Source organism: Ascaphus truei, chromosome 22, assembly GCF_040206685.1.
Source record: "Ascaphus truei isolate aAscTru1 chromosome 22, aAscTru1.hap1, whole genome shotgun sequence".
Lineage (NCBI taxonomy): Eukaryota > Metazoa > Chordata > Amphibia > Anura > Ascaphidae > Ascaphus > Ascaphus truei.
Genome location: NC_134504.1, coordinates 2,646,053 through 2,707,000, shown reverse-complemented (window position 1 = coordinate 2,707,000; position 60,948 = coordinate 2,646,053). Strand labels below are relative to the sequence as shown.

General features: G+C 48.3%; 1 protein-coding gene across 2 annotated transcripts; it reads right to left on the bottom strand.

Moving 5' to 3' along the window:
• Nucleotides 1-1,652: 1,652 nt before the first annotated feature.
• PIRT (phosphoinositide interacting regulator of transient receptor potential channels) lies at nt 1,653-28,066 on the bottom strand. 2 transcript variants are annotated; one of them, XM_075579559.1, is made up of 2 exons: nt 27,972-28,066; nt 1,653-2,775 (listed from the first exon to the last, which is right to left on the bottom strand). In XM_075579559.1, exon 2 carries the CDS (start codon nt 2,743-2,745, stop codon nt 2,332-2,334), a length of 414 nt encoding a protein of 137 aa, XP_075435674.1. In that variant the 5' UTR covers nt 2,746-2,775; nt 27,972-28,066; the 3' UTR covers nt 1,653-2,331. The 2 variants fall into 2 exon arrangements, with proteins under 2 accessions (XP_075435674.1, XP_075435675.1); XM_075579560.1 differs by lacking the exon at nt 27,972-28,066 and adding an exon at nt 14,697-14,817.
• Nucleotides 28,067-60,948: the final 32,882 nt, after the last annotated feature.

Genomic DNA, 60,948 nt, shown 5'->3' with positions numbered 1-60,948 from the left:
CGACAGCCTCTGAAAAATCAAATTTGACCGGCTTCCAAATTTCGCGCCGCCACGGCCCTCCCGTCGCTCCGTCGCGTCGCGCTTACAATAAGCGCACGCGACGGCGGCAATACATTTGTTTTGCCGCGACGTCGCGTCGCCAGCACTATAAGCGCAGCCCTAGGCTCCAGTGAAGCAGTGAGTGACACAAGTTACCAAACTGTTATGCGGCTGCTTATCTGCATTCAGTTAGAATTTCCCCCCAGCATTAATATTATGAGTAATGAGTACAACTGCCGGTGGTTATTCAGCTTCACACTTTAATCACCCGGCGAAAACGCTACAAGCTGCTCGGTAATGCGAGATTAAGCCAAAAGCAGCACAGTGAGGCGAAACTTGACTAGTTATTCTTTATCTGCATTTCCACACCCATTGTCGTGTGTCTACATTGTATCTGATATTCAGGCAGCTGAAGCAGGCTGATAAGAGGCATATAAATGAGGTTTAGTCACAATATTATTGTCATCCAAAGAAACAAAGATAGAAAATTGAAACACAACAATATTTCCCTACGTAATTCCAATTTTCAAACTTTCAAAAATGTTATGTTTGTCACTGTTATTCTCACATTATAGCAAACCAATAGAATAGGAAGCCTGTGCACCTTCACTTGTGTTTTGGCTTTGGTTTAAAAAAAAAATTCCTTATTTCCAAAAAAACACACCCCCAGTATAAGCAGGGCAATTGTTTTTTTTTTAATTTTTTGCAAAAAACATTCACAAAACCTAGCAGGATTTTCATTCGCAAACGCAAAAGCTCACCCGGTTTGTATAAAAAACAAGAGATACACCCCCCTCTCCCCCCTCCCCGCCCCCTCTCCCCTCTCACCCCCCTCCCTGCCCCCTCCCTGTCCCCTCCCCGCCCCCCCCCTCCCGGTGCATTTCTTTGGATTTGGCTCGATTTTTGCTCAGAGTCGAAGTCCAGACTTGCTCACAAACTTCGACGTCTGCCCAGCCGGATTTCACACCTGCCCGTTATTATTAAAAATACTTTGTTTTTCCACTGGTTCTTCTCCTTTAACACCTTCAGTGCCAGGTCCCCTGCCAACACTGTGACCAGCATTAATGGATCACATTAACAGTCTAATTAATGGCCGGGGGAAGGGAACTGAGGGGCGGGGGAAGGGGACTGAGGGGCGGGGGAAGGGGACTGAGGGGCAGGGGAAGGGGACTGAGGGGTGGGGGAAGGGGACTGAGGGGTGGGGGAAGGGGACTGAGGGGTGGGGGAAGGGGACTGAGGGCCGGGGGATGGGGACTGAGGGGCGGGGGAAGGGGACTGAGGGTCGGGGGAAGGGGACTGAGGGTCGGGGGAAGGGGACTGAGGGGCGGGGGAAGGGGACTGAGGGGCGGGGGAAGGGGACTGAGGGGTGGGGGAAGGGGACTGAGGGCCGGGGGAAGGGAACTGAGGGGCGGGGGATGGGGACTGAGGGGCGGGGGAAGGGGACTGAGGGGTAGGGGACTGAGGGGCGGGGGAAGGGGACTGAGGGGCAGGGGAAGGGGACTGAGGGCCGGGGGAAGGGAACTGAGGGGCGGGGGAAGGGGACTGAGGGGCGGGGGAAGGGAACTGGGGGGATGGGGACTGAGGGGCGGGGGAAGGGGACTGAGGGGCGGGGGAAGGTGACTGAGGGGCGGGGGAAGGGGACTGAGGGGCGGGGGAAGGGGACTGAATGCTTCAGCCGATCGTAAACAGCCCATAAAAAATGAGCAAATTGCCATGACGTACGTTGTAATGCAGGGCGACTAACTCCCGTCCGCAAAGGCCACCAACAGGCCAGGTATTAGGGGTATCTCTGCTTCAGAACAGCTGGCTCAATCAGTGGCTCAGTCAACGACTGCCCCACCTGTGCTGAAGCAGGGATATCCTTAAAAACTGTTGGCAGCCCTTGAGGACTGAAGTTGGCCCCCCCCTGGTGTACTGCGTACATCATGTACGTCATTAGGGCACTGAAAGGGTTAATAGGCAAGGCATAGTTTCCCAGTCACTGACAAGCGATGGCTATATGTTACATCTATTTTAATAGGATTAGTCATGCCAGTTCCTTATTCCTATAGGTAGGGTGTTTTTTTATTGATGTTGTTAGACATCAGCTTCCGAGACCTCAACATTAGTTCTTCATAACTGTATCAAACGGCAAAACGTCCACAATCAAGCTACTCCATCCCAACAACAATGCAGATGGGAGATCTGGTGTAGTGGCAGGCTCCTGTCTCAGGACTCGTAGCCTCTTCCATGGTGAAAGTGGAACGCGTGGGATCGCCACTTCATATTTTCCCTGTACGGTCTCTGACATCTTCAGAAATGAAAAAATAACTGCCTGTGATGGTTAAAAAGCCGCGAGGCCGATCTCTGTTTTCGCTTCTTCCTGATGATGGGGACCCAAACCAGCCCAACAATCAGAACCATTAGTCCAATGGAGAAGGCCACGGGTCCAAGAATCTTGGAGACCATTGCATTTTTAGTCATGAAGTACATACTGGTGAGTATTATTCCCAATATGAACACGGATCCCCCTACAGACATGATGATAATGGGCTTCTGGTAGGTGTCCCATGCACTCCTGTGGACATTGGTCCACAGGGACTCACTTCTCGAGCTGCTGTACAGTGTGCTTTCAGTTCTGCTGGTAATCATGTCCTTGGATTCAGAAGAAGACCTCTCTTCATTGCTCTGCTCGCTGACAACGATGTGCTCTGGTGAGGTGTCCATTGTTGCATTCTTTGGGTCCACGGCTACTGCCTGAAACAGGAGAGATGTGAGTTACATTGTAAGCATACTCAATGAGGTTGAATGTATAGCAATACTCGGTATGACCTCACCCCCAGTTATCTAAAGATCCCTTCATTAGAAAAATTAGTCTAAAAAATATCTTATTGACTGCCACCAAAAAAATCCCAAATAAAGTATTTCTAATACTTTTTGAGCTTAAACAATGACTCTACTTGGATACTACTATGTGTTAGGCAATACCATCAAAAGCTTGTATGCTGGGGCTAATTTAATGCAATGTCCTTTAAAGCTGCAGTACAGTCAATATCCTGCATGTGTGGTTTTTTTAATAAATCAGTTCTGTAGTAAGAAAAAATACTTTTAGCATTTTCTGTTTTTAAAAAAACAACTTTGAAAGACCAATTTTCTTGTATTCTATTTTAACAGCCATTTGCTAAGGCCCTGCCCCTTCATGTCCTGTCACAAGCCCTGGCACACCCCTTTGTCAGCCCTGCCCTCCCTCTAGCACATGTCAGTGCAGGAGTGCTCATGAATATTCATGAGCTTCCACTGACGGACAGAAGCAGAATATAAACAGATCCCTTCACTAATTATGTCACCAAATTTCGCCTATCAATACATGGAGAACGAATTGACCGGCAGCTATACAATTCTTTAGGTAATTAGAGATTGCCCACATGAAACTATTGAAGTAAAAAAAAAAAAAAGACTGAACTGCAGCTTTAAGGAGACAACACTTTAGGGACATTGGTGGATATACCAGGACCATCTTTATTAATGTGTTAAAGAATAAGACACTGTGCTGTTTAAATAGGCTGTAAGGAGTCTTATGGCTTAGCAGCACTTAGTAGATAAAGCCCCTAGGGAGCAGTGGGACATGCTAACTTCTTAAAGAGGGGAAAGAAATGGTACATTGTGAACCCCAAGTCTGTGGGGTGAACAGGTTTCAATGCTTCGGATGAGTACTACAGACCCGCATGCAGAACAAACAGAAAGGTTTGAATTACATTATCATTCTTGACAATAGTTTTATTAACAGCAATGACGAAAAGTCAATGTCCAGTCTTCCCAAATCAGAGAGCACAGAGAGCGCCATTTCAAAGGAGATCTCATTTAAAAAGCAGTGTGAATGGAGCTTTTGGGCCACCTCCAAGAGCCGGTGTTTAGCCCTGAGTGCTGGATCGTTTAAGGGCCATGACTCATAGGCTTGGAACAAGATCACTGCTAATGCAACACCGGCAATCAACTGCATTATATACTGCAGCACGCGGAATAATATGCTTTATATACTGCAACACCGGCAATCAACTGCATTATATACTGCAGCACGCGGAATAATGCATTATATACTGCAGCACGCGGAATAATGCATTATATACTGCAACACCGGCAATCAACTGCATTATATACTGCAGCACGCGGAATAATGCATTATATACTGCAGCACGCGGAATAACGCATTATATACTGCAACACCGGCAATCAACTGCATTATATACTGCAGCACGCGGAATAATGCATTATATACTGCAGCACGCGGAATAACGCATTATATACTGCAGCAAGCGGAATAACGCATTATATACTGCAGCACGCGGAATAATGCATTATATACTGCAGCAAGCGGAATAACGCATTATATACTGCAGCAAGCGGAATAACGCATTATATACTGCAGCACGCGGAATAACGCATTATATACTGCAGCACGCGGAATAATGCATTATATACTGCAGCACGCGGAATAACGCATTATATACTGCAGCACACGGAATAATGCATTATATACTGCAGCACGCGGAATAATGCATTATATACTGCAGCACGCGGAATAATGCATTATATACTGCAGCACGCGGAATAACGCATTATATACTGCAGCACGCGGAATAACGCATTATATACTGCAGCACGCGGAATAATGCATTATATACTGCAGCACGCGGAATAACGCATTATATACTGCAGCACGTGGAATAATGCATTATATACTGCAGCACGTGGAATAATGCATTAGATACTGCAGCACGCGGAATAATGCATTATATACTGCAGCACGCGGAATAATGCATTATATACTGCAGCACACGGAATAACGCATTATATACTGCAGCACGTGGAATAACGCATTATATACTGCAGCACGCGGAATAACGCAGTATATACTGCAGCACGCGGAATAACGCATTATATACTGCAGCACGTGGAATAATGCATTATATACTGCAGCACGCGGAATAACGCATTATATACTGCAGCACGCAGAATAACGCATTATATACTGCAGCACGCGGAATAACGCATTATATACTGCAGTGAGCGGAATAACGCATTATATACTGCAGCACGTGGAATAATGCATTATAAACTGCAGCACGCGGAATAAGGCATTATAAACTGCAGCACGCGGAATAATGCATTATATACTGCAGCACGCGGAATAACGCATTATATACTGCAGCACGTGGAATAATGCATTATATACTGCAGCACGCGGAACAACGCATTATATACTGCAGCACGCGGAATAACGCATTATATACTGCAGCACGCGGAATAACGCATTATATACTGCAGCACGTGGAATAATGCATTATATACTGCAGCACGCGGAATAATGCATTATATACTGCAGCACGCGGAATAACGCAGTATATACTGCAGCACGCGGAATAATGCATTATATACTGCAGCACGCGTAATAACGCATTATATACTGCAGCACGTGGAATAACGCAGTATATACTGCAGCACGCGGAATAATGCATTACGCGGAATAATGCAGTATATACTGCAGCACGCGGAATAACGCATTATATACTGCAGCACGCGGAATAACGCATTATATACTGCAGCACGCGGAATAATGCATTATATCCTGCAGCACGCGGAATAATGCATTATATTCTGCAGCACGCGGAATAACGCATTATATACTGCAGCACGCGGAATAACGCATTATATACTGCAGCACGCGGAATAACGCATTATATACTGCAGCACGCGGAATAACGCATTATATACTGCAGCACGCGGAATAACACATTATATACTGCAGCACGCAGAATAACGCATTATATACTGCAGCACGCGGAATAACGCATTATATACTGCAGCACGCGGAATAACGCATTATATACTGCAGCACGCGGAATAACGCATTATATACTGCAGCACGTGGAATAACGCATTATATACTGCAGCACGCGGAATAACGCAGTATATACTGCAGCACGCGGAATAATGCATTATAAACTGCAGCACACGGAATAACGCATTATATACTGCAGCACGCGGAATAACGCATTATATACTGCAGCACGCGGAATAACGCATTATATACTGCAGCACGTGGAATAATGAATTATATACTGCAGCACGCGGAATAATGCATTATATACTGCAGCACGTGGAATAACGCAGTATATACTGCAGCACGCGGAATAATGCATTACGCGGCATAATGCAGTATATACTGCAGCACGCGGAATAACGCATTATATACTGCAGCACGCAGAATAACGCATTATATACTGCAGCACGTGGAATAACGCATTATATACTGCAGCACGCGGAATAACGCATTATATACTGCAGCACGCGGAATAATGCATTATATACTGCAGCACGCGGAATAACGCATTATATACTGCAGCACGTGGAATAATGCATTATATACTGCAGCACGCGGAATAATGCATTATATACTGCAGCACGTGGAATAACGCAGTATATACTGCAGCACGCGGAATAATGCATTACGCGGAATAATGCATTATATGCTGCAGCACGCGGAATAACGCATTATATGCTGCAGCACGCGGAATAACGCATTATATGCTGCAGCACGCGGAATAACGCATTATATGCTGCAGCACGCGGAATAACGCATTATATGCTGCAGCACGCGGAATAACGCATTATATGCTGCAGCACGCGGAATAACGCATTATATGCTGCAGCAAGCGGAATAACGCATTATATGCTGCAGCACGCGGAATAACGCATTATATGCTGCAGCACGCGGAATAACGCATTATATGCTGCAGCACGCGGAATAACGCATTATATATGCAGCACGCGGAATAACGCATTATATACTGCAGCACGCGGAATAACGCATTATATACTGCAGCACGCGGAATAACGCATTATATCCTGCAGCACGCGGAATAACGCATTATATCCTGCAGCACGCGGAATAACGCATTATATCCTGCAGCACGCGGAATAACGCATTATATCCTGCAGCACGCGGAATAACGCATTATATCCTGCAGCACGCGGAATAACGCATTATATCCTGCAGCACGCGGAATAACGCATTATATCCTGCAGCACGCGGAATAACGCATTATATCCTGCAGCACGCGGAATAACGCATTATATCCTGCAGCACGCGGAATAACGCATTATATCCTGCAGCACGCGGAATAACGCATTATATCCTGCAGCACGCGGAATAACGCATTATATCCTGCAGCACGCGGAATAACGCATTATATCCTGCAGCACGCGGAATAACGCATTATATCCTGCAGCACGCGGAATAACGCATTATATCCTGCAGCACGCGGAATAACGCATTATATCCTGCAGCACGCGGAATAACGCATTATATACTGCAGCACGCGGAATAACGCATTATATACTGCAGCACGCGGAATAACGCATTATATACTGCAGCACGCGGAATAACGCATTATATACTGCAGCACGCGGAATAACGCATTATATACTGCAGCACGCGGAATAACGCATTATATACTGCAGCACGCGGAATAACGCATTATATACTGCAGCACGCGGAATAACGCATTATATACTGCAGCACGCGGAATAACGCATTATATACTGCAGCACGCGGAATAACGCATTATATACTGCAGCACGCGGAATAACGCATTATATACTGCAGCACGCGGAATAACGCATTATATACTGCAGCACGCGGAATAACGCATTATATACTGCAGCACGCGGAATAACGCATTATATACTGCAGCACGCGGAATAACGCATTATATACTGCAGCACAATAATGCATTATATACTGCAGCACGCGGAATAACGCATTATATACTGCAGCACAATAATGCATTATATACTGCAGCACGCGGAATAATGCATTATATACTGCATCACGCGGAATAACGCATTATATACTGCAGCACGCGGAATAACGCATTATATACTGCAGCACGCGGAATAACGCATTATATACTGCAGCACGCGGAATAACGCATTATATACTGCAGCACGCGGAATAATGCATTATATACTGCAGCACGCGGAATAACGCATTATATACTGCAGCACGCGGAATAAAGCATTATATACTGCAGCACGCGGAATAACGCATTATATACTGCAGCACGCGGAATAACGCATTATATACTGCAGCACGCGGAATAAAGCATTATATACTGCAGCACGCGGAATAATGCATTATATACTGCAGCACGCGGAATAATGCATTATATACTGCAGCACGCGGAATAACGCATTATATACTGCAGCACGCGGAATAACGCATTATATACTGCAGCACGCGGAATAACGCATTATATACTGCAGCACGCGGAATAACGCATTATATACTGCAGCACGCGGAATAACGCATTATATACTGCAGCACGCGGAATAACGCATTATATACTGCAGCACGCGGAATAACGCATTATATACTGCAGCACGCGGAATAACGCATTATATACTGCAGCACGCGGAATAACGCATTATATACTGCAGCACGCGGAATAACGCATTATATACTGCAGCACGCGGAATAACGCATTATATACTGCAGCACGCGGAATAACGCATTATATACTGCAGCACGCGGAATAACGCATTATATACTGCAGCACGCGTAATAACGCATTATATACTGCAGCACGCGGAATAACGCATTATATACTGCAGCACGTGGAATAACGCATTATATACTGCAGCACGCGGAATAATGCATTATATACTGCAGCACGCGGAATAACGCATTATATACTGCAGTGAGCGGAATAATGCATTATATACTGCAGCACGCGGAATAACGCATTATATACTGCAGCACGCGGAATAATGCATTATATACTGCAGCACGCGGAATAACGCATTATATACTGCAGCACGCGGAATAACGCATTATATACTGCAGCACGCGGAATAATGCATTATATACTGCAGCACGCGGAATAACGCATTATATACTGCAGCACGCGGAATAACGCATTATATACTGCAGCACGCGGAATAACGCATTATATACTGCAGCACGTGGAATAACGCATTATATACTGCAGCACGCGGAATAACGCAGTATATACTGCAGCACGCGGAATAATGCATTATAAACTGCAGCACACGGAATAACGCATTATATACTGCAGCACGCGGAATAACGCATTATATACTGCAGCACGCGGAATAACGCATTATATACTGCAGCACGCGGAATAACGCATTATATACTGCAGCACGTGGAATAATGAATTATATACTGCAGCACGCGGAATAATGCATTATATACTGCAGCACGTGGAATAACGCAGTATATACTGCAGCACGCGGAATAATGCATTACGCGGCATAATGCATTATATACTGCAGCACGCGGAATAACGCATTATATACTGCAGCACGCAGAATAACGCATTATATACTGCAGCACGTGGAATAACGCATTATATACTGCAGCACGCGGAATAACGCATTATATACTGCAGCACGCGGAATAATGCATTATATACTGCAGCACGCGGAATAACGCATTATATACTGCAGCACGTGGAATAATGCATTATATACTGCAGCACGCGGAATAATGCATTATATACTGCAGCACGTGGAATAACGCAGTATATACTGCAGCACGCGGAATAATGCATTACGCGGAATAATGCATTATATGCTGCAGCACGCGGAATAACGCATTATATGCTGCAGCACGCGGAATAACGCATTATATGCTGCAGCACGCGGAATAACGCATTATATGCTGCAGCACGCGGAATAACGCATTATATGCTGCAGCACGCGGAATAACGCATTATATATGCAGCACGCGGAATAACGCATTATATACTGCAGCACGCGGAATAACGCATTATATACTGCAGCACGCGGAATAACGCATTATATCCTGCAGCACGCGGAATAACGCATTATATCCTGCAGCACGCGGAATAACGCATTATATCCTGCAGCACGCGGAATAACGCATTATATCCTGCAGCACGCGGAATAACGCATTATATCCTGCAGCACGCGGAATAACGCATTATATCCTGCAGCACGCGGAATAACGCATTATATCCTGCAGCACGCGGAATAACGCATTATATCCTGCAGCACGCGGAATAACGCATTATATCCTGCAGCACGCGGAATAACGCATTATATCCTGCAGCACGCGGAATAACGCATTATATCCTGCAGCACGCGGAATAACGCATTATATCCTGCAGCACGCGGAATAACGCATTATATCCTGCAGCACGCGGAATAACGCATTATATCCTGCAGCACGCGGAATAACGCATTATATCCTGCAGCACGCGGAATAACGCATTATATCCTGCAGCACGCGGAATAACGCATTATATACTGCAGCACGCGGAATAACGCATTATATACTGCAGCACGCGGAATAACGCATTATATACTGCAGCACGCGGAATAACGCATTATATACTGCAGCACGCGGAATAACGCATTATATACTGCAGCACGCGGAATAACGCATTATATACTGCAGCACGCGGAATAACGCATTATATACTGCAGCACGCGGAATAACGCATTATATACTGCAGCACGCGGAATAACGCATTATATACTGCAGCACGCGGAATAACGCATTATATACTGCAGCACGCGGAATAACGCATTATATACTGCAGCACGCGGAATAACGCATTATATACTGCAGCACGCGGAATAACGCATTATATACTGCAGCACGCGGAATAACGCATTATATACTGCAGCACGCGGAATAACGCATTATATACTGCAGCACGCGGAATAACGCATTATATACTGCAGCACAATAATGCATTATATACTGCAGCACGCGGAATAACGCATTATATACTGCAGCACAATAATGCATTATATACTGCAGCACGCGGAATAATGCATTATATACTGCATCACGCGGAATAACGCATTATATACTGCAGCACACGGAATAACGCATTATATACTGCAGCACGCGGAATAACGCATTATATACTGCAGCACGCGGAATAACGCATTATATACTGCAGCACGCGGAATAATGCATTATATACTGCAGCACGTGGAATAACGCATTATATACTGCAGCACGCGGAATAAAGCATTATATACTGCAGCACGCGGAATAACGCATTATATACTGCAGCACGCGGAATAACGCATTATATACTGCAGCACGCGGAATAAAGAATTATATACTGCAGCACGCGGAATAATGCATTATATACTGCAGCACGCGGAATAACGCATTATATACTGCAGCACGCGGAATAACGCATTATATACTGCAGCACGCGGAATAACGCATTATATACTGCAGCACGCGGAATAACGCATTATATACTGCAGCACGCGGAATAACGCATTATATACTGCAGCACGCGGAATAACGCATTATATACTGCAGCACGCGGAATAACGCATTATATACTGCAGCACGCGGAATAACGCATTATATACTGCAGCACGCGGAATAACGCATTATATACTGCAGCACGCGGAATAACGCATTATATACTGCAGCACGCGGAATAACGCATTATATACTGCAGCACGCGGAATAACGCATTATATACTGCAGCACGCGGAATAACGCATTATATACTGCAGCACGCGTAATAACGCATTATATACTGCAGCACGCGGAATAACGCATTATATACTGCAGCACGTGGAATAATGCATTATATACTGCAGCACGCGGAATAATGCATTATATACTGCAGCACGCGGAATAACGCATTATATACTGCAGTGAGCGGAATAACGCATTATATACTGCAGCACGCGGAATAACGCATTATATACTGCAGCACGCGGAATAATGCATTATATACTGCAGCACGCGGAATAACGCATTATATACTGCAGCACGCGGAATAACGCATTATATACTGCAGCACGCGGAATAATGCATTATATACTGCAGCACGCGGAATAACGCATTATATACTGCAGCACGCGGAATAACGCATTATATACTGCAGCACGCGGAATAACGCATTATATACTGCAGCACGCGGAATAACGCATTATATACTGCAGCAAGCGGAATAACGCATTATATACTGCAGCACGCGGAATAACGCATTATATACTGCAGCACGCGGAATAACGCATTATATACTGCAGCACGCGAAATAATGCATTATATACTGCAGCACGCGGAATAACGCATTATATACTGCAGTGAGCGGCGCTGTAAGGTGCTTTGGGGCGACCATCCATCGTGGGCATGTACGGAGCTGTCACTGGTTTAAATGATGAGTCTCAAAGTGGGGGAGCAACTGGTCCAACGTGTTAGTCTTCTGTCTGCCACTAGGGGCCTCGTGCAATACGTTGGGAACTCTCTTTTTCATGCCAGGGAAGCTCTGAGCCCCGGGAAGGAACGTTTCTGGGCACAGAGAAGCCTTTTCATGGCAGATTGAATCGTAGCAAACAGTTAGACGTAGATATTGACAGATAAGGGCCAGTTGGTTCCCCTTGTCTGCTTATTTTCCATACTTGATCTAAAATGAAAGACCCCCAGACCCAAGACTCGGATGTTACCCCTACGTGTCTATGCAAAGAATTGTGTGACTGTATTTGCCCCTTGGTTATTCTGCTGGGAGGCTGTTCCATGTATCTACCACTCTTTCTGTAAACAAAAGTACTTCAATTCACCCCTGATTCTACCACAGGGCCGGGCGACGCCAGTCCTCGTGGGCCACCAATAGGTCAGGTTTAAAGGATATCCCTGCTTCAGCACGGGTGGTGCAGTCTTTGACTGAGCCACTGATTAAACCACCTGTGCTGAAGCAGGGATATCCTTAAAACCTGACCTGTTGATGGCCCCCGAGGACTATAGTTTCCCACTCCTGGTCTACCACCATCTAGCTTAAGACCCCGTCCCCAGTCACTGCGTGCACGCACGCGTTGGAGCGCCTGGCGGCGCGTGCACCAGTTTCAGCCGTGATCTGAGGTCTAGGCGTCGCGATGGGACGCGCGTCCTGGCAAGAAGAGGAGAAGGACAGGGGGAGGAGTGGCGGGGGAGCGGCGGGGGGCGCAGCCGAGACGTGGCCATTGCCCGGCTGGCGCGCCATCGCGCTTTGTGCACGCACGCACACAAGCCGACTGGGGCCTGCCGCATAGAGGGCCGCACTTTGTGTTCATCGCGCACGCAGCAGCGGCCAGCGGGGACGAAGCCTAAACGTTGTGCACGTATACGCATCTATACCAGGGGGCAGTAAAAGCGCTGAAGGCCGCCAAGAACCTGATGGACTTAACATCATTACTTTCATTAAGGAAGCCAGTGACATTGTTAAACTGTTTGCAACGCGGACGCTTTGTGAGCGAAGTGCTGCTGCCGCATTAAAACGGTGAGGAAAATGGGAGTGAGAGAAAAGTGCAATTATTTATCTGATCTTCCTGGAATTCGTGTGCTCAGAGCATTAGCCGTAATAATGTTATCTCCCCAGCGGTGAGAAGATCAGCAGCGTAATAATGTTATCTCCCCAGCGGTGAGAAGACCAGCAGCCTGCATGGGGAATGCTGCTAAACGATTTGACGTATTGCTAAATGAGCTTTAAAGGGGAATAAATGCAACATACTGTATATACTATATGCCTGTTTGTCCGACTTTCACAAGCTCCTCTGAAAGAGATGGCACAATGACGCTGGAAAATACTGCCCATCAAGGGGTGCTGGGTATAGTGAGTGTGAGAGAAGGGGGGGGGGCTCAAATCCAGTCCCCAAGCCCCTGCAACAGGTCAGGTTTTCAGGATATCCCATCTTCAGCACAGGTGGCTGCTTCAGCCCAGGTGGCTCAATCAGTCCCTGCTTCAGCACAGGTGGCTCAATCAGAGGCTCAGCTGATTGAGCCACTTGTGCTGAAGCTGGGATATCCTGAAAACCTGACCTGTTGGAGGGGGGCTTGAGGACTGGAGTTGAGCATCGCTGTACTAGACAAGCTTATATGCAGAGATAAGCGCAGACTGCAGTGATATATATACAGTGATCTTTTCATACATACGTATATACATATATATATACTGTACATATATATGAATGAAAAGATCAAGATGACCAAAAGTAAGATAGGAGGATGGAATGAGGAAATTGAAATTATATATATATATATATATATATATATATATATATATATATATATATATATATATATATATATACACAGTGGTTGACAAATCACCAAAAAATCTACTCGCCACACAAAAAAATCTACTTGCCACCTAGTACCAAACGTGTGCTGCTTGGGCCAATATTTACTCGCCCGGGGGTTAAATCCACTCGTCTGGGGCGAGCAAATGTATAGGTTTGTCGAACACTGTATATATATATATATGTATATACACACAGTATACGGTATATACTGTACAGACTTACACAGCTATTTCCTGAGTTCTGCCACCTTTTTCTCGGGATGAACAAGAAACTCCGACAGCGATTCCGGAATTATTTGGCTGAAATACTAACGGAAGAATAAATGCTTTTTCTATCATTTCTTTTTTTAAAGCTGAAATATTCTTGGTTGCGTAAATATACAGTTCTTTTTCTTCTATACGTTAGTCTCCTACACAGATAATGATATAGATAGGTATTATGTATAGGCGCGTACACATATATACTGTATAACTTATAATGTATTTATCTTCTGGGATATTAGGGATCAGGAATACTTCTTTGTTACTCACCGTACTATATAAGGTCACGGTGATGAGACACGGCTGGGATTCACTAAGCGCCAACGCGGGGTATCGCGCCCCGATGTGACGGTAACTGCCATTGTCTGGTCGCACCTGGTGCCCCGGCAAATCCGGCCTACAATGTTGAAAGGATGTCTCATCTTTCAAATGAACGAGGTTTAACTAACCCAAGTGACATAAATGTGTCACACAGCAGCACACTGACCCAGCTCAGTCCTCAGAGACCGGGCTCTTAGCAGGGGCGCCGACAGGTTTCCTAGGGCCCAGGACTAGAGTTTCGCCCAGGGCCTCCCCACATGTCAGCGGGGGCCCCCCCATGTCAGCGCCCCCCCTGTTTTAGCATGCCCCCCCTTCCTCCCCCCACATTGGGGGCCTTGCGAACCACCCCCTTTCAAATTTGAATTTCTCTCCCCCTTTTCTCTCACTGTTCCCCACTCACGCTCCCCCCCCCACCTTCTTCACTCATTTCCCCCTCCTCCGCTGGCCACACACACACACACACACACACACACACACACACACACACACACACACACACACACACACACACACACACACACACACACACACACACCCTCCCAATACAAAACTACCCCCCAAATACAAATACAATACACTACTACACCCCCCCAGATACGAACACCCCCCCAGATACAAACAAACACACCCCCAGATACAAACACCACTACACCCCCCCAGATACAACCCCCGATGCAAATACCCCCCATATACAGACATCACTACCCTCCTACATACAAACACCACTTCCCCCCCAGATTGAGACATCAACCCCCCCCCCCCCAATTACCACTTACCTCTGGTTGCTGCCATCTCTCGCACGCTGGGCCTCTCCCCCCTGCCGGTGTCAGCTGGAACCTGGGTGCACCCGGAAGTCAGGCCCAGCTTCCGGAACACTCCGGCGGGAGAATGAATACAGTGTGGGGCGAGGAGACAGGAGCTGGGGAGAGCTGGGGCCCGGCAGCAACCAGGGGCCCGGCAACTGGACGCTAAAGGGCTCAACTTCCAGCACCGGCTGGCCGGGCCCCCCACAGCCATCGGAACCGGGACACTTGTTCCTGCTCTCCCCCCTCTGTCGGCGGCCCTGGCTATTCCCCATGAACTGTTATTGAACAGGACATGCTGAACGGGTGTGAGGTGACGGGCTCGGGACATCCTTATCAGCTGCCTGAGCCAATCAGTGTGTGCAGTGGAACAGTGAGATGCCTACAAAGTGCCTGTGGTGGGTTATTAACCCTTTGAGTGCCTTGGCGCTAAGACGACGTCACAACGTCCTCTTCCGTTCCTTTTCTGGCCAGCTGGCGTTCATTGCTCCACAGGCGCGCAGAACACGATCTCCCCTAGAAAATGAGCAGAACGCCCATGACATACCCAATATATCACGGGGCACCCAGAGTGCCGGACTCAAGGGTTAAGAGAAGGTCACAGCCGAGGCATCGGGTAACACGCCGGACCACCGTTATATGCCTAGGTGGGCTGCCGATTTACATTTGGATGTTGACTATGATGACTGGGAAGACATCTGTGAATTCGCAGCAAAAACCTCTATATGTACTAAGATAAAAGAAAACATTTATAAGATCTTATGTTATTGGGACCTCACCCCAAGCAGGTCGAAACAAATTTACCCGGAGGCCTCTGATCTGTTTTGGAGGGGTTGTGGACAGAAGGGGGATATGGTCCATATCTGGTGGACATGCCCTGCTATCCAAAGCCTCTGGCTTACCATTCAAAATATGCTTAGAGTTATAACGGGATTATCGATCCCTAGAGATCCTTTGGTCTACTTGTTAGCCAGACCAGTGGAGGATATCAATCCCCACATGAAACGGTTAATCTCTTTCATTCTGACTGCGGCCAGATGCGCGATTGCCTAGAAGAAGCAGCCTCCCCCATCTATACAGACGGTGGGAAACAAATTAAATGTGGTGATGACAATGGAGAGGTGGATAGTCTTCCTAAGGCATTCCATTGACACATTCTATACGATGTGGGATCCTCGGCTAAGATGAGGATAATTATGTCAGTCGGCGTAGGCTGGATTTGGTAAAGTATTAGTGATCTCTGACCTGGCGGGTTCCTCTGGGGGATGGAGGGGACGGTGCCCCCCCCTTCCCTCCCCCCTCTCTTCCCTTCCCCCCCTTGTTATTTTTGACTATTTTAAAACTTTGTTGTTATATATCTGGGCCACCCCGGATATATGGTACATTAGGGCCCCGCTTCTCGGCGTTTCGCTTCTCGGCGATCCGCCAATACGGTGTTACCTAGAAGGGGGCCGCCATGTCTGCGCATGCTCAGAACGGGGACGGCCGAGTTTGCGCATGCGCAGAAGGGTGGGAGACGCTGAAAATCGCCGGTTCCGCCTTTTCGGCGATTTTCGCTTTACGGCGGCGCCATGGAAAAGAACCCGCAGTTTGAGCGGGGCCCTCCTGTATCTATAAACGTGGCCTGAAAAAACTGCCTTTAGACATCTATGCATATAGAATATGGCCAGACGGGTTGGATGGTCTATCACTGTTATTCGGTTTGCGTGCTATATGTCAACGTTGTTTTTTGCCTTTTAATTTGCTCTGTCTTATGTTTTGCTTAAAAATGCAATAAAAATGTATGTGAAGAAAAAGAGAGGGTCACAGCACCAGCGTAGTGACCCATAGGTCCAAATTGAGCTAATGACCGTGAGTTCTTTACCCCATAGAGGTGTAACTCCCTTAGGGGGATTACTATTGTCTACTGAAGGGGTTAATAGGGAGTTAGCAGGGTAATGTATAGAAAAGGCCCCAGCTAAATGTGACTAATTTCATGTATCTTATTCCATGTAGCGTATTCTATGTTGTCAAAGTTACTGGTCTGGCCATTCCTCAGTTCCGGAACCTGCTAGAATAGTCACCTAACTATGTAGGCTAAGGATGTCTGGTGTCTCGCCCAGTTACAGGGGCAGCAGGATAATGACATCACACAGGGGTATAACAGGAGCTGCAGAAGCTTCCAGACCCCAGGCTCCTGGAGGACACCAGAGAAGAGGAGTCTCACTGGGGTAAGTGTATGGTGTTAATGGTCTGTCCTTTATGTGCAACGTCACGTGTAGAAGAAATATGTCACCTGTTGCTATTTTGAAGTTAGGGAAAAGTGTCCCTTATCTTGGTAGGGCCGCTGGAATAGTCACGATGCTGAGTGATACCATCTTTCCTTGAGAGAGGACGAGGACAAGTAAGGGATCCCTGGATCAAAGGTCCGGGAAAGTGTCACACCTAGAGTGGCTGTATCCCAACTTTACGCCCATGCACACCAGTTAGGGAATGGTAAGGATGGCAGGTAGATGGGAACCTCGATAGAAGTTACACCCCTACACCGAGTCCTGGGCGGCACCCGGGCAAGTCTCCAGTTCACTGGAGTCAGAGATTGCATGTTCCCCATAACCCAGGGCACGGGAGAGCGACAAGCCGTGTGTGCCTCCCTGGGAAGCTACCTGAGCACTCGGGGAAGAAGTATGTATGAAACCCGTCTTAATAAAGTGACAAGTCTAATAAAGTCCCTGGCGTCCTTTTTACCACCCGCTTACACCACCAGCCCGGACGCCAGCACCCTGAGATAAGGTATGAGAGGCTCTAACCACCTGCACCCAAATATTCAACCACACTTAGACGTTACCCTCTTTTGGGAGCAGGCAAAGAGGGGTCACCGAGGGATTAAAAGAAGGACCGTGGTAAAATGTTGATCTTGAGTGCACAGGTGTGTGGGTTTAATTCTTGCCAGGGACACTGACCTGTACGCATTGTTTCGCACTAACACACATATTATCATTTCTAAGTCTTTCAGTGTATCTAAAATGACTTTACAATAAGCTTGCGGCCCCTCTGCACCCAGGGGAGACTTGCCAGGCACTGCCATCTACAGCACTTATTCCCCCACCTGCTGTGTCTATAAGTCTCCCAACATACCGCTTAGATTGTAAGCTCTTCAGGCAGGGATTTCCTTTCCGATAGTCTGACTTTGCTGCGCTTATTGTATTATTATAATTCCCTGTACTGTATTTTCTTTGTAAAGCGCTGAGAACACCGTTGGCTCGATAATAATACAGATATGCAGACATACCCATTACCAATATAATGCCGCTGGAACATAACACCTTCTTATACTGTGTCACTCAATGCTTCACTGAAGCCTGTAAGTCGGGAGCTGCCAACTCCAGTCCTCAAGGGCCACCAAGAGGCCCGGTTTTAGGGATATCCCTGCTTCAGCACAGGTGGCTCAATCAGTAGCTCAGTCGTTGACTCCAACTCCAGTCCCCAGGGCCACCAACAGCTCAGGATTTCAGGATATCCCTGCTTCAGCGCAGGTGGCTCAATCAGTGGCTCAGTTTTCGACTGAGCCACCTGTGCTGAAGCAGGGATATCCTTAAAAGCTGACCTGTTGGTGGCCCTTGAGGACTGGAGTTGGCCTCTCCTGCTGTAAGTCAGCATACTAACAGTGTCCTTATTTCTCGTATCGCCATAGAACAAGAGATTTGCAGCTGCCAGAAAATAAGGGGTCACCCCCCATGTTGGGGTGTTTCAGAGTGTAGTAGGCAGCCAAAAACAGAGATAACTGGAAAGTTCAAAGAAACAAACATATGAGCCCATATTAACTAAGACGTGCTACCTGCAGGTGCCGGAAATCCCATCATGAGCCAAAAGGCATCTTCCGATCACAACCGGGGAATTACAGACCTGTAAGCCTGACATCAATAGTGGGGAAGCTACGTGAAGCTTTAGTACGGGATAATATTCAGGAATACCTCATGGATAACACAATTATTAGTAATAGTCAGCACGGATTTATGAGGGATAGGTCGTGCCAAACTAACCGCGTTAGTTTCTTTGAGGAGGTAAGTAGTAATCTAGATCAGGGTAATGCAGTCTACTTAGATTTTGCAATGGATAGGAAAAATATCCTGTATGTTAAGAGTTTTCTAATGACATTTTAACCCCTTAATTGGCAGAGCATTGCAGAGACTCATTGGTAGGGAAGAGGGGTTAAGCCATGTGGATTGGTGGGTATCTGAGACTAATTTAGGTCAAGTTAAAGCCGATCTCCAGTAGCCGGTCCAGTCTCTTACCGTTGTACATTTAAAGCCTAATGTTGTTATCCGGCATTAAAGCGTAGCTCCAGGGTGTCACAGTGTGACTTAGCAAGATGCACGGTGAGATAAAGGCACCCAAGAAACACCGACACACACTGCCAACATTCACTTCCTGATTTCCAATACATTTAAAAGCTTTTCAGATGTTGGGCCAAAAGTACATCAGATAAGTGATAATATTCTGTTCTTATAAGAGGCGTGAGGATATCAGCTAATTATGGGGTGAGGAGAGAGGAGAGAGGGAGAGAGAAGGGAAGAGAGAGAGAGAGAGAGAGAGAGAGAGGGGACGTGAGAGGGAGAGAGAGGGGAAGTGAGAGAGAGAGAGAGAGAGAGAGAGAGAGAGAGAGAGAGAGAGGGGAAGTGAGAGAGAGAGGGAGAGAGAGGGGAAGTGAGAGAGAGAGGGGAGAAGTGAGAGTGAGAGAGAGAGAGAGAGGGGGGAAGTGAGAGAGAGAGAGAGGAGAGGGATAGAGGGGAGAGGAAGGAGAAAGATAGGGAGAGAGGGATACAGAGAGAGAGAGGGGAGGGAGGGGGAGAGGAAAGAGAGAAGAGGGATAGAGAGGGAGACGCAGAAAGGAAAGGAGACAGAGAGAGAGAGAGAGGAGAGAGACTGATCCTCAAACCTCCATTAAATCCGGGCTAATAGCGCGACATTACCTAAAACAGAAACAGACGTTGTGTTCCCTGAGTTAATATGATATCCACAAAGCATTATTCTCAGCAAGAACAAGATCCGTACTATAAGTTATCAGCACAGGCATAACGTCCTGTTATTAAAGCACCGCGTTGTCTCCCAGTAATGTGGCGTCACGCCGGGCCTGGCACACACCGCCCCTGCAAGCTCAGAAACCAAACCGACCACACCATATATATGTGTCAAAAGCAGTTTTACTGGGAGTGTGACCCCGAGTAACACAACAAAAGACAAGAAGCCCCACTGCTACCCCCAATATGACAAATCCTATACTAAAATACTTATCTTCCCATAAGTGAGCGTCATTTAGTTAAACTCTTTGGCCAAAGCATTTTAAGCCTGCAGACCACGCCACGGTATCCCTCTTCTGCACCTCCTAACACCACTGTACCTAGGGGTGCCAGATGTCCAGTATTGAATCGGACTGTCCTGTGTTTGGACACTGTCCAGTAAAACATTAGAGGTAATACTGGACATGTATGTGTATACCAGTATTACCTCTCTGGGTGTGTGTAACAGGGGAGTTATCCCTTTTCAGGTAATGTGCCTCTAATCCAGCAGTGTGGTGGTTAACTGCTGGTAGTCAATTAACAAACACCACCTGCCTGATTAGATTGCTTAGAAAAGCCCGTCTTTTGAGACAGGAAGTGAGACTCCTTAGCTCACACCTGAGCTGAACTTGGAGACAGAGCAGAGATTGTTCCTAAATCTCACACAATTTGTGAGACTGACATGGGGACAGTTGTCTTGAGCATCTCAGAAGAAACGGCAGTGCTGCTTTCAAGACACAGGGGAAACTTCTAAACCTGAATGCTGACAAAACCTGAGGAAAAGGGAGCAACCAGGGACAGAGAAGATTTTCCCTCCAAACCACTACAAACAGATAAGACTTTCATTTACAAGACTTTTTTATATCTGCTCATTTCATGATATATGTTTGGGGCTGGGAGACATGCTTATCTAAGGGAGTTGTGAACTTCATAGTATTTCACTAGAAATACTCCCAAGTGAATAGAAGCTTTGTTTACCCCTTGTTTAGATGGTTTCCTGATATTAAGGAAACAGGCGCAATAAAAGCCTTATTTAATTTCACTATAACCAGTCTCCCTTGCATACCTCTGTGAGCGTCCACCTACAGTGTGTATGTGTATACCGGTATTACCTCAGTTTTGACTGAGCCTCTGATTGAGCCACCTGTGCTGAAGCAGGGATATCATGAAAACCTGACCTGTTGGTGGCCCTTGAGGACTGGAGTTGCCCGCCCCTGTGCTAGCGAGTCTGTTGAGGAAAATGAGGTTGTGCTGCTTTGCATGAAGACTGTGCTTTCTTACAAATTATTCAAATGCCATTCGGGTTACAATGCATTCTCTATAGGCGAAGGTTAAACGTTGTGTGTAGAGTCAAATGGCTCCTTCCATCACACACAGCCTGGCACACACACACACACACACACACACACACACACACACACACACACACACACACACACACACACACACACACACACACACACACACACACACACACACACACACACACACGCTGGAGATGTTCCTAAATACGCTTGTTAGCAGCTGGTTTGTGCAGGGCTCTAGATCCATCATAGGCTGTAACAATACCTTTTAATAAACCAACAAGAGCATTACCATATATATTATAGGGTGTACTCAGGGCCGTCTTAACGCATGGGCACGCTGGGCAGTTGCCCGGGGGCCCCACGAGCATAGGGGCCCCATGCTAATCTATGCACAGGCGTGACAAAGTACCCATCCAGGTGCGAAACGCGTACGGGACAGCAGTGCTCCGCCTCCCCTTCCTGTTTCTCACACATGTAGGATACTGCTCGGTCTGCAGCTTTAATGTAAATGGGCCATGTCAGGGGTCTTCTGGGACTGGAAGGGGTCAGATGACACAGTAGCACTGCTTAGTATATTGCCCTTTATCTGTGTTATACCACTGAAGGCAAAATACCTTCGTAGCACAATGTGCTATGCAGCCCTAATCCTGCATTCAACATGGACTGGAGTGATGTATGGGTTTAGAATGGTTATTATTAGACAGGAGCCTGTAATACCGTATAAATATACAGCACAGAGCTGCATACAGCTGTCTGCAGAGCTCAGGCTTACTAAATAGATTGTATCTTGGCATTCGTTGCCGTCCACTGAAAATGAACTCCGGTTCTTTGCTGCGTCTTCGACTGAGCCACTGATTGAGCCAGCTGTGCTGAAGCAGGGATATCCCTAATGCCTGGCCTGTTGGTGGCCCTTGAGGACTGGAGTTGGCCACCCGTGGTTTAACCCATCCCAGACTGGAGACCAGTGTTTAGTTGCTAAAGGAAAGGACGCAGAATTTGACGCCTCCCAGTCTCGCCTTCACTCCCCATCTAACTCCTCCTATTGACACTCCCCAAATCCTAAAATGATGCAGATGGGGGAAAATAGGTCTCAGGAACCCATTGAGTGTCCCAGGATGTAGCTACTAGGTCGTGGGGTCTGGGCTGGCACCCAGGAGGCTACGTCCCAAAATCCCACTGGGACAGATCGCGTCCAGATCACAGATCTGCACTGAGGGGGAACGTAAGGGGGGGGCCCATCGGTGGTGGAAACGATCAGGTGACTGATTCTCGAGGCGGTTGCGTGATCGGCGTGCGGGAGGGGGGGGGTCGTGGCACTCCAGGGGTTAAACAGCGAGGGTTGCGAACGCCCTCATTACGTTCTGTATCTGCCTGCGTCGGTCCTTATTTGCTATGCCATTCGCTTCATGTAAGTTATATCATTGTGTTCCCCCGTTGTGCCGCGCTGCGGTATATGTTGGCATTGTATAAATAAACGATGATAATAATAATGTCTCTGGGCCCATTACTCAAAGTGCCATGAAGACGCCTTCCCCATGGCAGAGAAGATTTTAGTCCCGATGCCAGCCTACTGGATAATTGAATTTCTGTTAATGTAGTGCCCACTGTCTTGTTAGGCAGAGCCCTGCTGCATGAAGGGATATGTTGGCTGTATTAAAATCCAGAAGAGTGCAGATATATCACAACACTCGGATTCTGTAAGACTGGAGCACAAGAAGGATGGGTGTAATTTGAGCCCAAAATGTTCACAGTACTTCACCCGAAATGGGGATCACTGATTCAGCAGCACAGGGGTACCTCCCATGAACATGCGGCAGGGTACATATTAAACCCCAGGTTGGACATGCATCAAACATATTGGAACTACAGAAATTTTGTGCTCCGGAGCAGGGGGCTCAACTCCAGCCCCCCAACAGGGCAGGTTTTCAGGATATTCCAGCTTCAGCACAGCTGGCTCAATCAGAGGCGCTGATTGAGTTAGATGTGCTGAAGCAGGGACTGATTCAGCCACCTGTGCTGAAGCTGAAAAATAACCTGGTGAGGGGGGAGGGGGCGGGGGCTTGAGGACTGGAGTTGCTCCCCGTGCTCTCGGGAGAGCACATATCAGGGAGGAAAGGAGAGAAGGGCGGTGGATACATGGCACAGTCGCCCAGTAGATGGTGAGCAGGCAAACACGGTAAAGGAACTCATCCCCACCCGAAGCTGGAAGAAATCCCTCTTAGTTGTTTGTACATCTGTATAACTGTCCTGCAGCATTACTGACCGTCCCTTTCTGCTGGGGATCTGGCAAGCATACTGGTTTCATTCATTCCTGTTCGGGGCACTGCTTGTGTTTGGGCAGGCACAGAGTTTAGAGCAGATATCATGCTACATGTAAATACACGTGTCAGCTGTTACACCAGAGCACGTACACATCTATACAAAACAGCAGGAGTTAGAAATGTGTTATACTGTATATCAGTAAACAAGGTGAGTGCTGTGAATTCTCAATGAGATGCAAACAAGCTGGTCCTTAGAAGCTCAATGGGGTCTTGGAATTAGATGTTAGAAGGAGGATGGGGTCTTGGAATTAGATGTTAGAAGGAGGATGGGGTCTTGGAATGAGATGTTAGAAGGAGGATGGGGTCTTGGAATGAGATGTTAGATGCAGGATGGGGTCTTGGAATGAGATGTTAGATGTAGGATGGGGTCTGGGAATGAGATGTTAGAAGCAGGATGGGGTCTGGGAATGAGATGTTAGAAGCAGGATGGGGTCTAGGAATGAGAAGTTAGACGAAGGATGGAGTCTTGGAATGAGATGTTAGACGTAGGATGGGGTCTTGGAATGAGATGTTAGAAGTAGGATGGGGTCTTGGAATTAGATGTTAGGCGTAGGATAGGATCTTGGAATGAGATGTTAGACGTAGGATGGGGTCTTGGAATGAGATGTTAGACGTAGGATGGGGTCTTGGAATGAGATGTTAGAAGCAGGATAGGGTCTTGAGATCTTGTGGAAAGCATGAATTGACATTGAAAGTAGGCATCGGTGAGTCTAGGAATGGTACTTGTGTCAACGATGCTTTAGATAAACACTATGGGGCACTGGAGTTGGCCACCCCTGACCTAAATGGTCAATAGTTGGCAGGCTTAAGTTATGGGTGGGTTGGTGGGGGAGGCTTGGGTCTATTCTCCTACATTTTGGTTGGATCCTTACTACACTATACAACTGTGAAATGATACAAGGGTTGTGTACTATTCACTCAAATATCTCAATTCTCCAAGTACCAAAAGCAATCGGAATACGTGTTACCCAATCTCTCCTAAACCCTTTCACTGCCGGTGTGTTGCATGCTGCTCTGTTTGTCGAAGAGGGTAAGAGGGGTTGGACTGGCCTGGTCATTTCCATTATTTCCCTTGAAATGTAGGTTCAAGCATCTGAAAGAGGTCCTCACGATCCCCTTCTCACTCTTAGACATTGAGAAAGTAATCAGGAAGCTGCTAATGACAAATTCACATCATTACCAGGTAGCCCTGACCGGATAAATAATTGGACACTTATTCACTCAGCGTACAATTAACCTGTGGAACTCATCAACACTTGAGTGTTGTGTCTGCAAAGAGTGTTAATGGGTTTTAAAGAGGATTAAACATATACATGGAGAGTAAATCCATCAGGGGCTTTTAGCAAGATGGTCAATGCTTTTTTTCTGAGTACCTCCTAATGGGGGCCAAAGGTTTTTCACCTCCCAGAACCACCTTTCTTTATTCTACCCAGAATCCTCCCATGCTGGTCACAGGAGGTTACGCTCGAGGAACCGTTCATCCTACCCTTATTTTCCAATATCTTTGATCTTCCTATTGTCTTAACATCACCCCACCACACCCACGTCCTTCATTGCTACTTGACTACCCATCAGTCCAACGGGGTCAAAGGCAGCATGATGTCATTTGGAACCCTTACAATTAATAATGAGTAAAGCAATATAAACATGAAAAACATATATGTGTATGTAAGTGTGTGTGTATATGTAAGTGTGTGTATATATGTAAGTGTGTGTGTATATGTAAGTGTGTGTATATGTAAGTGTGTGTGTATATGTAGCGGTGTGCCTGTACATTGTTTACATAGCGCGATATATACATATAATTTGTTGTGGTGGATGGACTTTACGAACTCCCCTTTTTAGACGTTTATTTTGTATTTTATTGTGTCGTATGCCCGTTTGTCACTATTTTTATCAGTGATATAGCGCTTCCTTTGTTTTTTTTACTTGTTCAATATGTACACGAGTCAAGACTACGTACGTCCAACTGTCCACAACAGGGGCGGCCAACTCCAGTCCTCAAGGGCCACCAAAAAGTCAGGTTTTCAGGATATCCCTGCTTCAGCAAAGGTGGCTCGATCAGTGGCTCAGTCTTCGACTGCACCACCTGTGCTGAAGCAGGGATATCCTTAAAACCTGACCTGTTGATGGCCGTCAGGGCTGGAGTTGACCTCCACCCGTCTACGTCTTCCCGACCTGCCTGTCCCCACAAAGACATTAGAAAGGACTATTGCTGTAGCTCTCAGCCCTGGAAGGATGGGTGTTGTGTTTAACCCCCTGTGTTGCTTTGCCCTGGAGCTTGCCTGGCAGCTGGGGGGCTAACCAGTGTTGCTGCCGATCTTGATAGTACGCCCTTTAAACGGCAGACTTTGTGGGTGGGGCCCAGTGGGTATGGCTCATATATACTAAAATTCACAATTCGCAGCTATTATAATTTGTATTAAACTCATCTAACGGTCTCTAGTTCATTTCCTCGTGTAAAATAATCCAATTATTTTATTGCATGTGAAAATGACCGTGGCCATGTCCCCAGCTAGACAAGGAGATTGGGAACATTATTGGGAATATAATAAGTATAGAAAAAAAAACATTTAAAAACACCAAGTAACTTCTTCCTTCAGCCAATGCCCAGCTGAAGAATACAGCATCATTCCTCTTCTTCTTGTGGTTTGTATGTAAGTGCCACAGCTATTGTGCTGTTCAGAAGGCTTTATACCTCCTAGTAAATGTAGATAAACACGGGCAATTATTATCCCAACGTGTGCCTTCTGCAGACAGGGAGATGGGAACACAGGTTGTCCCAAATACACCCCCTGTTTATCTCCATATACATGAATGTTAATTATGAGGGCTATTCATATATATTTTGAAGAATAATATACATGAATGTTTATGATGGATTCATTAATATACTTTCATGCATTGTAATATTTTTTCCCCATTGGGATCGTATTTTTCCAGTCCTAGCTAGATTTAGGATTACTATTCAAGCCACAATTCTGGTTATACATCAGATCGGAATATAGATCCCTCTAGGTTTTCACACTGTACCCATGCTTATGTTCATAACCTGCTGCATATCTATAATATCCATTAATATAAAATACATTGCACTGTGGTGCCAATATAGGCTGCAAACATGATATAAAACATTGCAAGAACCACTCAGGTTAATTAAGTGTTACAGGAAAAGATGAAACAGACTGAGGGGAATATCTGAGAAGCCTGGGAACTGACATCCAAAGAGGAATATTTATCAAAGTTTCTAGGTGCAAAAAACGGATTTATCAAGGGATAAAATGAAGTGGAAGCCAATGATATTTTTGATCTAGTCTGAGGTTTTTAGCCCTGGGTTTGAGAGACTTTTTGGGGGTTAAATAATTAAGCGTTTAAAACGCTGGCAAAACTGGTGCGAAAACACGGCACCAGATTTATCGATTGAGAAAATCCCAATGGTTTCCGTGATATCGCTTAATGAATCTGGTGCCGTTTTGTGCCTCAGTCTTTCAGTCAGAGACTTTGCTGCAGAAACCTCTGGGCATTTTTGAGGGCGTGTAAACGTCTCGGGCGAAGGCTTATCCTAGTCTTCCAGCTGCTAAAACCAGCTCCGGGGATTTATTCAGACCCCCCGCAATCCCAGTTTCTTTTCGTCGCACCATTGTTGTTCCAGTACAAGCACCTATAGACAGATAAAACCCCCAACAGAACCTCCACCCCTTGCTATCAAACCCAACCCCGCCGTTTTAGAAGACAAGTTAGAAGGTGTGCTACTTACATTGCTGGGAAGGTGGCACTTAAGCTTAATATGCAGCAGAAGTTGCGTAATGTCGAACCACCCGCGTCCGAAGCCTGAAGAAACCCCTCTTGGCTGTTTGTACATCTGTGTCACTCTGCTGCAGGAATACTGACCATCCTCTTCTGCCGATGATCTAACAAGCATACTGTGCTCCTAATGGTTTAACTCATTCCTGTCCTTGCACTCCTTGTGTTAGGGCAGGCAAAGGGTTTCCAGCAGATGTCATGCTACATGTAAATTCACTTGCCAGCTGTTACAACAGGGCACGCACACGCCTATACAAAACCAGTGCGTTTCTTATTCTGTGTATTAATAAGCAAGATCAGAGCTGTTGAATTTTCAAAGAGATGCTGCAAACAGTTAGGTTGTTAGAAGCAGAACGAGGTCTTGGAATATACGCGACTTGGGATCTTGGGATCTCCGAGACAAGGGGTCTTGGAACCTCTGAGACTTGGGATCTTGGGATCTCTGAGACAAGGGGTCTTGGAACCTCTGAGACTTGGGATCTTGGGATCTCCGAGACAAGGGGTCTTGGAACCTCTGTGACTTGGGGTCTTGGAACCTCTGAGACTTGGGGTCTTCGAACCTCTGAGACTTGGGGTCTTCGAACCTCTGAGACTTGGGGTCTTGGAATCTCCGAGACTTGGGGTCTTGGAATCTCCGAGACTTGGGATCTTGGGGTCTCCGAGACAAGGGGTCTTGGAACCTCTGAGACTTGGGGTCTTGGAACCCCTGAGACTTGGGGTCTTGGAATCTCCGAGACTTGGGGTCTTAGAATCTCAGACGTCAGGTCTTAGTATTGATTGACATCAAAGAGTCTGGGGAGGGTACTTGTGTCAAAGATTGGTTTGGAGAATGGTTATATAGAGGCATTGGAGGAGGTGGGGGAGGAGTTATACCCAAAAGAAAAAAAAAATCAATGTTGCCGTCATTCCTTCTGGTGGGTTAAATAAAGTTGCTTATATTGCACATCCTCTATGTGCTCACAGATGGAATGGTTCCAATGGCACAGATCGGATCGACGTTGGACCTACACCCGAATGTTTTCTTAACAGTTCTGCTCTAGAATCTGCATTTCCACAGGTTTCAAGGGCAGGCAAGGTTAACACCAGCTCAGAACGAGTGGTTTACAGGGTCTCAGTCCTTTCCCGACCTGTGTAGTCCGAGACACGTTACTTTAAGGCACTGTCTAAAGTGTCATTAACACGTAGTGGTCACGTGGCTGAATAATACCGAGCACCAAACAGAAAACGTCTTTTTTTAACCCCTTTTATTTAAAGTTTGTAATAGATAAAGGAGGGGAGATAATATAGGGGTGTGGGGGGGGGGGGGAGAATGTACAAGCTACATGAAAGCATAATATGCAGTACAGTATATTAAAGGATTAGCGATATATTAATATTATCTAAAAACCCTATTTCCCAATAAGCCCTTCAAGCCCCGGCCTAGGCCCCCCACATTTTAGGGGCCCCTGGTCGGGCCAGGCCAGGCCAAACAGGACCGGCCTTCAACTGAAATCCCTCCGTTTCTCTTCCCTACATTCTGGCCCAAGACGCCAGGAAATTAGCGGTGGCGTAAATTGGCGAACATTAATTAACCGCCGGTTTGTTGACGGCCTAATCGGTGCATTGTTTTTAATCGTTGCAGGCTGCCGTTATCTACCAAACTGACTTTGCACCCTAATTGAGGACCCTGCTGGGTGATGTGGCGGGTCGGGGGCGGGGGCGGGGGCGGGGGCGTGTAGCGCGCTGGTAAGGGCTCTTTGTAACCAGAGTACATTCTCGTAGACAGGAGACAATCCCCATTTTTATGTAGGGTTATGAAACCCAGACTGCATTAGACGACTTCAGCACATGTGAGATATATTTGTAAGGGCACCAGCTTATTTAAAATATATGTACAATTCCTCTTCTAAATCTGGAAAGTGTTTCCATGCCCATATTGTCCCAAATTCTCGAGTTTTATTGCCATTTACCCTGTGCCCAGGAAACTTCCATAGCCCACCTTACAGCTTTGGTATACCTCAGTATTTCGGATGGGTTTGCTACGTAGCGTGACCTGATAAATTTCGAAGGTCTAATCTGTGACCGACTACTGCTCGCGCCCAACAGCAACCAAGAAATACGCAGACACCATCAATTTGGGTTAAATTAGCCACAACATTTAACAATGCCGGAAAAATGGTCCTGTCTGCTCCATAAATGGCGTACTATCGGACCAGCCCAGTGGCACGTTCCCCTCTAACACCACGATAATATAACTATTTGGAAATATAGGATAAGTATCTGTCGTCTAACGTTAGCATAGGTTGCACTTCATAAAATTATACTAAAAACTTTATTTCATATAGCCCAATGGGACTTCACAATTACAGTACAGCGCGCGGTGCGCAGCACATAGGAAATGTTACATACCCAGTTCCTGCCCACAGGAGCTTACAATCTATGCTTTTTGTGCCTGAGGCACAGGGAGATAAAGTAATTTGCGCAAGGTCACAAGGAGCTGACACAGGAAAGCAGGTTCCCCTGATTCACACTCAGTGTCATTGTTAAGAGAGTCAGTGTCATTAGTCACTGAGCCGGTCCCTCTCCTTTCCCTTAATGGACATATGTCTTTTTTCAGCCTGATCTACTATGTAACTATGTAGCTATGTAACTATGTAATTCTGTATGAAACTATGTAACTATGTAATACTTTATGAAACTATGTAACTATGTAATACTGTATTAAACTATGTAACTATGTAATACTGTATGTAACTATGTAATACTGTATTAAACTATGTAACTATGTAATACTGTATGAAACTATGTAACCATGTGATACTGTATTAAACTATGTAACTATGTAATACTGTATTCAACTATGTAACTATGTAACACTGTATGAAACTATGTAACAATGTAATACTGTATTAAACTATGTAACTATGTAATACTGTATGAAACTATGTAGCTATGTAACTATGTAATACTGTATTAAACTATGTAACTATGTAATACTGTATGAAACTATGTAACTATGTAATACTGAATTAAACTATGTAACTATGTAATACTGTATGAAACTATGTAACTATGTAATACTGTATTAAACTATGTAACTATGTAACACTGTATTCAACTATGTAACTATGTAATACTGTATGAAACTATGTAACTATGTAATACTGTATGAAACTATGTAACTCTATATGAAACTGTAACTCTGTATGAAACTATGTAACTATGTAACTCTGTATGAAACTATGTAACTATGTAACACTGTATGAAACTATGTAACTATGTAACACTGTACGAAACTATGTAACACTGTATGAAACAATGTAACTCTGTATGAAACTATGTAATACTGTATGAAACTATGTAACTATGTAACACTGTACGAAACTATGTAACTCTGTATGCAACTATGTAATACTGTATGAAACTATGTAACTATGTATGAAACTGTCTAACTATGTAATGCTGTATTAAACTATGCAACGATGTAACTATGTAATACTGTATGAAACTATGTAACTATGTAACTTTGAATGAAACTATGTAATTCTGTATGAAACTATGTAACTATGTAATACTGTATGAAACTATGTAACTATGTAACACTATGAAACTATGTAACACTGTATGAAACTATGTAACTATGTAACACTGTATGTAACGATGTAATACTGTATGTAACACCGTCTGAAACTGTGTAACACCGTAAGAAACTATGTAACTATGTAACACTGTACGAAACTATGTAACACTGTATGAAACTATGTAACTATGTAATACTGTATGTAACGATGTAATACTGTATGTAACTATGTAACACTGAATGTAACACTGTATGAAACTATGTAACACTGTATGTAACTATGTAATACTGTATGTAACACCATCTGAAACGATGTAACTATGTAACACCGTAGGAAACAAGTAACTATGTAATACTGTATGTAACTAAGTACAGGTAGTCCTCGCTTTCTGTCGAATGCGGTTTCTGACGGCGCATAATGCAGTCCAAAAACTCATTATCCCTCGCCGTTTTCGCGTATCTGACGGAAATAACATGGGTCCCGCTTTCCTACTGTCCCGCACCTGACGCGGGTTTGCGGGACGCATTCTGTCGGAAAAGCGAGGACTGCCCGTAATAGAGTATGTAATTATGCAAATAACGATGTAACAATGTAACGATGTTACGTAGGGTTACAATATTTCACCATTCAAAAAAGAGGACACCAAACCGGGACAACCACCGCGCATTCACGGTCAGCGCTCATCGCTGGCACATGGCACAACTTTTGTTTGTGGATGCGCAGTCGGTGCTCGCCACTTGCGCACGCGCGGTTGGCACTCGCTCACGCATTCATGACCGGACATACCGGATGTTTTTAGATATTTTTAAATTCCTCACGGGCGGCAACGTTAAATCAGAAAGCCGGATATGTGCGGGAGAATACGGACGCACGTTCATCCCGTTACTAGTGTTACTCTCTAATTGGCTTCCCTACATTAATATAACCATCCTAGAAGAACAGCACGGCCTTTTGATTCTCTGTAAATTGTATTGTATTGTATGTCTTTATTTATATAGCGCCATTAAAGTACATAGCGCTTCACAGCAGTAATACATGTGGTAATCCAATTATTAACAGATAATATAAATAACAGATCATGGGAATAAGTGCTTTAGACATTAAGGAAGAGGAGTCCCTGCTCCGAGGAGCTTACAGTCTAATTGGTAGGTAGGGAGAACGTACAGAGACAGTAGGAGGGAGTTCTGGTAAGTGCATCTGCAGGGGGCCAAGCTTTATGTATTGTGTTCAGAATATTCACAGTGCTATTCATATGCTTCTTACAAATGACATTTTCTATGGTCCTCTGAATGGGGAAGTGTTTGTCAATCAAGTGTTTTCATTCCCCGTATCCGCCCCCCCCCCTGTCCTTATCAGAGAACCAAATAAAGATAAGGGAAAGCGGGTTTGCTGATGCAAACTCTTGCTGAACACAGTGATATAAGACAAAAGTCCATATACTCCGAAGGTGTGATCGGCCGAAAAACCCCAACTGACATAAGGTTTCTTTTTCCGACTGATCGCAGCCAAGATCGCCCCTTCAGCGTCTCGGCGCATAAATCTCACTTACCGTGTTTACAAACAAATAGCTTTGAATAATGATTTAAAAATATTTATAGGTGGTACATGTCACTGCCATTAGTGCACTTTGCCCCTAGGAGACACTGACCCCTTAACCCTGTCACTGCCATTAGTGCACTTTGCCCCTAGGAGACACTGACCCCTTAACCCTGTCACTGCCATTAGTGCACTTTGCCCCTAGGAGACACTGACCCCTTAACCCTGTCACTGCCATTAGTGCACTTTGCCCCTAGGAGGGACTGACCCCTTAACCATGTCACTGCCATTAGTGCACTTTGCCCCTAGGAGACACTGACCCCTTAACCCTGTCACTGCCATTAGTGCACTTTGCCCCTAGGAGGGACTGACCCCTTAACCATGTCACTGCCATTAGTGCACTTTGCCCCTAGGAGACACTGACCCCTTAACCCTGTCACTGCCATTAGTGCACTTTGCCCCTAGGAGACACTGACCCCTTAACCCTGTCACTGCCATTAGTACACGTTGCCCCTAGGAGACACTGACCCCTTAACCCTGTCACTGCCATTAGTACACTTTGCCCCTAGGAGACACTGACCCCTTAACCCTGTCACTGCCATTAGTACACTTTGCCCCTAGGAGACACTGACCCCTTAACCCTGTCACTGCCATTAGTGCACTTTGCCCCTAGGAGACACTGACCCCTTAACCCTGTCACTGCCATTAGTACACTTTGCCCCTAGGAGAGACTGACCCCTTAACCCTGTCACTGCCATTAGTACACTTTGCCCCTAGGAGAGACTGACCCCTTAACCCTGTCACTGCCATTAGTACACTAATTGTACTAATACATTTTTTAGACAATGCCTCTTCCTCCTGGAGATGCTGCAGAACCCTGACCTAGTCTAATTGCGCCCTCTAGTGCTGGAAGCAGGGAGTGCAGGTATTTAAAAGCCGACACATTGTATACCTAGATACAGTATATTAAGGGCCCCACCTGCGTTCTTACTGTTTTATTTTGTTAAGATGTCTGTTTTCACCTCTAGTTTTCGTGCTCTCACCGATTTTTCAAGCTGAGTTTGTAAACTGAAGTGAATATGGCTGCAAATCCTTTCTGGCTTAGGGCGAGCTGCTCAAAGCTCTGTTAAGCCACTTGATTTTAACCTAAGTCAACGACATGGTAACTAACGCTGCATCCCGAAAGGACAGTAACGCAGCGTTACGCCATGTTTAAGCCTGTAAAGGGCCACGCATTAACTACAAAGAACGTTAGTAATAATGACATGCAAATTAGGCATAATAGCATCCCTTATCCACTAAAGTCTGTCACATTTAACGTGGGGACTTAAATAATATAAGGTTAAGTCGTAGCTAACCTTGGTGTTCCTCCCATCCAGACCCTGATATCGGGCGCTTGCAGGGTCCGGATGTGGGGAACGCAGCGGTAGATAAAATGGCGTTATTTCTCTCTCCTCCTCTCAGCTCGAGTCCTATTTCGGGGTCTGGGTAGGAGTAACGCCAAGACTGGCATAATGTCACATTACTGGAAGATAACGCAACATTACGCAGCAATAACGTGCCGTTAAACACACGCTAATGAGATGTACAGATGTGGAGAGACTTGCGGTCATTGGTGCCCGCAGAGGAACACGCAGAAGTCAGCGGTGCCCGCGGAGAAACACGCAGAAGTCAGCGGTGCCCGCGGAGAAACACGCAGAAGTCAGCAGTGCCCGCAGAGGAACACACAGAAGTCAGCGGTGCCCGCGGAGAAACACGCAGAAGTCAGCGGTGCCCACGGAGAAACACGCAGAAGTCAGCGGTGCCCATGGAGAAACACGCAGAAGTCAGCGGTGCCCACGGAGAAACACGCAGAAGTCAGCGGTGCCCACGGAGAAACACGCAGAAGTCAGCGGTGCCCACGGAGGAACAAACAAGAGTCAGCGGTTCTCGCGGACAAACACGCAGAAGTCAGTGGCGCCTGGGACAGTGTCTGCCGCGGTCGTGCGGCGGGGGGTCTGTGCTTCTCAATGAGACCCCCGCAGCGTTAACTGAAACAAAAAAAAACAATTGTATGGGGGTTTGCTACATCTGTGTTTTGGATATAATTAGTTTGGGGATACCGCGTTACCTCGGGGAACACAACGTCCGTTGCTGTTTTGGGTAACCGGTACTCTTCGTTTGGTTAATGCCGCATTTTCTGAACCAGCACCGCCCCTGCAGACAAAACCTTTTCAATATGAAGTCACAAGAAAAGGTGTTACAAATGACACACATTACTTTCAACAAATTGTTGTTTTTCATTATTATCATGATTGATCTGGCTTAATAATAATAACTTTATTTCTCCCAGTGAGGGACATTGGGAGACAGTTACAGTGCAGCGCGCGGTACGCAGCACGTAGGAATGTTACAGACGCAGTCCCTGCCCCGCTGAGCTCACACTCTCCTGAGGCACAGGGAGATAAAGTGACTTTGCCCAAGGTCACACGGATCTGACACCGGGAATAGAACCAGGTTCCCCTGCCTCACACTCAGTGTCGTTATTTACACTGAGACAGTCCACCTCCCGTTATTTAATTTTATTCACAGGTGGGGGCTCAGGTGTTCCTAAAATGAGCTTGCTGGGGTTCTGTGTGTTTGTTAACTTATTTTCACCTGCTGGGGGTTGGTGGCTCCTCCTTCCCAGGTATTAAGCCCCTCCTTCCCAGGGTTTAAGCCCCTCCTTCCCAGGGTTTAAGCCCCTCCCCACTTCCCAAGTCAGCAGGTCCTTTTCATTTTACTGGATATAGATCCAATGTTGGTCTATCTCCCTCCTAATAGAGGTAAATGAGAATTTTAATCCTAATTGAGGTATATTAGTATTTTATCTGGCAGTGTTAGGACCTGCGAACTGGGTCTGCCTTGTCGTGGCTCGCAGGCTTACAATGCTTTGGCCAAAGGGTTAAACTAAATTATCCTTTTTCAAGAGAATATATAAGTATTTTACTGTGTATTTTTGTCATATTGGATGTAGCATTGGGCTTCTCTGTCACTTGTTGTATACATTTGCCACGCTCAGTAGCTCTCCTTTTTGACACTTGTATACCTATATATTTTGTGGGGGCTCAGGGGTTCCTAATATGAGCTTACTGGGGTTCTGTGTGTTGTTAATTCACAGATGTAGCCTTACGTTTGCAGACTTGCTAATACTAAAAGTGCAAAGTAACCAAATGATGATATTATCTTATAGTGAGCAGCAGGTGGCAATGCATCCTTAGAAATAAGATGCAACATAGTCTCATAAGGAAGACTGTGGCTGCTCAGTTTGCTTAGAAACTAATGGGAACAGGTTTTAATATATTTAACGCCCGTAACTCTGAGGAGGCCAAAAAGATGCCAGTTGTCTCCCGGACAATGAAAGCTTAAAGCGCGGCCGCAAAGACGGGGCGAGTCTCTCCAAAGTGAGCGGATCGCAGCGATATGGTTAATAAGAGAGACAATTAACTATTTTTTTTCTAAATCAGAAAAATATAATAATAATAATAATAAGTGTTTTTACAATCTTTACTTCTTATCTTTCTTGATAGGAAATATATATATATACACACACACACACACACACACACACACACACACACACACACACACACACACACACACACACACACACACACACACACACACACACACACACACACACACACACACACACACACACACACACACACACACACACCCCGGTACATCCAGGCAGCTGGTAATCCGTACATTTTTCTAGGTCACTAATAAGAATCTTAGGCTAAGAAAAAATCTGCTGCTCTTAAAAATTATTGGTGTGACGTGCTCACCAACGACACAACAGTTGTGCTGTGTGTGTGTGCTGTGTGAGGCTGTATGTGTGCTGTGTGTGTGTGCTGTGTGAGGCTGTATGTGTGCTGTGTGTGAGGCTCTGTGTGGCTGTGTGTGCTCTGAGTGGCTGTGTGAGGCTCTGTGTGGCTGTGTGTGCTCTCTGTGGCTGTGTGAGGCTGTGTGTGGCTGTGTGTGCGCTGTGTGTGGCTATGTGTGCGCTGTGTGTGCTGTGTGTTGCAGTGTGTGCAGCTGTGTGTGGCTGTGTGTGCTGTGTATATCTACACTAATAGCACTACTTAGCAGAGCTGTGCCAGTCACGTCCTTGTTGATCGGCAGAGCCATCCTTTTGGATTATATTAATTAGGGCAATGCTGACTCCTGCAGATCAGGGTGCAATATATCACTAATTCACTTAAATGTGCTTAAGGTGCCAGCGTTGCAGAAAAAGGCCAAGTCCCCTCTGCTGCATCTGTTTATCCCATTCTGCAGATGCCGGCGTAGAGACTGATAGCCAATAGTGCAGACATTGGCTATAACCAGGCCCATAAATATTACTGGGGCTCACGCACCAGCCTTCCCTTTAATCTGCTCACTGCCCGGGGCCACGTAACACCCCTACCATGCCCAAGCACCTCCTTTCTGGTGTGACCCTCCTCCTAAAGGGTTACTAGAAGATTGAAGTGTGTCGGGCCCCACCCTGTGTAGCCATGGTATCATGACATCATGGGGGAGTATATTAGAGGAAGGGAAGGTTCGAGAAGGTTAGGTTCCTGGAGGACAAGAGGAGTGGAGCCTCGGGGAGAGTAGATAGGTATGTTCTTAAAGTAATATAACTGGCAAAGCCCTGCTATCCCCCCTATGTTATTGTGTTGTAGATAAGGACAGTGCCCCTGTTAGTTAGGATCCCAGCAGAACGGCGGCGGGGACATTTGAGCGCCGGCAGTGAGTGGTCTCAGTGGCTGTTTGGTTTTGGCCAAACATCATAGACCGCTACGCACAACCTTCTCTTCTCTGTTATTATTCTGAGACTTTAAATGTAAACCTTCATATCTCCCCCTGTTCAGATATCTCTCTTCAGTCTATGAACATCTAAATCAGGGGCGGCCAACTCCAGTCCTCAAGGGCCACCAACAGGTCAGGTTTTCAGGAGAGCCCTGCTTCAGCATAGGTGGTGCAGTCAATGACTGAGCCACTGATCGACCCACCTGTGCTGAAGCAGGGTTATCCTGAAAACCTGAGCAACAGTTGGTGGCCCTTGAGGATTCTTTTTACCCCTAATCAATGCTGCCCCCTTCTTACCCATCCCATGTCTCCCAACATATATAATAGACTGTAAGCTCTTGTGACTAGAGCGTTCCTTGATTTACCCAAACCTCGAACTGGTCCCCTCCCCCAGTTCCCATTAACCACACCATACAAATTCTTGGGAGGATAAACTGGTCACCACTTTATTAAATCAAGTCCAACATATTAAACATAAAACATACATTAAAGGAACCCCATACCCAGCCAGCTGGCTCCGTCATTATACATCAGAGCAGAGGGATACCCTCAACTCATACCCATCCCCACTACTGGCCACCCAAGACACATGGTCCATAATTACACACACATGGAAGGACCCTACCATGCCGGCTGCCCCATCAATCCCAACAAAGAGGTCCAACACCTCACTTAAAGGAGCAAATATTCACCAAGGTCCCCCTCCACCCCCTGGGCTACCCTACTCCCGCCATACAATCCTCTTAAACTGCGACAATTATTTTCATCAACACTTCACCACTTCCCGGCTCCAACACAATCATCAAATTACAGGAGGTCGGGTGGGAACTTCTCCGATGGGGGGGGGAGGGGGGTCAGCAGGAAGACAGAGGTAAGAGTCCTACCAATGCCCCTTAAATAACCTCCCTGAGCCCCTGTGACCGGGTGAATTCACTATCCCAACACTATGCCAGGGAGACCTGTGTGTCCAGCAGTGATCTTGGAAAAGGCTGGGTTAATTAACCAGGTCCCGGCTACCTCGTTAAGGGGCCTCGTTAAGGGGCTTTAAGAACCCAGAGCGGTCACTGTCTGAATCAGGGAGACACACTGGTACCCTGGAGGGAGATAAGCCGGCAGCAAGGTGTGTTACCGTGGGACACTTACCCTTGTACTTTGTGTTTTTCTTGGACTTCAACCGTCCTTTCTGGGAATAGGGCAAAGCCCAGTTATGGACTGTTTAGCTGGGTTTCTTTTTTGCTGAATTAAGCTCTTTTTAAGTTCTATGTTTATGTGGCTGAATGAACATAACCCACATGTCCTTGCGTTGTCCTTGCGTTGTCCTTGCGTTGTCCTTGCGTTGTCCTTGCGTTGTCCTTGCGTTGTCCTTGCGTTGTCCTTGCGTGGAGCGGCTCAGTGAGTAAAGACACTGACTGGCACTGAGTGTGAAGCAGGGGAACCTGGTTCAATTCCCGGTGTCAGCTCCTTGTGACCTTGGGTAAGTCACTTTATCTCCCTGTGCCTCGGGCACCAAAAGCATAGATTGTAAGCTCCACGGGGCAGGGACTGTGCCTGCAAAAATGTAAAACCAGCAGCGCTATACATTAACAAACAATTATAACACCCCTCACCCTATTACCCTGACATCACAATCCCCCGGGTAGGTGCGCCTCTGCACTGTCATGTGACCCCTTCCCCCCCTGGCCCAGCGTCTCCTCATTATGCGTAGGTTTTATAGATATTGCTTTTATTCCTATATTTTAGATAAGTGAAAATCGAGCGACATTTTTTGTTATCTGCTACTTATAGAGAGCATGACAATATTCGGAGCTGTGAAATTGTAGGTTAATTGTAAATTCTAATAGCTGCATTGGCCCTGGAGAGGATCCGGTTTGACATACGCTGTGATACCTCCCGGCGGACGGAAGTTTCCGTTCTTCATAGATAACATGATAGTGCACAGAACTTTCCAAAAGTCATCAGTTTCTTCTTCCAGTGACCTGTGTGAGTTCTGTACACTATTATTTTACCTATAAAGAATTCTAATGCATGGCCACTAAAACTTATCCCGACCTACGTTTTTCGCGCGCCAGATATAAATCTTTAGGAATTGCAGAATATTTGGATTTTGCAGAAGCCCTAACAATGCGCGGCTTGTAATACCATGATTTATATTCCGCAGATAATGCCGGAGCAGTTTACAATAACCAGTTTTTTAGGTTGCTTAAAAAAAAAGCGATGGAAAAGCATAGCCGTGGAAAATCCCATAATGTGTTTATTCATTGAAAAACTCGCCGGAGAATAATGCATTCACAAATCCTACAAACAGCTAAAGAAGCATCAGGGTAATTTAGCAGCTAGATGAATATGTATGTGAAAAACACAGAAGGAAATCTTATTTAAATAAAACATGTTTGACAGCTTCTGATTGGCCATTTTCAGTGTTAAGTGGGAAACCAGGTTATGCTGTTGAGTTTAATCTTATTAAACACACATTATTTGTATTGTTCGGTTGTTGGTAGAAGTTTGTCATGCTTTGGACAAGATGGGGAAACAGATCTATATCCTCCCCAGCCTGTGTCTCCCACTGCTGGATGAAGTCTCCCCAGTGATCCCCCAGGTCCTGCGGTTACAGCCTCTTCTCCACACCGCTCCCACACATTCCCTCATCCCATCCTCTCCAGCCCTGCTGGATGAAGTCTCCCCAGTGATCTCCCAGGTCCTGCGGTTACAGCCTCTCTTCACCACGTCGCTCCCACACATTCCCTCACCCCATCCCCCCCAGCCCGTGTCTCCCCACTGCTGGATGAAGTCTCCCCAGTGATCCCCCAGGTCCTGCGGTTACAGCCTCTCTTCTCCACGTCGCTCCCACACATTCCCTTATCCCATCCTCTCCAGCCCGTGTCTCCCCACTGCTGGATGAAGCCTCCCCAGTGATCTCCCAGGTACTGTGGTTACAGCCTCTCTTCTCCACGTCTCTCCCACACATTCCCTCATCCCATCCTCTCCAGCCCGTGTCTCCCCACTGCTGGATGAAGTCTCCCCAGTGATCTCCCAGGTCCTGCGGTTACAGCCTCTCTTCTCCACGCCTCTCCCACACATTCCCTCATCCCATCCTCTCCAGCCCGTGTCTCCCCACTGCAGGATGAAGTCTCCCCAGTGATCTCCCAGGTCCTGCGGTTACAGCCTCTTCTCCACGTCACTCCCACACATTCCCTCATCCCATCCTCTCCAGCCCGTGTCTCCCCACTGCTGGATGAAGTCTCCCGAGTGATCTCCCAGGTACTGTGGTTACAGCCTCTCTTCTCCACGTCTCTCCCACACATTCCCTCATCCCATCCTCCCCTCTTATTTTTGGTTTTCGTCTTTTAGTTTTCCTTGATTGAGAACCATCTTTGTCCAACGATGGTCATTTCTTCATGAGACGCACGCACGCACGCACACACACACAGGCACACACAAGCACAGACAGGCACACAGACACACATAGACACACAGACACACAGAGACACACAGATACAGACACACACACAGGCACACACAAGCACAGACAGGCACACAGACACATACACAGAGACACACAGCTATCTGTTGTTTTGTTTTCCGCGGAACACATTATCCGACGTCAGAATGGATTATCCGACTCTTGCCGCCAATTAACATGGGATTCGCAAATCCGCCGCAGTTTGGATAACCGAGGTCCGCCTGTGTATATAGGTATACAGATGTAGCCAGGGTTATTGCTCCCGCTGGCGAGTTCTGATGGGATATTGGGACATTCTGTGTTATCCCTGCCACTGAATCCTATGGAAACGCTGCGATATTCGGCGTTATCAGTGGGTAAAATAAAACTGCCGACATCTGTATAAACATATACACATATGTATAGTGGTTAAAGCGTTGCTAGTGGGTACCACAGCTCTTTTATTTCCCATCCTGGAGTAGAGGTTCTACTTCTATTTATTCTACCAACTCTTGTGGGTCCCGCGGTCCAATAGGACGCCAGACACTAATTGTTTACAGATTCCTATTGGACGACCATTTAAATACCAGCAACTAAATAGGTACGTGTCTTGGGATAAAGATAGCGCAGCTCAGCCTCGGAGAACGCTCCCATTCCAATGCTTTAAGAAGTATATTGATTTTGTGTGGGATTACTGCTTTAAAGTCTCTCCGATGTTAAACTGGGACAAAACCAGTACATAAAGAAAACAACACTTGGTTTATAACGGCAAAGTGTGTCATTGGTTTTTTTTACTCTTCGATAAACCTGGCGGCATTTTCTCCCCCGTTTTGCAGCCGGGAGACTTGGAGAAACAGAATCCTGATCAGAGGTTAAACTATTACAGTTTTCGAACATGCGAGTCGTCAAAACCCGAACCTTTTAATGCCTCTCCTGAGCAAATTCAATGTGAGATTCAATTCTACGACATGACAATTAACGCAGTAACTCGATAAGGTAGAAAAATATATTTAATCAGCACCTAATGAATTACACAATGACAAAATAAAACAAGCCTGACATTTTCCTGCCTTGGGAAATTTCCCATAATTGTCATTATGTAATCCATTAAGTGTTGATTAAATATATTTTTCCTCTCAACGAGGCTGTTATGGGAATTATCATGTCATGTAAAACAAGTGTTTATCCCATTGAGCAGAGTGATTACCGTGTTTAACGTTCGTTGGGTTTATGTATGTATAGCTTTCTTTCTAAAGCAAACACAAAAAAGGATTCGGGATGCACATTGATACCCTGACAACCAAGACCTATGCCAAACTAGGGGTACTTTACAGGAACAAATCCTCCCTAAGTCTCCTGGTCAGAAAGCGTATCGCACAGCAGATGCTAATGCCAATTATTGACTATGGAGACATAGTATATGGCACGGCACCTCAAACCCACCTTAGCAAACTTGACACCCTCTACAATTCAATTTGTCGTTTTGTTCTCCAATGCAACTACAACACACATCACTGCGAAATGCTCAAAGAACTAGATTGGTCAACACTAGAGTCTAGGCGCAAAGTTCACCTTTCCTGTCTTGCCTTTAAATTCTTTATGGGCAAGCTACCCAGCTACCTGAACAAGCTCCTCAACCCTACCACGTGCAGCACTTATCATCTGAGATCTGACTCCAAAAGACTGTTCATGGTCCCAAGGTTCAACAAAGTATCCGGACGTTCCTCCTTCTATTACCGTGCACCCCAAAACTGGAACAACCTACCGGAGACTCTCACATCCACCACCAGTTTAAGTTCTTTCAAATCTAAGGCTGTCTCACATTTTAACCTGGTCTGTAACTGTTTCATACTGTGCATGCAATGTCTATACATTATATATGTATACCGTGATCATTATGTAACTGTATTTGTAAACATGTATTATTTGTCTTAACTCTGTGCCCAGGACATACTTGAAAACGAGAGGTAACTCTCAATGTATTACTTCCTGGTAAAATATTTTATAAATAAATAAATAAAATAATAACCTTACTTTTATCTGTATTAAACCTCATCTGCCATTTACCTGCCCACGTTTCCAGTCTCTCCAAGTCCTTCTGAAGAGAAATTACATCCTGCTCTGATTCTATTACCTTACACAATTTAGTATCATCAGCAAAGATGGAGACTTTGCTCTCGATCCCAACCTCAAGGTCATTAATAAACAAGTTAAAAAGCAGGGGTCCCAGTACCGATCCCTGAGGTACTCCACTCACGACTTTAGCCCAACCTGAAAAAGTTCCATTTATGACAACCCTCTGTTGTCTGTCCTTTTAACCAGTTTTCAATCCAGGTGCATATATTATTACTGAGTCCAATTTTCTTTATTTTGTACACCAACCTCGTGTGAAACGTATCAAAAGCCTTTGCAAAATCTAAGTTTTCAGCGATGTTTCCTCCCGATACTGTTCCCTGCCCCGTGGGACCCAGTCTCACCCGGAAAAAAGGGATACGCCAACATGCCGATCCTTGTGGCATTGCGGGGATTTCAGAAGAACACCCAGTCTGTCTCAAACTACAATGCACGCCCAGAACCGCACTATGTAAGGAAAAGAGACAGAGTGCAGTGTGGAGAGGGCGCCTACTTGTCTCTCACAGGTAAATGAGGCTATTTAGATACTTTTGCAAACTGTTTGCATTAAGCTCTCCCTACAAAGTACACGGCCCTTTAACGGGTGTAAAAGTCCCATTTATTCATCTTCCTAATTTGCTTTTTTAGCCGCACACGGTTCATTGCGATATTGACCGGTCTGAAACCAGAGCGCGATCGATAGAACCTTCCAGAAATCTCCGCAACTGACAGAGCAGCAATTAGCTTAACTAGGTGGAAGTATTGTTAACACGTTTAATTAATTAACAACAACCCTTCAAGTCTTTGTTTTATCCCCTTTGCTGGTAGAGGGGCTTGCAACGTATTTCTCCACAATTGGTTACTGGCCCCTCAAGCATCAAAAGGTTTTTTTTTAAAGTAACCGCCCCCCGCCCCATGTATAGGAAGCTGGGGGTACCCAGAACTGAACCACACAACCTGATCTCGAGAACGGCCCCTTTAAATACTACAAGGAAGCTGCATGACAGGAAGGACATGGGGAGAGTGGGGGTCCATGGGTGGTATTATAAAACGTATGAGCAGGGCATCTCAATATGGGCAGTTTGATAGAGAGGTGGGAAACAGGTGGGGGGTGGCAGGGACAGCAGGGGGAGGGGCATGTGACAAGGAAGGAGGGTTGGGATATGAGAGAGGGAGGAGAGGGTGATATGCAAGAGAAAAGAGGGAGAGGGTGATATGAGAATGTAGGGATAGGGACATGCATGCATACATACATACATGCATACATACATACATATATACATACATACATTCACACACACATACGTAGTGAGATATGGAGGGATAGTGAGATATGAGAATGTAGGGATAGGGACATACATACATGCATACATACATACATTCATACATACATACATACATACATACATACATACATACATACATACATACATACATTCACACACACATACGTAGGGAGAATGGAAGGATAGGGAGATATGGAGGGATAGGGAGATATGAGCGGATGGGTGGAGGAGGTATGTGATATGAACTTTAAATATATTAAGGGTATCAACACGGTACACAGTAGGTGGGAATATGGGCAGTTTAGGTGGGAATATGGGCAGTTTAGGTGGGCTAAGCAGTTTTATTATAAGCCATCACCCCATTACATGCTACAGGGGTTTTCAAGGCATTGCTCTGAAAGACTGGGCTCTATAGAAGCTGCTGTATGTGACTGATTCCTCACCAAGTAATGCGCAGTGTGCGTGTGAGAACGCAGACGCTTACCGGGACTCCCTGGTGATGAAATCCCTTTAATGAAAGTACTCCGTCACTGAAAGAGGAGTTAGAGACTCCCAAAAGAGGTGTCAAATATAGGAATTCAATAATGTTTGACGATGAGATAAACCCAAGTGTTTAGCTTGCATACAGGTTTATGTACAGGACTCTCCACTGCAGAAATAGTGGCAAATTGGCACAAAAAGTCTCAGCAAAAAGGGTATTTTAAAAATGCTTTTTAAAAAAAAAAGAAAAGCTATTCTCTTTTTTTTAAAAATGTTCTTACATAGGATAGAAGCAGGGGGTCCCCAGAGCTGAACCCCAGTAATTTCAGCTCTGGGGGCAGCCCTTGGGCTGAATAGTTTTTTTGAAAGCTCATTGTATTGTCCCCGTATATATTTGTATATAGTTATCATATCCCCTCTTAGGCCGCGCTTATAGTGACGGCGACGTTGCCCGAAAACAAATACATTGCCGCCGCCGCTTGTGTTTATAGTGCACGCGACGGCGACAAGCGACGGAGCGACGCCGCCGTCGCGAAAATCTGAAGCCGGCAAAATTTGATTTTTCAAGGGCCGTCGCGTCACGTGACGGCCCTTGAACAAATCAAATTGCCGGAATCCCGCGACCCGGCCGCCCGGCGAAACATAACTTTTGCCGGTGGCGACGGGTGACGTCACCCGCCGTGTCGCCGTCGCCAAGCGCGGCACTATAGGCATGGCCTTCTAATGTAAACAAATGTAATTTAGCTAGCCTCTCCTACGTTTGATTGTCCATCCCCTTTATTAATTCGGTGGCTCTTCTCTGCACTTTTTCTAGTTCCACGGATATATCAATTATGTATAAAATAAGTATCACAGGTATGTAATCTCTTCCCCTTTTGGGTTCTGTACCCCTTGTTGTAAAACTTAAAATATGAGTTGTAAAAGAATATTTATGAGCTAATACACCGGTGCAGTGTTTTTAATCCGGCTTACAGGACCAAGATTGAATCCAGTGAACCAATCACTGATGTGTGTTGGCTTCGGTAATAAGTGGGGCTGCATTCAAGGACAGTTAGATAAGAGCTAGGAAAACACGTCTGGAATAATAACTGGCTCAGCGACAGCAGCTCATCTACTTCTTTAACTATTGAGCAAAATGCCATGAAGGAGACCCTAATCGAAGACCCAATAGATGTGATAAGGCAACGTGAGTGATTTATGGTTTAAGGCAAAAAAGTGCCAAGTGAGCGCATTGGGAAGGCAAGTTCTTATCGTTTAAACTATAAGGCACGGGCTGAAATTAAAGCAGGAGAACATCCGTCAAATCATTGTATAGAAAAAGACATTGGATCAACAAGGGAAGCTGAGGGCGTTTATTTTCTCTGAATTTTATTGATTATCCAATATAGTTTGACTGTGAATATTATTTTGTAATATGGCTTAGACCTGGACAAGATTTGAATCCCATTCACTGGCATAGAGCTTACCTCTTCTTTCAACATTGGGAAGACATCTTCACAGCTTACAGTATTGGAAAGGGGACTTACTGACTCTCTGGTCCCCATTGCAATAACCCCCCCTGTGTACACATTGGGGGTAGGGCCGCTTACTGGGAGGGAGAACTGGCATTTGATGTCCAGCAACGTTGGTGGAGTGGGCCTGGTGTCCGGGCACCTTGGTGGAGGGGACCCCAGTGGGCCTGGTGTCCGGGCACGTTGGTGGAGGGGACCCCAGTGTGGCCTGGTGTTCGGGCACCTTGGTGGAGGGGGACCCCAGTGGGCCTGGTGTCCGGGCACCTTGGTGGAGGGGACCCCAGTGGGCCTGGTGTCCGGGCACGTTGGTGGAGGGGACCCCAGTGGGCCTGGTGTTCGGGCACCTTGGTGGAGGGGACCCCAGTGGGCCTGGTGTCCGGGCACCTTGGTGGAGGGGACCCCAGTGGGCCTGGTGTTCGGGGCACCTTGGTGGAGGGGACCCCAGTGGGCCTGGTGTCCGGGCACGTTGGTGGAGGGGACCCCAGTGGGCCTGGTGTCCGGGCACGTTGGTGGAGGGGACCCCAGTGGGCCTGGTGTCTGGGCACGTTGATGGAGGGGACCCCAGTGGGCCTGGTGTCCGGGCACGTTGATGGAGGGGACCCCAGTGGGCCTGGTGTCCGGGCACCGTGGTGGAGGGGACCCCAGTGGGCCTGGTGTCCGGGCACGTTGGTGGAGGGGACCCCAGTGGGCCTGGTGTTCGGGCACCGTGGTGGAGGGGACCCCAGTGGGCCTGGTGTCCAGGCACGTTGGTGGAGGGGACCCCAGTGGGCCTGGTGTCCGGGCACGTTGATGGAGGGGACCCCAGTGGGCCTGGTGTCCGGGCACCGTGGTGGAGGGGACCCCAGTGGGCCTGGTGTCCAGGCACGTTGGTGGAGGGGACCCCAGTGGGCCTGGTGTTCAGGCACCTTGGTGGAGGGGACCCCAGTGGGCCTGGTGTCCAGGCACATTGGTGGAGGGGACCCCAGTGGGCCTGGTGTCCGGGCACGTTGGTGGAGGGGACCCCAGTGGGCATGGTGTCCAGGCACGTTGGTGGAGGGGACCCCAGTGGGCCTGGTGTTCAGGCACCTTGGTGGAGGGGACCCCAGTGGGCATGGTGTCCAGGCACCTTGGTGGAGGGGACCCCAGTGGGCCTGGTGTCCGGGCACCTTGGTGGAGGGGACCCCAGTGGGCCTGGTGTCCGGGCACGTTGGGGGAGGGGACCCCAGTGGGCCTGGTGTCCGGGCACATTGGGGGAGGGGACCCCAGTGGGCCTGGTGTCCGGGCACGTTGGTGGAGGGGACCCCAGTGGGCATGGTGTCCAGGCACGTTGGTGGAGGGGACCCCAGTGGGCCTGGTGTCCGGGCACCTTGGTGGAGGGGACCCCAGTGGGCCTGGTGTCCGGGCACCGTGGTGGAGGGGACCCCAGTGGGCCTGGTGTCCAGGCACGTTGGTGGAGGGGACCCCAGTGGGCATGGTGTCCAGGCACGTTGGTGGAGGGGACCCCAGTGGGCCTGGTGTCCGGGCATGTTGGGGGAGGGGACCCCAGTGGGCCTGGTGTCCGGGCACGTTGGGGGAGGGGACCCCAGTGGGCCTGGTGTCCGGGCACCTTGGTGGAGGGGACCCCAGTGGGCCTGGTGTCCGGGCACGTTGGGGGAGGGGACCCCAGTGGGCCTGGTGTCCAGGCACGTTGGGGGAGGGGACCCCAGTGGGCCTGGTGTCCGGGCACGTTGGTGGAGGGGACCCCAGTGGGCATGGTGTCCAGGCACGTTGGTGGAGGGGACCCCAGTGGGCCTGGTGTCCGGGCACCTTGGTGGAGGGGACCCCAGTGGGCCTGGTGTCCGGGCACCTTGGTGGAGGGGACCCCAGTGGGCCTGGTGTCCAGGCACGTTGGTGGAGGGGACCCCAGTGGGCCTGGTGTTCAGGCACCTTGGTGGAGGGGACCCCAGTGGGCATGGTGTCCAGGCACCTTGGTGGAGGGGACCCCAGTGGGCATGGTGTCCGGGCACGTTGGGGGAGGGGACCCCAGTGGGCCTGGTGTCCGGGCACCTTGGTGGAGGGGACCCCAGTGGGCCTGGTGTCCGGGCACGTTGGGGGAGGGGACCCCAGTGGGCCTGGTGTCCGGGCACGTTGGGGGAGGGGACCCCAGTGGGCCTGGTGTCCGGGCACGTTGGTGGAGGGGACCCCAGTGGGCATGGTGTCCAGGCACGTTGGTGGAGGGGACCCCAGTGGGCCTGGTGTCCGGGCACCTTGGTGGAGGGGACCCCAGTGGGCCTGGTGTCCGGGCACCTTGGTGGAGGGGACCCCAGTGGGCCTGGTTTCCGGGCACGTTGGTGGAGGGGACCCCAGTGGGCATGGTGTCCAGGCACGTTGGTGGAGGGGACCCCAGTGGGCCTGGTGTTCAGGCACCTTGGTGGAGGGGACCCCAGTGGGCATGGTGTCCAGGCACCTTGGTGGAGGGGACCCCAGTGGGCATGGTGTCCGGGCACGTTGGGGGAGGGGACCCCAGTGGGCCTGGTGTCCGGGCACCTTGGTGGAGGGGACCCCAGTGGGCCTGGTGTCCGGGCACGTTGGGGGAGGGGACCCCAGTGGGCCTGGTGTCCGGGCACGTTGGGGGAGGGGACCCCAGTGGGCCTGGTGTCCGGGCATGTTGGTGGAGGGGACCCCAGTGGGCCTGGTGTCCGGGCACCTTGGTGGAGGGGACCCCAGTGGGCCTGGTGTCCGGGCACGTTGATGGAGGGGACCCCAGTGGGCCTGGTGTCCGGGCACGTTGGTGGAGGGGACCCCAGTGGGCCTGGTGTCCGGGCACCGTGGTGGAGGGGACCCCAGTGGGCCTGGTGTCCAGGCACGTTGGTGGAGGGGACCCCAGTGGGCCTGGTGTCCGGGCACGTTGATGGAGGGGACCCCAGTGGGCCTGGTGTCCGGGCACGTTGGTGGAGGGGACCCCAGTGGGCCTGGTGTCCAGGCACGTTGGTGGAGGGGACCCCAGTGGGCCTGGTGTCCGGGCACGTTGGTGGAGGGGACCCCAGTGGGCATGGTGTCCAGGCACGTTGGTGGAGGGGACCCCAGTGGGCCTGGTGTTCAGGCACCTTGGTGGAGGGGACCCCAGTGGGCCTGGTGTCCGGGCACGTTGGTGGAGGGGACCCCAGTGGGCCTGGTGTTCAGGCACCTTGGTGGAGGGGACCCCAGTGGGCCTGGTGTCCGGGCACGTTGGGGGAGGGGACCCCAGTGGGCATGGTGTCCAGGCACGTTGGTGGAGGGGACCCCAGTGGGCATGGTGTCCGGGCACCTTGGTGGAGGGGACCCCAGTGGGCCTGGTGTCCAGGCACCTTGGTGGAGGGGACCCCAGTGGGCCTGGTGTCCGGGCACGTTGGGGGAGGGGACCCCAGTGGCCTGGTGTCCAGGCACCTTGGTGGAGGGGACCCCAGTGGGCCTGGTGTCCAGGCACCTTGGTGGAGGGGACCCCAGTGGGCATGGTGTCCAGGCACCTTGGTGGAGGGGACCCCAGTGGGCATGGTGTCCGGGCACCTTGGTGGAGGGGACCCCAGTGGGCATGGTGTCCAGGCACCTTGGTGGAGGGGACCCCAGTGGGCATGGTGTCCGGGCACGTTGGGGGAGGGGACCCCAGTGGGCCTGGTGTCCGGGCACGTTGGTGGAGGGGACCCCAGTGGGCCTGGTGTCCGGGCACCTTGGTGGAGGGGACCCCAGTGGGCCTGGTGTCCGGGCACCTTGGTGGAGGGGACCCCAGTGGGCCTGGTGTCCGGGCACCTTGGTGGAGGGGACCCCAGTGGGCCTGGTGTCCGGGCACGTTGGGGGAGGGGACCCCAGTGGGCCTGGTGTCCAGGCACGTTGGTGGAGGGGACCCCAGTGGGCATGGTGTCCAGGCACGTTGGTGGAGGGGACCCCAGTGGGCCTGGTGTCCGGGCACCTTGGTGGAGGGGACCCCAGTGGGCCTGGTGTCCGGGCACCTTGGTGGAGGGGACCCCAGTGGGCCTGGTGTCCGGGCACGTTGGGGGAGGGGACCCCAGTGGGCCTGGTGTCCGGGCACGTTGGTGGAGGGGACCCCAGTGGGCCTGGTGTCCGGGCACCTTGGTGGAGGGGACCCCAGTGGGCCTGGTGTCCGGGCACCTTGGTGGAGGGGACCCCAGTGGGCCTGGTGTCCGGGCACCTTGGTGGAGGGGACCCCAGTGGGCCTGGTGTCCGGGCACGTTGGGGGAGGGGACCCCAGTGGGCCTGGTGTCCAGGCACGTTGGTGGAGGGGACCCCAGTGGGCATGGTGTCCGGGCACCTTGGTGGAGGGGACCCCAGTGGGCCTGGTGTCCGGGCACCTTGGTGGAGGGGACCCCAGTGGGCCTGGTGTCCGGGCACCTTGGTGGAGGGGACCCCAGTGGGCCTGGTGTCCGGGCACGTTGGGGGAGGGGACCCCAGTGGGCCTGGTGTCCAGGCACGTTGGTGGAGGGGACCCCAGTGGGCATGGTGTCCGGGCACCTTGGTGGAGGGGACCCCAGTGGGCCTGGTGTCCGGGCACCTTGGTGGAGGGGACCCCAGTGGGCCTGGTGTCCGGGCACGTTGGGGGAGGGGACCCCAGTGGGCCTGGTGTCCGGGCACCTTGGTGGAGGGGACCCCAGTGGGCCTGGTGTCCGGGCACCTTGGTGGAGGGGACCCCAGTGGGCCTGGTGTCCGGGCACGTTGGGGGAGGGGACCCCAGTGGGCCTGGTGTCCGGGCACCTTGGTGGAGGGGACCCCAGTGGGCCCAGTTGCATTTTCAGGGTTGCGTTCCTGCTCCAATATGCAGATATAACTCCGTCTTCACTCCTCCCACGCTTTATAAATCCCTCACCTCGCCGCAGGCAGGCGCAGGTATATATCAGGCCGGACGCAGGTATATATCAGGCCGGACGCAGGTATATATCAGGCCGGACGCAGGTATATATCAGGCCGGACGCAGGTATATATCAGGCCGGACGCAGGTATATATCAGGCCGGACGCAGGTATATATCAGGCCGGACGCAGGTATATATCAGGCCGGACGCAGGTATATATCAGGCCGGACGCAGGTATATATCAGGCCGGACGCAGGTATATATCAGGCCGGACGCAGGTATATATCAGGCCGGACGCAGGTATATATCAGGCCGGACGCAGGTATATATCAGGCCGGACGCAGGTATATATCAGGCCTGACGCAGGTATATATCAGGCCGGACGCAGGTATATATCAGGCCGGACGCAGGTATATATCAGGCAGGACGCAGGTATATATCAGGCCGGACGCAGGTATATATCAGGCCGGACGCAGGTATATATCAGGCCGGACGCAGGTATATATCAGGCCGGACGCAGGTATATATCAGGCCGGACGCAGGTATATATCAGGCCGGACGCAGGTATATATCAGGCCGGACGCAGGTATATATCAGGCCTGACGCAGGTATATATCAGGCCGGACGCAGGTATATATCAGGCCGGACGCAGGTATATATCAGGCCGGACGCAGGTATATATCAGGCCGGACGCAGGTATATATCAGGCCGGACGCAGGCATATATCAGGCCGGACGCAGGTATATATCAGGCCGGACGCAGGTATATATCAGGCCGGACGCAGGTATATATCAGGCCGGACGCAGGTATATATCAGGCCGGACGCAGGTATATATCAGGCCGGACGCAGGTATATATCAGGCCGGACGCAGGTATATATCAGGCCGGACGCAGGTATATATCAGGCCGGACGCAGGTATATATCAGGCCGGACGCAGGTATATATCAGGCCGGACGCAGGTATATATCAGGCCGGACGCAGGTATATATCAGGCCGGACGCAGGTATATATCAGGCCGGACGCAGGTATATATCAGGCCGGACGCAGGTATATATCAGGCCGGACGCAGGTATATATCAGGCCGGACGCAGGTATATATCAGGCCGGACGCAGGTATATATCAGGCCGGACGCAGGTATATATCAGGCCGGACGCAGGTATATATCAGGCCGGACGCAGGTATATATCAGGCCGGACGCAGGTATATATCAGGCCGGACGCAGGTATATATCAGGCCGGACGCAGGTATATATCAGGCCGGACGCAGGTATATATCAGGCCGGACGCAGGTATATATCAGGCCGGACGCAGGTATATATCAGGCCGGACGCAGGTATATACCAGGCCGGACGCAGGTATATATCAGGCCGGACGCAGGTATATATCAGGCCGGACGCAGGTATATATCAGGCCGGACGCAGGTATATATCAGGCCGGACGCAGGTATATATCAGGCCGGACGCAGGTATATATCAGGCCGGACGCAGGTATATATCAGGCCGGACGCAGGTATATATCAGGCCGGACGCAGGTATATATCAGGCCGGACGCAGGTATATATCAGGCCTGACGCAGGTATATATCAGGCCGGACGCAGGTATATATCAGGCCGGACGCAGGTATATATCAGGCCGGACGCAGGTATATATCAGGCCGGACGCAGGTATATATCAGGCCGGACGCAGGCATATATCAGGCCGGACGCAGGTATATATCAGGCCGGACGCAGGTATATATCAGGCCGGACGCAGGTATATATCAGGCCGGACGCAGGTATATATCAGGCCGGACGCAGGTATATATCAGGCCGGACGCAGGTATATATCAGGCCGGACGCAGGTATATATCAGGCCGGACGCAGGTATATATCAGGCCGGACGCAGGTATATATCAGGCCGGACGCAGGTATATATCAGGCCGGACGCAGGTATATATCAGGCCGGACGCAGGTATATATCAGGCCGGACGCAGGTATATATCAGGCCGGACGCAGGTATATATCAGGCCGGACGCAGGTATATATCAGGCCGGACGCAGGTATATATCAGGCCGGACGCAGGTATATATCAGGCCGGACGCAGGTATATATCAGGCCGGACGCAGGTATATATCAGGCCGGACGCAGGTATATATCAGGCCGGACGCAGGTATATATCAGGCCGGACGCAGGTATATATCAGGCCGGACGCAGGTATATATCAGGCCGGACGCAGGTATATATCAGGCCGGACGCAGGTATATATCAGGCCGGACGCAGGTATATATCAGGCCGGACGCAGGTATATATCAGGCCGGACGCAGGTATATATCAGGCCGGACGCAGGTATATATCAGGCCGGACGCAGGTATATATCAGGCCGGACGCAGGTATATATCAGGCCGGACGCAGGTATATATCAGGCCGGACGCAGGTATATATCAGGCCGGACGCAGGTATATACCAGGCCGGACGCAGGTATATATCAGGCCGGACGCAGGTATATATCAGGCCGGACGCAGGTATATATCAGGCCGGACGCAGGTATATATCAGGCCGGACGCAGGTATATATCAGGCCGGACGCAGGTATATATCAGGCCGGACGCAGGTATATATCAGGCCGGACGCAGGTATATATCAGGCCGGACGCAGGTATATACCAGGCCGGACGCAGGTATATACCAGGCCGGACGCAGGTATATATCAGGCCGGACGCAGGTATATATCAGGCCGGACGCAGGTATATATCAGGCCGGACGCAGGTATATATCAGGCCGGACGCAGGTATATATCAGGCCGGACGCAGGTATATATCAGGCCGGACGCAGGTATATATCAGGCCGGACGCAGGTATATATCAGGCCGGACGCAGGTATATATCAGGCCGGACGCAGGTATATATCAGGCCGGACGCAGGTATATATCAGGCCGGACGCAGGTATATATCAGGCCGGACGCAGGTATATATCAGGCCGGACGCAGGTATATATCAGGCCGGACGCAGGTATATATCAGTTTGAGTTGTGACAAAATAACAACATTTTGCTTTTGATACAGAGCCCATGGGTTTTTTTCTTCTTCGTTACAAAGATTCCTTCGTTACGCGTCCTCCTATGTATCAGAACATCTAATCTTCTGTAAATAGGGGTTTCCTGGAGGAAAACCACTTGTCAGTTTACAGTAGGCTGCTTAGTTTCGCTATCCAAAGAGCCATTAAAGAGTGATGTAGGCTCTTAATCTTCTTAAATCTAGTCTCCTTTCTATTAAAAACAAACAAACAGAATATTCTCTAATCTTTAGCGGTGTGGATTGGCTGTAAAAATCACATTGATTTGGCATTAAGTGGAGCTTTCTGTAAACGATACCGGTAAATCACCCGGCTTAATGCCATGTCCCTTCTCGTTATGAAATCCAGAGGATCTATCATGAGTGTTAACCAATACTGTGCTGCAGGGCACTCAACTCCAGTCCTCGAGCCCCCCCCCCCCCAACAGGTCAGGTTTTCAGAATATCCCTGCTTCAGCATAGGTGGCTCAGTCTTTGACTGAGCCTCTGATTGAGCCACCTGTGCTGAAGCTGGGATATCCAGACCACCTGGCCTGTTGGGGGGGGGCTGGAGTTGAGCGCCCTGCAGCACTGTACCTCTTCCTAAACTCCCCCCCCCCCCCCCCCATGGATGTTTAAGCGACAGGCATACTTTAAAAAAACTAATTAACTTCTATAAACAACACATTAATGAAATTGGCTTATATAAAATGTTGCCAAAAATAAATACGTTTTATTTCCCTATGTAACTACTGTATATAATTGTAAACTATAAAATCTTAATTGCTACCCAAGAAGATACAAGAGGGATGGCACGGACTGATGACAACCTACAAACACAAACCATCATTCCCCCTACCCCCCCTCACCCCCCTCACCCCCCTCACCCCCTCACCCCCTCTCACCCCCCTTCTTCCCGCCTCCTACTTCCCTGGAACTCTACCCTTAATATGGACCTTCTTACAATATTATGGGTAAGAGAGAGAGCTGAACTACCTAATCATTTTGTTTGTCTATGCACACATGCAACAAATATATATATAATAATATAAACATTCACCTAAATGTAACCCAATACATACACATTTCCGGCCATTAGCTAACTTTGGCCCTTAGTGGGACTGCATCTGTGGACTCCTCACTGGGTTTGGGATTCTGGAACCGCTGCTTCCCGAGCTCTGAAGAGTTTTGTCCACCAGGCTCAGTGGTCACAAGATGGGTCAACCCAAAGCCACACTGTCATCGGATGTTGACTTTCTATTGGTTGCCCCATGCTGTATTTAAAAAAAAAAGAAACTAGGAAACAATGTGAATTCTCGGAGGTCGGACCACAGGTCAACTCCACGAAACTCCTCGGGTCAAGCAAGGTTAAAAAATATCACTTTGTGCGCGATTGCTGCTTTGATTTGCTTTGCGATGTGCGCCAGGCCCCTCTGGGACTGAAAAGGTGAATACAAAGCTAGTTATTGGTACTTTTTGACACATCATTTAGTTTATGTATCAGAGTAACATGGGATCAATAACCACTCTTCTCTCTAAATGAGCCCAGACCTGCCTCTCTTTCACTGCCCTACACCTCTTCACAAGCATTGATGTGTCCTAATCCCAGTGATAGGACTTTATTATCCTCTGCAGAGCTGTATCTATAGAGAGGATAAAAAAAACCCCAACCTCATAAAACCCATAAAACATGTAAGGTAGGGAGGAGAATGTCCTATCTGTTATAAGATGATTGGACTTCTATTCAGTCTGCGGTGAGGCTGCTTCTGTATGTTGGGGAATCACCTTCATTCAAATAAAAGAATGCAACAGGGTCCCGGACCAACAGATTAAATAAGGTATAATCAGATGCACACCGTAATAATGAATCAATAATAATAATAACAATACACAGAATGTACTGTATGTAGAATTTAATTACAGAGCTCTGCAGTCTACGCAGCGCTTTGCAAAAATGACAATGCAAGGTTCAAACCATGGCAATAAACGCGACAGGCAAAGGTAGGCTCCGAAGAGATTACGATCTAAGTGACAGCCTCAGAAGGGACGCATGTCCACGTGACCTCTTCACATTACGTATAGATTAAGAATTCCTGCAGTAGTCTTCGTTCCATAAACTCAATCAGGATTATACTGTTGGCCTAGATGTACAATAAAAGGTATCTCAAACGCTGTATTAAACATTAGATATTGTACAGAAGGTGTTTGATGGCTGAGGGCTTTCAGTTTGACGCAGAATTAATATGTATGTTGATGGACTGAACGTTTAATAGAACGGATGCAGTTTGACAGGACAGGGAAGGTGTGAAAGTGTGGTCACGGCGTGGGTGATACATACAAGTTCTTGAGTTCGGTTCCATCCTGGACCACTTACCACTTACTGTATATTCCAGAGATAATGAATATTCAATGTAGCCACACAAAGCCGAGCGATGATGTTGATCCTTTTGATAGGTGATCCAGTGGTGTACTCCTGTCGCTCAAAAAAAGACCAATATCTCAGGAACATGGGGAAGGGGAGTTGCCAGATATCTGGGGCCCACGGCCCACGTAGGATAAACCCCAACCCCCAATTAAACAGAGATTCACCACTTTAAATGATCTATTCATATTTATTTGGAGGGGGATTACTGCTTCAGTCCCATTCAATAACAGTGTTTAGTACCATCCAGATCATTGTTGGATCTCTGAGTAATGACCCTTCCCTTCCAGGAATCGAGCTGATTGCCAATAACCCTGCTCACTTATATATGAGAACAGATTTATGGGGGACAGAAGGGGATGCAAACACAGGACCGTGAAGCCTGGCTCGAGTCCTCGCAGAACAGCACTAACGAAGCCTTCCATGTCTTAGTCAGCGGATGTACGCCACACAGAGTTGGAAGATACTTCAAATAACTTGGCAGAGCCGACGCGCAGGGTGTTCCGAAGTTATTCCCTTTTTGATACGAAGTCGCACTAATATCATTTTCTGTTTAATAATGTACATGTGCTAAGGTTTTGCTAGTCTTCACTTCCCTGCCCACTGTTCCATGAACCCCCGATGAGTCCCACTGATTTGGAAGGAAAAGGTGTACTGTGCGACACCTTTTTTTTGGACCAACAGGTAGTTGATAAGTTAGGTAATAAGTTACAGGCGACAAGTGAACCTCTCATGGTTCTTCATCAGATACTTTAGGGATTTGGTGTTGGTCCCACGTGTTTTTTTTTTAGCATCTCACAGACTTCAATGGGGTGTTTGGCAGATGAACCTGTTATTTGTGCCACGTTCATTCGACCTCCAGCAACAAATCACAGAAGTCACCGAAGCAAGTAAAAAGGTGAGCATCCATATGGATCTCCGCAAGATCACAGCTACCAATGTTGCTGCAACCCAAACCGCACTCGAATGTGCATACAATGGCAACATTGACCTTGATATGCTATTGCTAGAAGTTATTTCCTTGCAAGACTAGTGTTGGCCTCATGGTGTCCCAATGGTCACATTGCGGTCTTGATGATAAACCTTGTGTAGTTCAGTGGAACGCATTCATGTTCCAGAGAGACGGTTACGCTTATCGTATCATATTTATGTTCAACAAAGGTGTCAACTCAACAAAGCCAGAAATAAATAGGATAGAGCTAGAAGTTGAAAACTACAACTACCTCGGCCAGTAAGTATCAGCGGGTGGGAACCTTTTGAATGAAATCAATAGGAGGATGAAGATGGGACGGAGCATTTTGAAGAAACAAGACATTTATTTCAAGGGAATCTTCCACGGTGCCTCGAGGAAAGTGTTCGACCCGTGTATCCTGCCCGTGCTCCCGTATGGATGTGACCCGTGTAACCTGCCCGTGCTCCCGTATGGATGTGACCCGTGTATCCTGCCTGTGCTCCCGTATGGATGTGACCCGTGTATCCTGCCCGTGCTCCCGTATGGATGTGACCCGTGTATCCTGCCCGTGCTCCCGTATGGATGTGACCCGTGTATCCTGCCCGCGCTCACGTATGGATGTGACCCGTGTATCCTGCCCGTGCTCCCGTATGGATGTGACCCGTGTATCCTGCCCGTGCTCCCGTATGGATGTGACCCGTGTATCCTGCCCGTGCTCCCGTATGGATGTGACCCATGTATCCTGCCCGTGCTCCCGTATGGATGTGACCCATGTATCCTGCCCGTGCTCCTGTACGGATGTGACCCGTTTATCCTGCCCGTGCTCCAGAATGGATGTGACCCGTGTATCCTGCCCGTGCTCCCTTATGGATGTGACCCGTGTATCCTGCCCATGCTCCCGTATGGATGTGACCCGTGTATCCTGCCCGTGCTCCCGTATAGATGTGACCCGTGTATCCTGCCCGTGCTCACGTATGGATGTGACCCGTGTATCCTGCCCGTGCTCCTGTATGGATGTGACCCGTGTATCCTGCTCGTGCTCCCGTATGGATGTGACCCGTGTATCCTGCCCATGCTCCCGTATGGATGTGACCCGTGTATCCTGCCCGTGCTCCCGTATGGATGTGACCCGTGTATCCTGCCCGTGCTCACGTATGGATGTGACCCGTGTATCCTGCCCGTGCTCCTGTATGGATGTGACCCGTGTATCCTGCTAGTGCTCCCGTATGGATGTGACCCGTGTATCCTGCCCGTGCTCCCGTATGGATGTGACCCGTGTATCCTGCCCGTGCTCCCGTATGGATGTGACCCGTGTATCCTGCCCGTGTTCCCGTATGGATGTGACCCGTGTATCCTGCCCGTGCTCCCGTATGGATGTGACCCGTGTATCCTGCCCGTGCTCCCGTATGGATGTGACCCGTGTATCCTGCCCGTGCTCCCGTATGGATGTGACCCATGTATCCTGCCCGTGCTCCCGTATGGATGTGACCCGTGTATCCTGCCCGTGCTCACGTATGGATGTGACCCGTGTATCCTACCCGTGCTCCCGTATGGATGTGACCCGTGTATCCTGCCCGTGCTCCCGTATGGATGTGACCCGTGTATCCTGCCCGTGCTCCCATATGGATGTGACCCGTGTATCCTGCCCGTGGTCAAGTATGGATGTGAAACACAAAGGCTCTTCAGACAACTCAAAGAAGTATGGAGAGATGTAACCTGGGTATTAACCGAAAAGACGAGGAAAAGAATGAAGGGTTCGAAACCAAACAAAACTCCGCTGCTTGCATCACAAGGGTGAAGAAATGAAAATGGCGGTGGGCCAGACATATCGCAAGCTGAAATGAGCATAGTGAGACAAACATGGTACCTTGACTAGATTTCAAGGGTTATCATGAGAACAAAACAACGCCCAAAAGTGAGATAGGAAGATGAAAGCAGAAAATGTGTTGGAGCAACATGGAATAGAGCGGCTGTGACTGCAGTACCTGGAGGATCATTGAGGAGGCTTCATCCAGCAGCAGATCGACACAGGCTGAAGACGAGATATACATACAAACAAACAAACATACATACATCATAGTGTGGTATGGTAGAAGGGAAATCCACCACATTTTAATTTACATCCCCAGAGTTCCATTACTAATTTATTGACAAACCTATAATTTCATTTAGTTTCTAATTAAAAAAAGAATATATTTTTAATACATTTAATTATGTTAGAAAGCCATTCCTCCCTTTTCTGCTTTATAAGCTTTGATATTGTATATACCCTGTCAGACACCGTACCACAACCACTGCGTGTGTTTATATATCACACATGTGTAGAAGCACCCCACTAGCTGAGAACTTGACCAGCAGCTTTCATAGAACAATCTGCACGCATTAAAGAGTTAACTGAGTGGGATCACTCAGGTTACTCCCCCCCCCCCCCCATCATGTGATGAAGGAGGACTATGCAGAAAGGGTTAGCCACTCCCCTGTAGGTCTTGTGACCTGTGACATCATCATAAGGAGATGGGAGGGGGTATATAGCTGCCCCGGAATGTTCTGGAACCAGGTTCCTCGGGAGTGGTTGTTTGAGAGGACCTCACTGTGAGTCATGTGTATAGTTATGTGTAGTAAGGATGTCCTTTCACCTTTATTGTTTTAAGTTTGGGAACGTGCCCTATATAGTTAGCGCCTATAGTAATTGCCTGTGTGTTCTCCTGTAGGAAGAGGAGTGAGCGTGTGCTCAGCAGGAGTTCTCAGAGTTGATACTCCAGAGCATAATTGTATCGCCCCCACCGGCAGGTCCTAGGTAAACTCCTGATCCAATATTGCGAGAGGAAGAATGCTGTACACAGTAAGGGAATATCGATCCTAAAGAGTAGTGTGTCCCAACATGGGTCCACCTGCGACTGAGGCCATGCAGGGGATTGCCAATCTAACCAATACTAAAGGAAACAAACATAAGCACCTCCCCAGGGTAGGAGTGAGAGATACCATACATTTTCTC

Bases quoted from the DNA above. Each gene is read 5' to 3' on its own strand.
- PIRT (XM_075579559.1), bottom strand. From the start codon at position 2,745: ATGGACACCTCACCAGAGCACATCGTTGTCAGCGAGCAGAGCAATGAA.